General features: G+C 41.4%; 3 protein-coding genes across 3 annotated transcripts; all 3 read left to right on the top strand.

Annotated features, from left to right (window-relative positions):
• The first annotated feature begins 16,840 nt into the window (after nt 1-16,840).
• Nucleotides 16,841-17,565, top strand: LOC131293877 (uncharacterized). The gene is made up of 2 exons (XM_058321927.1): nt 16,841-16,949; nt 17,015-17,565. Exons 1-2 carry the CDS (start codon nt 16,841-16,843, stop codon nt 17,563-17,565), a joined length of 660 nt encoding a protein of 219 aa, XP_058177910.1.
• Nucleotides 17,566-27,492: 9,927 nt separating this feature from the next.
• On the top strand, nt 27,493-38,802 carry LOC131293876 (uncharacterized). Its single transcript, XM_058321926.1, has 6 exons — nt 27,493-27,634; nt 31,616-31,756; nt 35,066-35,213; nt 35,319-35,803; nt 38,284-38,483; nt 38,548-38,802. Exons 1-6 carry the CDS (start codon nt 27,493-27,495, stop codon nt 38,800-38,802), a joined length of 1,371 nt encoding a protein of 456 aa, XP_058177909.1.
• Nucleotides 38,803-48,277: 9,475 nt separating this feature from the next.
• On the top strand, nt 48,278-51,997 carry LOC131293875 (histone acetyltransferase KAT6A). Its single transcript, XM_058321925.1, has 3 exons — nt 48,278-48,367; nt 49,509-49,640; nt 50,402-51,997. The coding sequence occupies exons 1-3, from the start codon at nt 48,278-48,280 to the stop codon at nt 51,995-51,997; spliced, it is 1,818 nt and encodes a 605-aa protein (XP_058177908.1).
• Nucleotides 51,998-52,335: the final 338 nt, after the last annotated feature.

The following is a 52,335-nucleotide window of genomic DNA, read 5'->3' as shown; positions in this document are numbered from 1 at the left end:
TCCCTTTTATTATTGATCGTTCCAAAATCCCAATTTCGTGAATCCTTACATAATAATAGTATAATTAATCTAATTAATTTGCAGTACAGCGAACATCGGGTTGTTTTTGGCCCTTCCCAAGAAAAGTATGCCGACCCCTGCTCCAAAGCCTTAAAATACAGTCCATATCATTACACTCCCGAGTATGAGCGCAAGTATAGGTACTTATTCAGTTGGTCCGTCTAAGTTATGGCCGTTTACCACTTCCAGTAGGTTCATTCCCCCCGCCCTCATATATAGGTATATCTTTGATGGTCGCTGATGACAATATTAAATGATCATACTGGTACCGCCATCAAGCTCGCAAGGTTCATTGACACACTGATAGAGGTCCCGAGCGGGTGTGTGCGCGAAGGTGTAAGGTTTAGTTGAAGTGAATTGCGAAGAAAAAAAAGTTTTACTACGTTCAGCTTCAATGAACCTCTTTCTTGGTTGTATTGTTGAAATTATTTTCATTCGCAACATTTAAAATTTGCCTTCGTGTAGCGAGGTTACCGGAAGTTGGAAGAATGTAAATATGGGAGATTGATAAATTTGCAAGTGTCGTCGTGCTGCCGTTTTCGTGAACAGGTTCTGCCACAGAGGGTTTTTTTTTTGCTTTTTTTTAACTGCGGTATTCGAACCACAAGTACAAATACACCAACGTAACTTTAACCTTTGCATAACATCACAAATTCGGTCCATCCGGTCCTGGGGCAACTCGATCGTTTCAGAACCTCGCTGGTCCGAGCAACACCTACGCACGGTAGACATTCACACCTACCCTCCCTTGCTGCCACCGATAGTTCCAACACCCTGCCAACATCTTCACAGTGTCATTTGAAGGAAGATTAATAAGAACGAGTTTCGAACCAGCGGAACGGACCCCCGGCTGCTCAGAACAGCTCTTATGCCGGTTTAAAAACGCAGCTTACCGATCAACATCGTCAGCCTTCGGTGCGAGGAGTTGGGTGACGCTCTCGGCAGAAGCAGGTAACCGACATTGATGAAACAAGTTGATCCTTTAGCAGAGATAAGGACGCAGGGCAGCTTGCAAGTGTCGCCTTCGGTTAATCCTTTACAAGTTTGTCCGGTGCACCTCTTTGCGGGTCTGCCGGCCCTGGATGGGCGATAAAAACCAGAAAAGGCTTTACGACACCATCGATAGCGATCTCAACTGTTTGCACTTTTCTGATCCAAGATAGGAGAAGGTGAGGTAATATGCACTTGGCTGACGAGAAATAAAACTTTATTGAGAAAAATCAAACAACTGAGGTATTATTAGTTTTGTATATTTCACACCTTGTCGGTTAACAACAAAACAACATTCAACAAACTCTCAAAATCATTTTTATCCAGACATTTAAATTTGTGAGGCTAAATTGCCCAGATATTGCATGAAAAGCCTTGCCTTTTTACCGTGTCAAAGTTTAATACTTTGTCTCTTTGTTGGCTATTAGAAGAAGGTTCAATAAAAAACATCTTCAACACCAAACACATATTTAAAGAACCTAGTAATGATTCTTTCCTCGATAAATTTTATGGTTTAGTTCGGATTCGATGAACAGAATCGTTAAAAAGCACCACTTCATTTAAACTGATCCAACAATGATTATTTCATTTGAAATTATGAAACTTCCTGTTAAACATGAGGAACTAAACGTATATAATAACTATACTGTGAAAGAACCACAATATTTGCAACATTTTTGCCAAACTAAAGGTTTCAATAACACATAATACAATAATGTTTTTAAAATAAACCAAATTTAAAGTCATTGTGCACATACTATGATCAAATGGTTGGCAAATATGTAATCTTAGCATTGGCAAGAAAAGAATAGTACCTATCGCCTTCGCGAATTGCATCACCCCCAATGGTACGTTTCTTCGTTTTCGATGCAACTCCCTCCGACAGGTTAACAAATTAGTTGTTAATTAGTTTGCTTGAGCAATCGGCACCGGCCGGACGCGAAGGCTTGATATAATCTACCAGCGTCGCTGAAACATACACCCCAACGCTGACCACTTTTAAACGAATCCCAAAACTTGCCAAACAAGGTGCACAAGATGCACTTCAGCTCCATCGACACAAAAATAAAACAGAATTCCCCCACCCAAGGCGGCGGGGGCCCACTGTGTCCATCATCTCGTCATCCACTCGCGAGCGAACCCCCCGAGAAGAAGTGGTTGACCTCCGCGAAATGCACCTCCAAGCAGGCAGCCGGGATCGGGTTTGCATGCAAATTAGTCGATGCAAAATCAGCAAACCCCATCTTTCGGCCATCGCGCTGGCTTCATCCGCGTGCTTCATCCGCTTCATCCGTTTGAGCAGTGTTATTTTTTCCGTTTTTTTTTTTTGGCGAGCTTTTCACAGGTTCATGGGTGACCTTTTTTCGTTACCATCCCGAAAGAAGCTTACCAAATGGGAATAAAGCTACAATTACAGAGAAATTTATCATGATGTTTACAATAAGAATAAATAAACGAAGTATTAAGTCTGTTGAAAATAGTTGTCCAAATTATGTAAAAATGTGTACAATCATATGCACTTACATATATTTTACACAGGCCCAACAAAGTCCAAGCAAAATCCTAGTTTAAATTAAACCAAATAAAGGAAAAAACACTCAAATTTACATAAGGTTCTACGAAAAGCGCCTTCCGTAAGAATTGTGTGAAAACAAAATTTAAACCGATCATCGTTTGACCAGCCGGATACCGATCGAAATGGGAGACAGATCAAGATTTATCATCGGCTCATCACCTCGTCCGCATCCAAAAGTGCACCACTGGCTGTTTCGTATCACTTCGGTTTTTGTTTCACCAAACATATCTCGTTTCTTCGTTCCATTCGACTTTCTTTCAGCCCGAAAAAACCCTCGATTGGCCGGAGCATTTGCATTATGTTTCCTCAACCGCGTTAGGAAATCCAAGAGAACAGAACAAAAACTGTGCAAGTTTTACTCATCGATACGGATGCATGCAAGAAGAGCGAGTAGAAGCAGAGCCGTAAAATATTTCATTAAAACCGGTATAAATATCAAAGAATTAAGATTGTACGTGCATCGTTTCAGCCGAACGAGGCAACAAACGCGATCTTCCCAAAAATGCAAGTCCCCTTCCAACTGCGAAGCATTTTCGGCAGCGAAAACTGCGCGGATCTCCAAGAGGCATTCTGAAGGTGCATCATGAAGGTGTATTTTATAAGCTTCCGTTTAAAAAGTGGACTTGGCGTGTATGAAAATGGATAGTTGAAATTCAATCAGTTCCTATACTTCTTTTCATCATATTTTCTTTAAATGAGTAACATTACCATGAAATAAGTTCATAAGTGGAAAAATCATACAATTAATTCAATATGTTTTTTAAACGGTATCTACATGACAATAATAAAATTTTAGAGGATTTATAATCTAAATAGAAAACAACATAAGGAGCAAAATTATATAAAATTACATTTGACTGTATGTTCTACACGCAACAAAGTAACACAATTTAAATAATTTTTACGTTCGCGTAATATACTAAACAACCTTGTACGAATCCTTTTGTACCGCCGCGCACCGTTGGTGGTAGAAAGCAAAATTGCAACACGTGCAAGAGGCTCGAGAGCTATCGAAATCCCCACTGTTGGGTCGTAATCGAGCCGGAATGTCGGGATAGGATACCTTCGAAATTGGTGTTCCCCGGGTCGAAGGCAGGTGGCGACGGCGGTGGGCTGGCAAACGGGGTGCGCTTGAAAAGTTGCACTTTTTAAAAGTCGATTAATTCGCTTCGAGAAACCATTTTTCACGATGTCTTCCCGATGCTTTCCCAGTTCTCCTGCCCGGTGTCGACCCGGGATTACTCGAGCTCCGCTGAGCTGAAGCTGGCGTTTCGGTGACCAAAGCATTACATATAGCTGCATTCTTTCGGTCCATTCATTTGATGCTGCACTTCAGAATCGAAGGAAGAGCTTTAAAGAGAAAATCGGCAGCGAGAATTAACCTCCCGTAGCATAAGCATGGAGGAGACGGTTTATGGCGAGCGTAAAATGGCTGCCCTTTGGCGAAACAGATTTAACTGCTTGCTCGGGGTGGCAGCTCCCTTTCTCCGATGCCCGACCATCTTGCCAGATCGCTTTATCGTTCAGATGCAACTTACTGATCAACCGTATCATAAGGCATTAAATTGCAATTAGTGGAAAGCACGATCGAGAATTGCAAAAGAAAGAACAACCAATGTTGTGTTTCGTTTCATTGATTCTTGTCGTAGTAGTGATAAATACGCATTATTATTAAATAAACTTATATTATATCGTTACAGGACGTCATCCATTCCTAATGGATGAACGAGAATAAATTTAGTGTAATGCTACTAATCAATGAACTATCGAATGACTGTTAATTTAAAAACGCTAATCGTATTTTGAAGAGTAACTATGGATATTACTGGACCCTGATTCTTTAGAAAATGTATCACGCTTAAAGCATACTGAAGCTTAATTTGGAATAGAGGCCTTGTTTAAGGTGTTTTATTTTTGTTTCGCAGAACCAGTAAATAAAATTTCTTCCACTTCGATTTTAGGAGATGTTTTCGTCTCTTCTGTTCCAGCACACACCCCACCAGCCACAAGCCTACACCATCACACAGATGAAGCAAAAGCGCATTCGTGTTTGAAGCGGCTTATCGCATCTTAAAACTTCCTACTTCGAAATTCGTTTGACACGGGATTCCACCAAGCCCCATGTCGATGGCGATGATTTTCGTCTCCCTCATTTCCGCCCAGCATCGGTGGTTGGGCAGCCAAAAGGGCAACATGGGAGACGAAAGCAGAGGGCCGCATCACAGGCCGCGCACATTAGCATACATTTTTAATAACCCGCGCCAGCCGAAGCAGATTGTGCCGGTTGCGGCGTTTGTTGCGGTTTGAAATGGTCCACCAGCTAGCATGCTTATATTTGGCACCAGAAAAAGTCCAGCCTCGACCTCGATGGTGTTGGTGCGTCCGCAAACCGCAACCCCTCGAAGCGAAAGGGCGTCCCGAATACTAATGGAACCCGATTTGCAAATGCAGCGCACGCCAGTGACAACGTGGCGATGGTGAAGGAGCGAACGCACACACAGCACCGTGACGTCTGGACGGTTGCAAACCGTTGGAGGCAATTGCGTGCATCATAAATGTGGCTAAAAAAACCAACGAAAAAAAATGTGGAAGCGACACCAAACTGACTTTGTAACACTCGAACACGAAAATTTTTTCCATATCATCTCTACCGAAAAATAACATTGCAGCCGGAGAAGTTGTACCAGCTTGGATCGCATGCAGGATGATGCGTGTTTCGCCTTTAAATGTCCTGATATTCAACTACTATTTTTATCCACAAGTTCGATGTTGCTTCCATTTACTTCTAACTCCCTATTAGAAACATTGTTTTTTTTTTAAATTGTTGATTCAATATTAGGTTTTCTTGTCGGACGTTCCTAAGTCTTTTTTGACACAGTCTGAATTTTGACATTTGAAGATTGTATTTACCCCAAATACCGATCTTTTGGATCGCTTAAATACTTTCAAACGACACTAGAGCAAGTTTACTTTAAGTAGTTTTCAAAACAACAACATAAATTCATTGAAGTTTATCAAAAATATGATAAAAAATTTATGTTTATTTTAGCTGTGAAAAGTTGATTGTTTTGGTACATTTTCAAATAAATAAAATAATCCGGTAAAAGTCAAATATTTTAGAAAACATAGCACCGATCCCCCACAAGCGTGCTTTAGACAAGATCGCGATTCAAACCGAAACGCAGCGTTCAAACTGGTGGCTGCAAATCTTCCATCCGTTTGGAGGGTGCAGCAAATGAAGAAAAAAAAATTGAAAAAAGTCAGCTTTTCTCATAATTCTTTTCGCCTCCTTCCTTCCAAGAACCAGTATCGGCTGCAACGGGGCACAACCTCGCAAAACCAAATAGAAACCCGCGAATAACGCCGACAGACTAATGTAAAACCGGCAGGCGAGGAAAAAACGCCGAAAACTTTTGCCGGTTGACGCGAAGAAACAAAAAATCCCCAAAAAACGATCCACCCCAGCATGCAGCCCCGTAACAAATGGGTCCCACTAAAAGAAAGCAACAACAAAAAATACGCAGTCACACAAACTCACACACAAAACGGCAAACTAAGAAAAAACGCTCCAATCCATCCTGGCAAACCAGTCAGGCCGATCTGTGCAAACTGACCGGGGAAGGAAGAAAAAAAGCATTCACGAAAACTCCTCCACCGAACGCCGATCCCACTCGCTCTCGCGTTGTGGTGCGTGCCGTGAGCAGAAAGTCGCGACCCGCGTCCAAAAAACGCATACATACTTGCGCATGTCACGAACGATTGTGGGCCGGTTTTGCGCGGCACCAGGAGGAATCCACAATACGGATGGCGAAGGAGCTCTCTCTACACACGATCCCAAAGTAGCAAAGGGGGGGAAGGGTGGGGGGAGCAACATACAAAAAAAGCTATAAACACATACATACACGCACATACAAGGGGTAGACGACGATCGCGATCCCCACAACCACGACGAAGACGACCACGCGCAAGAGGCAGCGCGCCAAAGGCGAAGCGTTTGCGCGAAGAGCACGGACGGAGCGGAGACAGCCTAACCTTACTTAACGCCCGGGCAAGGTCGAAAATTTTCAATAAGACCAGATTTCAAACACTGCAAAATTCCACTCTAACGTCAGTTTTCGGCGGATGCAGTCGTGTCGTGCGTTTCCAGTTGTTCGATCCAGGGTGTGTTTCGGTGGAGTCGAGGGAATCGCGGAAGATCGGATGAAAGACGAGGAAACGTGCAAGTGGGACTTCGGACAGTGAAGTGCAGTGACTGAAACACCGTGTGGTGCCGCACTTTGGCCCTGGAGTATGTGAACTTTAATGCAATGTGTGGAACGGAAGCGGGATCGTAGTGAAAAGCGCCAACAAATGTCCCCATGTCGCCATTTGTACACGACTAAATAAACAACAAGTTTTAAAATTGTATTATGAGATGGTGCAAGGTTGCAGGACTATCCTATCAACATAAAGCGCTTATTGGTTCAATTGTCGATAAAACATATCCCCAATTTGGATCAAAAAATGTCCCCCCCGGAATTGTAGTAAACATAATAATTAACGCGCGAATGAACTCATCAAACAAGTCGAAGTGGAAAAAATTAAGAACTACTGACTCTCTTAATCTGGTGGACGGAGATAACCGGAGATAGCTGAACTCGCGCGAAACCGATACACTTCCCCTTCCCGGGGAAAAATGATGATGGATCAGGCATTTGTTTGCGTTGGAAATAAACATACTGTTATAAAGTAACGGAAGCAATGCGAACGAAGCCGGTCCAACTGGTGGCGAACGAGCCGCTCCACAGAAGTCATGCGCAAAGTGTAAACTTCGCAGATGTGTTGCAGGTACCCTTTTCGATCGAAATCTGTAAAGAGATTCTGTATCCCCTACTATGCATACCATGGAAAACTGCGTTGGCGGGTGGTCTTGGGAGAAAATCTTTTCTGGTAAACTCTAAATCAACGTCTGCAATTGACATTGGCCAGTCTTTGGCGGCGCGAGGTGACTTTATAATCTTTGACTAAACACTGCATTGCTTTGCTTTCGATGGTAAAATGGAGGGTTGAGTGCATTTTAATCAAATTACTGTTCTACCCTTACGAAAACAGCTCATGGCGTTGAACATGAACAAAAAGTTGGGCCTCAGTTTGCAGTAGTGACCTCATCCGGCCATTTTTTTTCTCGCATAATCTGCAAGCGGCTGCTTGCGAAGAGGATGGATGAGGATGAAACACATCCCCTCCCCTATATATGCTATCAAACCGTTCCCCACGGCCGCAGAAATGACTTCCAAAAAGAGCCATTCGGACAAAGAAACAGTCTCCATGACGGCATCAGCTTCGACGGCTTCCAAAGTGAACACAAATCAACCCTCGCGCCTGGCGGTGAAGGCATGAGTTTATGCGGCATGCGACTTTACTGCTCCACCTCCATTCGACACCAGCTTGCCAAACGCCAATCCCCCTTTTCGTGTGGCAGTGTGACACACGTACGAGGTTCCTTGATTATTTGCCTCTGATCGTGGCACATTTCTATGTCTTTCTTCCCCTTTGTTCCTGTTATCGTTCCTCCCTGTCTCCATCTTTCTTTCGCCCAATGAAACCAAGTTTTGCGTACAGTGAAAGATTCCTGGTAATAAACCCATCAATGCATGGCGATGGTTGGCGAAATTAATCTATCGAACCCAGCGAAGGACGCGAAGAGCGTGGACCATCAGGAAGAGTGCAGCACAGGTTTGTCACGGGCCACACGGTGGCTCGTTGCGTCTCTAGCAGATCTAATCTAGCCTCTCCTAGGCTTTGTCTGTATCAGTCATTGCTACCCAGACATAGCCTAACAGAGGTTAGGTGAAATCTGACATTACATCGAAGTTTTCCTTGCGACGCATCGTGATCGGCACCTGTGTTCGAGGCCACATTGTTGGAAGACCAACCTGAATGCTTGATTTTGGCTGCACAATCACTCACTCGAAACGGCGTTGGAGTTGGATGGAGGAAAGCGAGCATGATGATTCAATTTTTAAGCAATGTCCGACTTCAATAAGGTAAGTAAAATGGACGTACCTTGCCATAGTGATGATTCATCGTGAAGGTATCAATTCTCGTTCTCGTGAAGGTATCAAACCGTTTTGATTTCATTCATTCAATTATCTGAAACAAAAGTAAAAGTAAAAAAACATCTAAAATACTCCGTTGGTTTGAAGCTACACCAAATTTGACACATATTTTAATTGTCCGTCTTTAAAAAACTGCCTAGGCCGTTTTTTCAGCTAACAGACCGGTATTTAATGATCCTTGACTGTAAAAGGATACTGACTGTTATACTTTCTTATCCAATTCACATATTTGCTATTGGCTGTTGTTGTATCTCTTTTTCAAATGTTGGGTTTTTTTGGCACTTTGATGGAGTTGATATCCGTTAAAACTGGTTTTCAGAAACTGGTTCGTCCTTGATTTCAAACTGACTATTTTTAAATACTTTTGGTTTCCCTCCTTAGTGATAGAATATCACCATCAACATGTGATATATGGATCTTGATGCGAAAATAGTTTTTATTCGCGAATAAGTTTTTGTAGCAGCAATATCTTTCTTATTCAGAGAGATGTGGACTGTCTTTAATGTACAATGTTGTATCATTTCTATTAGTGAATTGCCGTATAAAAGTTCTTTGAAGAATTTAAAATGTATCATATCATACAAATTTGAAGCATTGTTGCACAATTCGTTCACGAAATATTTATGTGTCAAAAACCAATATCCACTATTGTTTTGATATTGTCAGAAGTATTTTTTTAGTCAGCCTTTGAAACGTTTGCGATGCCTAGCGATGGCTTGACCTCAAATTGCATTGCAAACGATGCCGTAACACCGGTTGTGTTTCACCTTTGGTCAATAGTGTTCCACCAGCGGTAACGTTGGTTTAAACTTGGGCGTGATAAGCTCGCTTCATGAGCAAAGTCACCGAATATTTTCCGAACGGAAGGCCAACCAGTCTAGTCGTTTCACCGACCGGAGGTTTGAACAGCACAGCTGTCTCCATGTAGGTATTTGTGAACGTTATTGCTATCGGCAATGATCATTCTGTGGCTCAATAAATTTGTCATAAACAATACACATAAGGTTACTACATAGTAACTGAGGTTCAGTCTTCAAAAAAAAACAACATGTGGCAAAGTTCACGGTTATCGATAGAGAAGATATGTTGGTAAATTCTTTGAACATTTATCCCTAGCGAATAGTATAAGTTGAAGATGGCTGGGAATTACCTCCTAAAAACCTGAAAAAGTAATCTACGACCGGAGCGAAGCTTCGGGCATCGATCTCAACTCATAAAAGCAATATGCTAGGAAGCATTCGATATTGTCCTCCTATTCTCGATTCGACTTGTAGGATTCATTTAACGTTTGCGAAAGAAATAGTTGCAAACCGTGGAAACAACACGAAATTGGGGGATCTTCGAGAAATACTATACAGGATGGTATGACGTCAACAGTTGACTTCTAACCCACACTTTCGGGTGGATTGTGGACTTGCTTTGTGAACTATGTCTTGGAAGATTGATGCTGAAAGCACATGTTACTGAATTATTTATTCTACAATGTTACTATATAATTTTAATTTTTATAACACAAAATACGCGTCCAATTAGAGAAACGGTTATCAAAATACAAACACATTGGATTAAACCTCAATTACAACGTAGAGAATGTCATGCTTCGACGATTTCGGGTGGTTATGGACAAAATTTTGAAACACCAACAACAAATACCAACAAACCTGCGCAGCGGCAAACGATGAAACCTGCTTTTGCGATACAGCTGGATCCGTTCGATCGACTTCCCGGGCGAATGAGGCAGTGTCGTCGTCTTTGCCGCGCTGACCATGTGGCAAAGAACTTGATCGTGAACTTGAAAATGTCTTCATCGGCAAGGAACGACTTGTGTTTGTGGGGTCTCTTGATAAGTTGGTGCGTGCATGCGTGCGTGATGGTGACTGCCAGCGCACCGCAACTCTAATACGCAACCGCCGTGTGCAAGTATGCGATCCAAGTTGGGTCAATGTCTGAGTGGAGATGTTGTGGCGGTGGTTTTTTGGGGCAGGCTGAACGAAAAGTTCCCGTACCGCATTGGCTAACATTGTGAGAGCAAAACAAGCAAATGTATTGTACATTTAGACTCAAATGTATATAAGATTTTTCAATGTACATCGGAAAATTATAAAAAAAAAGTATATAAACATATGAAAAATAATAAATTTGTTTATTTAAAAATATGTTGAACTAAACGCTACATTAAAAATTAGTAGGTCTCTAGAAAATCTTTAATTCTGTTATCAACTCCTCGGTAGCTTCCTCAAAAAAAATTCTAAGATTCTGTCTACCCAACTGTAGTCTAGTTTAGTAAGTGAGAGTAGACCACAAACTCATTAAAAATTTAAAAGGAAAATAACAGCATAGGAAAATGTAACAATTTATGAACATGAAAATTCACGCGCATACATCAAATGCCACTAAGTTTTACAACATTAAAAATCTCTTAAGCTACTTCCATAGGTTCTATTGACATATTTTCTTACGCGTTTGTAAGTGTCTCGTTCATCGAGTGACCTAGTGACAATGAAAGCAAATGCTGAAGTATTAGTTAGTCTCTTGTAATAACCGTCCACCACCGACCCCACAATCATTTTTTCTCATCCCCTCTGATATCACCGGCGTACGCTGCGTTGTGTTAAAATTAAAACAAAACTCAACATAAAGCATAAACAAAAGCCCAACGCTGCGTTTGGTGCCCTCGGTGCTCTAATTGGGTAAACACGTTAATTCTCAAGTCATTTTTCCACTTTTTATGTTTTTTTTGCCGTCCTAGGTTGTGGCTTCTTTATTTGTCTATTTTCCTCTCCACGTTTACTAAAAGTTGTATGAAATTCGATGCGAAACCAAGGGGAACTCAGAGGAAAGGTACGGGGTGAATAATGATGCTATCCTCAAGTACATCACGAAATGAGATCACATCATCATGGAAGGGGAACGAAAGGTGGTAAACATAGTCTACCCTTACAAACTCTAACCTAAAAATTACCCACTTTAGCGAAATGCACCACTGGCGCAAAGAAAAGTGAAACCTGCGTGCCGATTTCTTACTTCAATTAGCAAGTTCCCCTTAAAATTATCGATCGATTATCTCATCACTCCTCTCACGATGATGTTCGACTTTGGCGCACAGTTAAACCCGAGTAAAAGTACAAATAGGGAACAGGAACGGAAAGAAGAGGGAAAGTGTTCGTTCGATCGTTGGACGCCATCGATCAGCTGCTTCCGGTATCGGTTGGGTTTGGAGATGGTTCGACATTATAGGTTCGAATTGTTTAGTCACATGCGAATACAAAAGTAAAAGTATTTTTACCTAAGCAAAGGAACTAACGTAACAAACATCAAACTGAAATTTAATCTGTCATCGATTACTTCATAGTTTAGAGGTGGAAAACCTGTCGAATAGGAGTATCTTTGGAGGGCCCTATCTACAAAACCTACCGCAAGGTGAAAAGAAAATAATGAGCACAGCAAAGCACTATCGGTTGAAGCAATCGTAAACATTTTTGCCTCTTCAGCTAATTATACAGTGGGTAACAAAACGGAAATGCCGGTACGCCGTGCGGTAATCGAATTGAGATAGAAGCAGTTTGACATGCATTTGGGAGTGTGTACACCATTGAAAGAATCAATCATTTGTTTGTTTAAGAGAACAAAATACGTTTTTCACATCCTCGTTCTCGTTCCATAGGTGTGTTTTAAAGACATCTCATAATCCAACGGTAGTTTAAAATATAGGTTACGGAAAAATATTTTTCACAACTAAAAGTGAAGAGTTTGAGGAAGTGTGTCGTAGTTTACCGATAAGCAGATCTATATTGTTGGTTATTACGGAGTTTACTCACGCAAAACAAAACAGTATTTTCGATCGTCACATAAATTTCGTTTCTTTCGCCTGTTCGTCACGTGGTCCGTTAAACAGGATCCTGTAGGTAAAGAAAAGTAATAGTATCTCATTTTACCGACTATTAGTTTAGCTCAGCAGGAAAACGAATTTGTTAAAATTACTGAACACAGTTTTTAAAAGTATCGCCAGGGTACTTTTTGATACCCAACGAATGTTTCTTCCTTTATTTAAAGAATTTAATTTTCAAAACTATTTCCTACACTTTTAGGGCCTAAAATGGGGGAATGCACATCAACTTTTCATGATTGACTCGGCTTTTCTTAGCATAAAAACTAACCAACCAATAATTTTGATTTTTCCTGTCATAATTACGTTGTGAGTTTTCTACATCTACAAACTTAATGAGATTTCAATAAAATGCCCATTCTTTTATAATATACCGGATCACATGTCCAAAATGATCTATATGTACACTGGCAATGGCTAGGTGGATCAGATCGGAAGGTGTTGGTACCGTTTGTTTTTTTTCCGGACCGCTTCGCGCCCGGAGAAAGTCTCTCCTCGTCGGACGTGATCACCGCACCCCGAAGCCATACGACCGCTCTACGCTTCCAGCAGCTGTTCGGCATGCCTTCCAAAATGGTGAGCAGGAACAACTTCACATCCCTCGCACGTGCCGGTTGGAATGCCTCCGATACTCTGCCTTTCACGAGCCAGCTTCCACGCCGAGATGCTCCAACGCCGAAGAAAGTGCGCCCTGTGTGAGTAACGGGGAAACACACTCACTCTCTCGCCACACGAACCAATAGACGAGTAAATCTGTGACGAGAGAAATGTATGTCTTACAAGCCCCACAGTCGCGCAATATTCGAGAAAAGATCGAGCCTGAACGGGGTTGAAGTTGGTCCAAGGTTGGTCAAACCTCTTGACGCAGTTAGCGCTCGGAAGTCAATGGATCCGGTTTCGTCAGGCTTTGTGTAGGGAAGTGTTATGGTCTGCGATCAGAAAAAGTCGTGTTAAACGTCCTCAGCAAGTGTATTGTTTTAGCAAGTGCACCCGTTTGGGAGATTGTCAATTTAGAGGCATTTTTAGCGTTATAAAACCGGTGATTAAAATTAGGTCAACGCCAAGCCCGTTCAAATTATATGAAAGTTAATTTCTCTGATGACAAATCGTACAATCCCGTATTTGAGTGCACTCAAATCTCTATATTTTACTAGTGCCAACGAAAGGAGCAATACATTTTGAGAAACAAGAAAGTCAGGTTTGGTAAGTATGAGTTTTTGAGATGTGAAATCCTAGAAAAAATAGACTCAAATTTGACAGACTGTGTTTAAATACTTTATAGTTCAATCCGCTAAATAGCGGCAATAAATAGTTGACCTACAAACATGTGACACCTTTGCAAGTTTAAGATTTTTAACTCAATGATAGAAGATAAACGGTTGTGTAAAGCAGAGTTTTTAATTATGTTTTCTGTTGTGTATTTTTGCAGCATCTAATATGCGTTAGATTAAGATGAAACGTAGATTTGAAATATATTTAAATTTATTTACACATTAAACATATTTGTAATTTGTAATTTTTATTGAAATTCAACGGACCATATTTGGCCCCCTTGAAGCGTTTAAGTTAGTACAGTACATAGCTTAATACTATTTACATCTAACGGGTGACCGGTTGCACCCCACGAATAGAAAACAAAAACGCGGATCTAGACATGTCAGGTTCAAAATGATCACAGACAGCATTAAATTCACGGCACATATAGGAGTTTACAAGCAGATTTACTGCCAAGTTGGGGCCCTGCTGCAAAATACAAAACGATCATTTCTTCTTTATTTCAATGGGAAAGCCGATAAGCAGTTGCAGATCCAAACAGAAAATTTCCATTAGATAACGGTTCGATCAAATTATGTAACACCCTGGTAGGGTCTAATTGGGCCATAAACCTGCTTGTACCGTTTAGTTCGTCCGTTTATTTGAAAACGCCCTAACACTACGACTGGCGTTTCGTTTGTCGGAATGCTTGAAACCCCGAGGGATATGTTGTTGCCCCGGACGCATAAATCGATACGAATTCGGTTCGGAGCCCTAATGCTCAAATTTATTCTGTTTCCAATTCTCATTTCATCTAATAAAAGGCATCCTTCAGGAACCGTTAGTATTGAGTTTCGTTTCAACAAAATATTTATTGGTTTGCGTCCAGATCTGGATCCAAATTCAAATATTTTAATTGTTGACAGTTTGCTGTATATTTTCCTAGTATTTTGTACATAGTGTAATTATTGTTTTCGTAAGACATCAAACAGAATAAAAATACAAAAAGCGTTAGTTATATTAAACAGAAAAACTAATTCGAAACACATAATAAATATTCATTTGCCATATGACAGAAAGTGACACATTCATTTGCTTTCATTTCAATCTCTCATTATATTGCACACCTTACTTCCGTCTCCTTTATTGCTTGTCACCTACACCCGCATCAATGAAACAGGCGGCTAAAACTTACTTCATACCATACTTTGTCCTGCATTCCAACCTAAGCTCTACTTTAACTACTCTTAAGACATCATCACCATCCCTGGGGTCGATTTCACGTCTATTCATATTCTCCTAGAGCGCCATTTTCCAAACCACACGTGTTTAGCGTCTCCCACACTATTCACAACGACCCTACTGGCCACTGCCTGACACTTGACGTCTTGCCGAGGGCTGTAGACCTTTGTAACAGCCGACATGGCGAACAAAAAGTAGGTGACAGTGAGGAGGTGAGCGATTTCTTTTCACTTTCAAATGCTTCGGACGTCCTGGGGTGTATTTATCGAAATAGTTTCTTATGCTGCACGGCGGTCGATACGCATAATTTTCCCCAAAAACTAACAGTTGTTTATGTGCTCTACTTCTATTTGTTTTTCCTTTTCCAAATAAGTGAACAAATGGAAAGGGCCTGCATTAATTAAAGCTTAAAGGCAACGTTTTTTTATTCTGTTGAACTATGTCTTTCATTTTATTTAAACATCACTGCGACCATTTTAAGTATGTGGTGCACCATCCAAAACGAACACAGTATCCGGTTTGACCCGGTAATATTCGATACATCAATGGACACCCTAGAAATGAAAAAACAATCCCCAAGCATGGTGTGGTAATTTAGAAAGTATTTCCTGCATTTACGAAATTTCTTTCTGCCGATTTCGAACACAAACAAAAGTTTCAGTAATTGCGGAACCTGTCGAGTGAAAGTTATAAAGTATAGAACAATCCAGAAGTTTGCATTGGGCTCGTTTATCTTTAATCTGTTTGATTTTAACATTGATGATGATGATTTGAAAATTATTTCAACACATAAAACGCGTAATACTAAATAGCTAAATATATTGAAATAAGTCTATACTACTCTGTACTCATTCCAAATATTCTGGCAATAATGCATAGCGAAGATAGTTTTCGAAACCGGACATACATATCCATGCACATACCACCGGCGTACGTCAACCATTAAATCATTCGACGAGGCTTTGCGGGGATTTACAAATGGTGCAAAGTACAAACCTCAGATATCGCTTTGTTGTGCATTTCGTTTACGCGTTCGAGGTGGATTGTTACCAGTACATGCATCTCGAGGAGTAGATAGGAATGTAAAACATCACGCGCCGCAACAGAGCGAAGGAGAATTAGCAGTCAGGACTTTCACTCATACCGAAATCAAACCACGAGCGTAAAGTAAAAAAAGTGAAACAAAACCCCGAACAAGGGCGATTTATTTTACAGCATGCGCAAGCCCCGCAAGTCCAGATGCAGCTCGCAACAGATAACACTAAAAACAACAATACCAGCGTCTCGAAAAGTGGACCATCAGAAAACGCACTACAAAACCGCATACACCTTCGAAACCAGCTTCCTCGAACAATAGTCTGCTCGATCGATGGATCGATGCAACAGATCCGGTGGAGCGCAATTGCTTTTGATTCTAGACCACTTTCTTCGTCTGTTCGGTTGCGGTTTCGAGCCATTCCTTTCTCATTCCGATCGAATACTTTCCTTTTGTTCATTCGCAGATTGCAACAGCCGAATCGCGTATCCCTCCGATCAATCAGTCAGCGATAGTCGATGAAGGTGCTCGGATCGGCGATCATTGGAGTGCGAAGATTTAGCAGAACTCTTTGCATGGATCAAGAAAGTGTCTACTGGAAGTAAAGTTAACTCAAATTTGGTTCAATAGTTCTTGTGAGATATTTCATACGAAATTTCGTGATGTCGCTACTGCTTAGAAAACACAGAACGGTACCTATGCTATGGCAGGTCATTGCTCTGTTCCTGATTACGATCATCCTAACGACTACAGTCGATTCTGCTAGTCTAACGACGGATGAACACACCCTCGGAACGGGAATCGCTGGTATGTTTCCTTATGTCCCAGATATACCTCAAGTATTAATCCACATATTCCACCTTCCTATCCAGAGTCTCGGACATTCGGGCGTATCAGACGACTGCAGGCAATGATCGTTCCGGTAATGTTCTTCCTCGGTGTGATGAAAACGCTGCTCGCCTTCCTGGTTGCCATCAGCCTGAAGTCCCTGTTCGTCGGTGTGTCGATACTGATGATCAACATCGGCCTAGCGATGGCTAAGGTGATCGCCTTCTTCAAGACGAAACACTCCTACGAGCATCATGGCCACGGTGGAGGTGGCTGGTCGGACAAGAATATCCACGTGCACATCCACAACGATGGCTACGTACAGCACGGTAGCTACCCGGTGGAGTTTGAACACCCGCCAACGGGACTGCAGCACACGGCCCCGAACGTATTCCCCAGCTATGGTCCGCCGGTACTACAGGCGTACTCGACGGCGGCACACCGATCACGCAGTGACGTCCTCAGCAATCCGGTCTACGTTACGTCGACGGTGGACCATGAGGAGGATCGCTATCCAAAAGTGCTCGTCACCGACAGGGATAAGCTGGACCAGATTTACGCTGGATGGCGGCAGCTGAACCGCAAGGGCCGATAAGAGGATGTTGATAGTCCTGAAACCTCGAGGCGGACCATTATCGCCGCAACTTCCAGAAAACAACCGATTGCCTCCCATGGATCTAGCGATACCAAAAATGAAACACAATTTAAACGAACCTTAGGTTTTCGACCCATTTTTGAGATGTAGAATAGGCCATCTTGTAGCGAAAGTAGCTCGGGTGAAACTTAAACCTCACTGTACTATATTATTTAATTTCACTGTTTCACGCGGGTTCTGCGAAACCGCCAGTACTAAAATAGCATGTAACTAGTTAATTGTAAGCTAAGGAAAGGATATAAATAGATTTCAAGGTTATCTCGCGGAAGTAATGAGAACGCAAGAAAGCAGCAGAGACGAGGTTGAAGAAAAATCGGATCCCTACAGTGAATCCGTGATACGTCGAAAAGCTGCCCATTTTGGAGAATATCGGAACTAATTGTTGGGATTTAATATGAACAACAAAAAAACAACTTGTAGGGTACCTGCCAAGCGGTGGTGCGTGAAATGAAGAAATGTTAAACATGTTCAGTGGTATTTTCTAGAGAAACGAATGTTAGTAAAAAATTAAGAAAATTGAATAAATGGGAACACAACTATGCATACCCGACCGTAATGTTTTGCATTGATGGGTCCAGTAAAAGCTAAGGAAATTATCCCCCGGAGCCAGAAGGATTGCGGTCATTCCTTACCTCCGGGTTACTTGAACATCCGATTCAACAAAACTGCGAGCTTAAACGAGGTGCGTCTGTCGGTTTCACTTTCGATGGGCATTAAAACAAGGTAATTGCATGCCCGGGAAGATTTATAAGCACCATTATACGAGGGAATCGGGAATATGCGAGTCGAAAGTAAAGACAAAAAAATCCAACCATAAACTCACACGCGAGCTGGCAGGTTTCAAGATATGATTTGATAGTTGGGGTAGTAAAGCATGTTGCCGGCACAAGCTGCAAGGCGCGGTTCATGCGACGCGTGCCGGATTCAAATACATTGAGAAACCCTGGCAGGTAAGAGTTGTTCCCTTTTTGTAGCTTTATTAGGCCAAAGCAAATGTTAGCTAATTAATGCTGACCGTTCCCGTGGGTGTTTTCCCTGCGTTTAATACAACTACGAAAAAACAAGCTGATCGACGTTCCATTTTTTTCGGGTTTATGGGTTTCAGGGCTCACAAAACTAATTTTCTTCAGTAAGTTTATTTTTCTTTCAACCAATTCTCCATGCTCAGTCAAGGATGTAAATTATTTGTACACCTGGGAAAGAAATTTTTCGCTTGTGTGATCACAACGCCAATTTCCAGCATAGGCACATCATTGTCCAAAGTGAAATGAAAAATCCAATTCAAATGTCACAAACCATGCTACATTGTGTGCCACCTACTCACTAAGATGAGATCTTTTTGGAAAAATAAGAATCGTTTGAACAAAAGCTTTCTAACTGTTCTAATCACCTTACCTTTACCTTTTTCGGTTCATGATTAAAAATATATTGGGATCGAAACTCAAAACAAAAAAAAAGAAAACTATGGGATCATTCAAAACTGCAAGTGGATTTTACTTAACTCTTGTTGTCTTGTGTTCTCCTTAAAACAATGATTGAAAAACATAGATAACAAAAGATTTGTTGTAAACATTTTATATTCGTTTATATTCGTTCATAGGAGAAGTATAGTTTTTTTCAGTGTGGTTACTTCCCGGATGACAACTTTCGTACTATTACTATTTAAGATCCGGTCAACAACCTTCTTAAAAAATGTAGTTTTAGCACATGATAGGAATAGCAACATCAGAAGAAATTGTAAAGTGCATCATGAACGGAAATAATTTAAGATTTTCAAAAAAAAAACACGTAACCGTGGGAACAAGCAAGTATCTGCGATTATTTCCTCCGCTTTTTATTCCGCTTAGAGAGATTTATTTATCTTAGAAAACGGGTAGTAAAATAAAAAACGACCAATTAATTACAGAACTTAAGCTATTAAGGAAAAAATGCAGAATGAATGTCTTGTGCAGGAAGAAAATACAAACATTAAATTAACTGAGGCAGTAGTAGTAGTGAAGCGTATTGCATATATTAAGGCGCCTCGAGTAAAGCTCATGGAAAGCTTTTGTGCAATCCTCGTCGAGGCAATGCACTGTTGTGATTTGTCTTGCAAATAAATTATAATTTACACTTTTTAAATAATCTGCATAAAACATGCAATTTTACTAAATTTACAGTGATTACTCGATTCTACATCCAAGATAAACTTATGAGTGGCTTACATATTTGAATGCAACAGGTTAGTCTTCATTGCAGATTGTTGGTTAAAACTGGTTTTACAGTTTTATATTCTTCTTCTTCTTCTTCTTGGCGTAACGACCTCTTGGTCATGCCTGCCCGTTAAGGGCTTACGAGACTTGTTTCCCTGTTGTACGTGGATAGTCAGTCCTCTCGTACAGGGGACGGTCCGGTCTCGGTTGCGATTCGAACCCACGCCGTCGAGGTGGTGAGCCCCGGCGCTCAAGGGCCGATTTTCTAACCGGCGCTCCACTCGGCTGTCGCGGACCCCCAAACAGTTTTATATAAAAGTATATATTATTTCGGTAAAAATAATGCAACAGTACTAGTCAAATCATGAGTGCCATTTTTGGACGAAAAGGCGATAGGGAGGGGGATGTCATACTCTCTTATTTCTTTGAGCAAGGACTAAATGAAATAGCCCATGTTTGCCTGTTCAATGAGTAAAAAAGAGTGCTTCTGATAGACATTATCTTCCAACAAGTCGGTGCACTAGCTGCTAAGAGGACCTACAATTTGCTAGCGAATAATATTCCGGCATTTCAAGAGAAGGAAAAAGCCCAATATCAATTTATAGGGGATTTTTTTCTCTACTGATAAAAATATTAAATCGAAATCGGGTCACCCCAAGCGGAGATCACGAAGGTAATTATATGATTAGACCGAGATACAGGAAACCTTGTATGTAGTTTTTGGAAGCGTCTTGGAAGAGTATAGTAAAAATGAAAGTTCTTTGAATGATATACCTAAACATTTTCACACAAAACAAAATGAAATGACCCGCGAAACATTCGATTCATACATATACAACAAAGTATTGTAAATTTTCTAAACCATGTGCGTTACTGCAAAATGTTATCACCCACGAAGGTGTAATCAATAATTGCTTATTTTAACTTCCTTTATCACATTCCATAACAACTTTATCCCATTTTTAAAAACTGTATTTTAAAATTTTCTATCAACCCAAGCCGCAAAAACTTACCTTAATTGTTACCGAAAAAAGTTTTGTAATAGTTATTTCTTACGTTTAATATCTTATTCTTTCACACTAAATCAATAATTCTAAATTAACCAAATATTTTCGGCTCCATGTTGATTTGTTTCTTTAGAGTTATTCCAAGCGTATTTCCGATTCAATTTCACAAATTCTTCTAATTATACACTACGGTCGAGTTTGTGGAAAAATCTATGAAAATACCAACATTTATGCAACAATCAATCATGCACAATAACTGCTACTTTTTAACTAAATAATGAAAAGCTATCCACCCACCTTAAACTACAATATCATTACATCCTTTCGTTCACATTTCCCAACGGTCACCGCCGGGACAAAATTCCATTAACCTTCCATTCAAGTCCACTTGACGCGCTGCGGCAATAAATGAAAAGCGTCTAGTCCCCATCAATTGACCATGGCCAAAGGGACCCTTCTTTGTTTGCGATTTTTCAGCTCGTTATCGACTGAATGCGATGAGCAACGCTCAACTGCAAATCATATCGATTGGGGCGCGCGGTGATTAACATCGAACGCTGCCACAACATACAACATAGTTTTCCACTGGCCGGTTGTGTCTGCGTGCCGCTATGCGGTGATAGTTTCGCAGTGATTGAGATGCAAGGCGCTGCAATGAAGTGAAGAGTGCATGCCTGTTACTACTCCAAAAAGTTAACTCTTTCGCGCAAACTTTTCGCATGAAAAAACAGATATTCTCCCTATTGTATTGGCATCTGCCGCTTCCCCCAAACCGAAGACAAGGCTTAACGGGAGAGATATTGAATGATTTGTGCAGAAAATAATAAGGGGGGAAAAGGGAAAAAGCTGTTAAGAAAATGCAAAACGCAACCAAACACAAAAGAAGCAACAGAAACAGCAGGTAGGATGTGTTCCCGAAAGGAAGTGACAGTCTCCCGACGTCCCGGCCATCTTGTGTCGACTGAAGGTTGTCATGGAATATTAATGAGCCTCTAGCCTATCCTCCAAAGGGTTTATCGGCAACGGGAATGAGCGCACCCTTCGCAAAGTCGGCAATATTTTCGCTTTCTACTGCACAATCCCAGCCATTCAACGTCGTTCCAATCGGAAGCCATCCTCAGATCGAACGCGCCAGGAAAAGCTCACATTCCCGGTAATGTCTTTCGCATAATGGCCTTTTCCTCGGAGCTTGCTGGGCGAAGACGAGTCGAAAGTACAGTATCTTATCCTATTCGTCCCTTCTTGAGAAAAGTGAGCAAGAAGTGGCGAAAGGGTAGTCCTCCAGGTGGGCACGATTTTTCACTCCAAACCAAATCGGACTCTGATCAACGGACCTCAACCTCGCGATGGGGAAGCATCCCGTATGTCGGCTTGGATCTTCCCATCGTCAGCCCTACAGCATCCGACGATGCATCTGTCCCTGACCTTACTCAACGAAAAAAAACTTAGCAGCAACAGCCGTTCACTCACTTCTACGGCGGTGGTGACAAGCGTTCCGCAAAAGAAAATCGTGTCTTGTTTCTTGTTTCACCTCGCGACACCCATTCCGATGCGAAGGAATCCTTCTCCGGTTACGGATTCCACTTTTTCCTGCGTCCCAAAAAACCGTACGAAAACCATCCCAAAACCGGCTTCCGCTTGATATGGTATGCGATGGACACTTTCGCAAGAACCGGCACCGGGGGATGGATATTGGCGCACGGCACCTGAAGATTAACGACCGGTTAGACTTTTCTAGTACCAGCAGCTGCAGACACTACATTTTTCCTCTCAAATCTCTAGCTCAGCTTTCCGATTATCCTATTGGATTCATATGTCGTGTGTGTTTTTCCTAATTTACCTTAACGGATAAAGTGACAGCATGTTAGCGGTATGCGAATCAAATCATTTATAGAGAAATTGAAAAAGAAGCCGGCACAAACCAGAGGGAAAGAGACTATCATTTTATATTTTGATGTTGTACTTTATATGATTTTCAGCTGATTCAAACGAAACATTTCACCCATAATTTGAATCAATTGAAATAAATGACTTATTACAACACGGAAAATATAGAATGTGTTAATAGACAGAGTTAAAAAATTAAGATAAGTTTACTATACAAATTGCTAAACAAATCAAACATAAAAATCACTAAAATGATAATCACACGAATTTGGAAATTCAATCAGCTGAAAATGAATATCATGTTGAGATTTCAAACTTGTTTTGCTCTTGTTGAGGAGCTAATTACAGAACTGGATATAACATGGAAAAGGTAATCAAACCGGTTATAATTTTCACACATCGGATTCAAACAGAAACCTTAGTTTTCCTTTCAAAAATATGCAAATATGCAAACACAATCAAAAATATGTTTAATACTTAGTGCACTTTTACTCAGTTTTTCATAGTTTTGTTTAAGTAACATGTTTGAGAAAAATTAAAAGAACATAAATTTTACGAAATACGTAAATACGCGAAACACAAATAAAATGCAACAGTAGATTAATTTCGTGGCAGATAGAAACACCTTAAACGATTACCGATTGCTATTAAAATCTTTACCTTCCCATTCATGGTGATAAACGTTTTCGAAGGGTGCAAAGAGAAAAGCAAAATACACAAAATAACCAACACATCACCTTGCTAACAAAAGATGCCAATGGGCACGATGCACTTTTGTACAAACACCATCGGTGCAACAGGCAACTGCATCTTCAAAGGGCTGATAATCGATGTACGTGATGCCTCTTATTCGCTAATGTGTTTCTCATTCCAAATGCACTGACCGTTGCTTCTGCTAACGACCAGACACAAATGTGACTTTCTTCTCTCCTATGAGCTATTAGGAACCAAACCCTTGTGTTGTTGAAAAATTTTGTTGAGTAACAAGTAAAACATTTACAAGGCATAACAAATGATTCCTTATTAATATTGTGAAACAACCCAAAAACACAACAAATGTGACACATAATAGACTAATCCAATAAAAACTAAAACCAAAAGAAGGTTTCGATAAATATGGCTCCAAAGCAGTCCGAGATGCTGTTCACATAAAAAAATACAAAAGTGCAACACCATTCAAAAATTGCTTTGCACGTAACAAATGATGACATCGACAACAGTTTGATTAACATTAGGGTATATTGCTTTGGAATCTTGTCCAAAAGCTTTTTATCGGTCTTTTTATTATCTTTTAGTGGTTTTGAATTTTGATGCGCCTCTTCATCGTTCCATAAAGTTGTAATACATTAAGCCACATAACAAATCATCTTTAAGATGTCAAATGACCCAATAAATTGACATAATTTTAGAAGTAGTTTTGGATCTTTAGAAAAGCTTGTTACCTTTTTTTAAATTACTCACATTGATTTTGAGACATTGAAGTCGAAAATCGGATTCTAGTGTTAAGCTCATGGGAAAATATGTTTGTTTCTATTAGCTGGAGTTTATCTCTTCACGAACACAAATTTTGCCAAGCGTTTATAAAAACTGTAAATAATTTAATTTATACAAATACATTGTGGAAATAGAAGCAAATTCATTTTTGAAAAGTTGATTGCACGACGATTTGTAATGAACTAGATTTTTTGGTTCATAGTGAGACATCGTGTTATTATATTTGTCGTTAGCCTATGCCAATACCAAAACTTGCTGGCCCTTGGTCCAAGTAGTAATTAAAATTATTAAGAGCTAATGGAAATTATTAATACATACACGAATAAATATGTGTTTGAAAAAGTAAATTAAAGTATCGAAAACTAGTTTAATTCTTCAAATGCTTTTATCATTCAATCATAATTTGAACGAACCAACGAACCGAAGGGTGCCATTGGTTCCATAGCTATTTCAAGCAACCAACTGCACAAGCCCCTTGAGCTTTCACTTTCAAGTAGGAACCCAGCGCCGATCATCACGAAGATCAACACATTCTTTAGTTTTTCGTAGCGCCACATTCAGCTCATGTCTCAAAAGTTCGAAACGCCCAACAACTCGGTTCATCTGTTAATCATCTGCAAATGAACTGAGCGACGATCGGGAAATCAAACAGGTTTACGCGTTTTAAGTGAAACTATTCGTTACTATTCACTGTCCGGTGAGCAGTATATCGTCCGTTGGGGTCGATAACATCCTATCTGATTAAAATTCTGTCTGGGTGTTTGTAGGTTGAAATTTGTTAGCGAAATCACATTTGATTTGGCGTGAAACAACAATCGATTCCTACTAAAGTAAGCCGTTGATCCATTTGGATTATTTAAATGTATTCTAAATCGAAAAACAAATTGAGTCTGATAAACATTTTATCAATTATTTATCTGCACTTATTTAAATTAATCGGCTTACATCTCTTTAAAGATTTAAAGGATTGCACTACTGCCTTCTACAAATCAAATGAAACATCATCTTCAGCACGCACAATCATTAGCAATTAAATGTGACCTGAAAAAGAACCACATCCGTCTGCAACACACCCAAGTGACCCATTAACTGCCCTATTTCCCGGTAAGAAAAGAAAAACTCCTGGCCAGACCGGTTTCGTTAGATAATGTGTGCCCCGATACCAATCCGCACGCGATCGATTTGAACATTCGTCGTTTACAACTGTTTACTAGAGCCCTTCGGTGCCGCAGAAGTTGTGTAGCAGCCTCACAACAGTCGAGCCTTCCTTCCGACAGGCGAGAGAACGGTTAGCGAACAGAGTAACATTCCTATTGATCTGTTTTAACGCTTACAAGGGCCGTCATGTCGGCTGTAATCGGTGAACTATGGCGAGGGGGAGCAGACAAGACTGAAACATATCTATCAAGCCGTCGTTATTGCTTCCTCGCGGGTTGGGTGGAGATTGATGAGAGTGAAAAAAACGTGAGAAAGACGCACATGTGTGCAGAGTGAGACGTGCTTTATAACCCTCTCGGTTGTCCGCAATTTCGCTCACGAGATTCCGTTATCCCACTGCCATATGAAGATGAAATTCTACGTTCAACACCGGTCAACATTTCGCGGCGCGATTTCCGTTAGTTACTGAATCGAGTGGACGATGAGATGAACATCTTACAGCTTCCTATACGAAGCCGGTTTCGTGGCGCGATCGTGTGATCGCTTGTTCACTTACTGAACGCTTCTACTCTCACTTTTGACAGCACAAAGTACACCCTCGCTACACGATCATTTCTCTCTCTGGCTTCATGTACGATGCAGCCAACTGAAATTCCTCACGGAAGGGCTCACGCACATCGAAAGAAAGTAGAGGTAAAAAAAATGCCCATCCCTTCAAAACGGAAATCGCGGCAACGGAACACCTGAACGTGAATTTACTCATTATTTCACCTTCTCACCGAAGCGATGATCGCGATCTCTCGCGCTCACTACGATCTCACTTCGGAAGCGGGCGCGAACGCGGTATAAAACCGATCGTCCGGAAGCAGCGCACGCTTAATATTACCTTGATCTTGAACCGGTACGTATCAGCTGAGTTGAAGCCATAAGTTTTGCGTGTTTTCTTGTGTGCTTCTGTTGGGTGCTTTTGCTCCAAAAATGTTGCGAAATGTATTCACTGTTACATCAAGTTTATTAACAAAATACACGTGAAAAGTGAAATAATGTGCCACCTCCGTTTGTAATTTAGTTCCTTTAAAATTACTAGTATTTATAAAACGAACGTTCAACGAATTCTTGTGACGGTGCATGAATAAAATGGTTGTGAAGAAACACGGTACAGAGAAAAGACTGAAAGAAAGCATTCGTATTTGTGATATGCACTCGCTCTTCGAACATTTTGCATCTCAGTTATTGAATGCAGTCGGTGCAAGTGAAGAATGTGGGTACAACGAACACAGCCTCCACCATAGGAACACTCGCATACCAAATAAAACCTCCCGAAAAAGGTCAAGTAGGCCTGAGAAAGTGTGCGTGCATCCGTATCGACAATTTTGGACACTCGTTTCCTTTTTTTTATTTCCTTTTTTCCTGTCCATTTCGATCTTCATCATCGACTGGAATTCGAAAATCTCACTGACCCATTGCCCTTGAATTGGGGCGAGGGAGATCTTTGTTTTGATAATCGCATCCAGGGAGTTTTCAAAAAGTTAAAAAAAGAAGAATACAGTTTGAAGAAATAAAAGCTGAAAATGGGGATTAAATAATTTATACAATTAAAACACCACACCCGTTTCATGATGGAAGAGGTTTACTTATCGCACGCGTTAGATGTTAACTGGTTTTAATTTATCCTGAAAACGCATCTTGCGCTCATCCAGGCGCAGACGTATATCTTTTACCTTTTCGGCCAAGTTTATCACTGTGCGTAGCGTCCGTGACCTCACCACGACACTCGTGAAGACGCAGCGGACCAGAGTGCGGATGATGATCCCGTACACACAACTGACCCGCTTTTTCTCCGATTGTGAAATTTTTGGAAACGTTTCATTCACGTGTATTTTGAGCATCCATCAGCAATAATAACACCAAACACATTCATTACACTCCCGGTGTATTTTTAACACAACGCTCTGTTTTCTTTTCCCAATCCCCAATGCTGCGCTGGCTGGCCATCCATCGGTTGGCCGAAAATTTGAAACTATCGAATTGCGCCCAGCAGCGCGCTCGACACCGCGGCGGAACGTCGAACAATCGAACGATCGGAAGTAAGTGCACGTGACCGTGATACGAGGCGCGACACCGTAAACATGACCAGCATAGCCAGGCGGAACGGATGCGGGACACGGCGGCAGAGACGGCCAACGGTCGGAGTCGTCTTCGGACTGGCGCTGCTCGCAACGGTGGCCATTTCGGGGCAGGCGCGCGCCGAGGTGAAAGTGGAAAATGCAGGTAAGTACTGCACGCGTACACGCAAGGCCGGTCAATCAAAATTGTGTTTTCAATCCATCGACCCGTGGGATGTTCGCTATTTTATTTTTTGCCAGTTGCCTCGCGGAAGAAAACGGTAAGGTGTGGTTGGGTTTTCAATTGATGGAGATTCCATTAGAGTCAAATTCCATCCGGCTGCGGTACGTGGAAGGAGTGCGGAATGTGGATCGTTGACGCATGATAAGATTCGCAAATGCGCCAAATTATCGTAAGCTTCCTTTTTTCTCCGATGATTTTGCCTTTTCCAGGTCAAATCTTTAGAGTGTTTGCATCATTTATTGGAACAATGCCGTTCAAAACGATGCAAAAAAGAAACAGTTTCAAGTTGAAAACAGTTTTCTATGATTATTTTTGTAACATTTCTAACATTCAATAAATGATTACTTATTATTGAAGAAAACTAGAAAACATTTCTCCGCGACGGTCCGCGACAGCCGAGCGGTAGCGCCGGTTAGAAAATCGGCCCATGAGCGCCGGGGCTCACCACCTCGACGGCGTGGGTTCGAATCCCAACCGAGACCGGACCCTCCCCTGTACGAGAAGACTGACTATCCACGTACAACAGGGAAACAAGTCTCGTAAGCCCTTAACGGGCAGGCATGACCAAGGGGTCGTTACACCAAGAAGAAGAAGAAAACATTTCAGCCAATATAATCTCAGCTATAAACATTGAAAATGCTATTTAACAGTCTACTGGAAGTGCAGAAAACAGTATAAAATATTACAAATCAAATAAAAACACCTTAAAATTTTAGAAAAATGTTGTCATTCAAACTGGTAAAGATTATTCTAATTATAACAAACAAAAACAAGATGGACAAGAGCTTTACGAAATACTCAAATCTTATATTCAGTCAAGACTTTAAAAGAGGCAAAATCAAAATTGAAATTTTTTGTTTTTTTTCTGAACAATAGTTCAGAAGATCTATCAGAAAAAATACTCCTTGCACACCGAACGAACGCTAGCTCTAATCACGAATAAAGCCACTATCTTTTAGTACCATTACCACAACCATTTCCACCGGCAGCGATGATGAGCCATTAAGCTAACACCGTACCATAAAATCTCGCCTCCAGCTCTCAACGAAATTATCATTTCCTTCGTAACCACCTTGCACGAAGGGAAGACCCTTTTCGAAATCGCTCTAATAGGCATCATCTCAGCTGTTCGTTCATTCCACCTGAATTACATTCCCTCACATCCCCGAAGGAAACGAAAAACGAGCAAAAAACACAGAGTAAACAAATTAGCTATCCGAGACGGGAGAAAGAAAGACGACCACAAAGTGACCAAAGATCATTCACACTAACACGCAGGTGAGGAGCAAGTTTTACTTTCTACGATCGGCTTTGATGCGCAAAGCACAAATTGATGTTTGTTTTGGACGAGTTCGGTGGTCAAGGTGGTCAGCAACACCCTTCGAGAAGCTGCCCCAAAGGCTAATGTTGCGCCGGAGAAAGTATTACAAATCGTCTCCACATTAGTGTCTCGCAGGGCTATGGGAGAGAAAATGGAGAAAAAGTTACCGTAATCATCCACCACCTTAGATAAGATCTATGATCTATGAGAAAGAGGTAGTTCAAGGTCGTAATCTCCTATTCTGTTCTTTGCGTTTGATCCCAAACGATGATGTACCTGTCAGCAGTCGTTGGATGATGGTTGCTTTTGTTGGATCCCGAATGGATTAATGAGATCGAATGTCAAGTTCAGATAGTGACATGAAATGCGTCTTCAACTTTGTTGAGATCTCACTATAACCTTTGTTAGTGTCTTCATGCTTCTACAACTTCATGATGAAAGAATTTCGTTCTATAAAAAATAATATAACTTTAAATTAATTTCATATTTCAATTTTAATTTAATTAATTAAATAAGAGTTGTTCCAGAATGTTTTTATCATATCATATATTTAAGTAAAACGCATTAATATTCATTCGACCAATCCAACCAAGTGGTTATTTTTCACGGCGCCAAGGATGGTGACCTCAATGGTCAGTCAAAAGAATCTCAGCTTTGAGTTAGTTTCATTTTTGACAGCCCATAAATAGCTATTTTTTTATAATCCCCCGACAGACAGACCTACATTCAACGCCTTCCGACACGATAGTGCATCGTAAATCAATAGAAAATCGCCGTTTTCCTCATGCCAACCGTTTGCGGCCAAGGTAGTTTCAGTGTTTCTCTTTAACTACGCAAATTCATCAAACGATTTGCTTGACAAAGGAAAGAAAGCGCTGGCCACAAGCAACAGACACAGCGTGGGGAGAGGGCCCGAAATTTCAACCTCATCGAATTAATTTTGATTAGGATTTTGCTTTACCTTTTTTCCCGACGGAAAGTCGTACTTCCTTCCGCCACTTTCATAAAGCGAAAAAAAAACCTCAAAAAATTGTCGACCATACAACCACAACGCAGGTGCGTACCAGAGATCAAAAGATTCACCTGGGTGGGAAAGCGACGAACCCGTCAGTTTGTGACAAAATTGCGATGGAACCATATTGACACGAATCTATGACCTATGGCCATCCGGGGCAATACAAAACAATGGTAAGAAAAAAAAATAATTAGACAGTTGAACATATCGTACATCCACAAAAGAAAACAATACGTGTTTAAGTTTATTCGAGAGAATATTTCTCAGTCCACTGCTTCATTTAAGTTTCGGACTCCCTTACGTTGAATTCCGTCATTTGTGATACTTTTTTTTAACAATTTTGTTAGAAGATTCATGAGCAAATATAACACCTTCCATTTCGGCTGCAGATACCCGCCTTTAAAAAGATTCCAGCATCTATCTCCCGAAGCGTGAGTTCGCAAAAAACGGCCAGCAGAAAACGCTTTCACTTTCCCTTTCCGGGATCGTGGGACTACTAACGTACCACGCACTGAATCATCGAACAAGCGTTTCGTCTTGCGTCCGGTGTATTTGAATACAGTCAAACCCACTGGAGCACCTCCAGGGAAGGTTGGATTCATCGATCGCTCGTAAACGATCTCGGCTAGCGGAAAATCCAACCGTACGGTTTTGTCCTCACCGTACGACCTACATACTGCCTAGATCGAGACACGCGCAAATCCTGTTCCGATACCAGCCGGGGCCGGCTTTGGCTTTGACCCATATACGACTCGGAGATGACTCGCGGGCAACTCGACCGTTCTTCTTTCATTATCGTTCGAAGGCCTGATAACACAGTTCCTCCTTACATCATCGTTCCCGGCATCAATTCTCGTCCGCCTTGCAGCGGGTGGCTTCCATTCCGATGAAACTAACGGTAACTGTGAAGAACCGGATCCACCCATTAGCGGAAACCCGATTCCACCCGGGCAAGACCCATACCACGCTTGACCATATCCGGGTGAGCCCTCTGGCCCATCTCCGGGGATCCGCTTTGGCACATTTTATAGAGCAAATCTTCAGATCAAGATGGTTCCAGTTATCCTCGGAGGATCCCTCAAGGCATTCTGATAATTACCGCTAATTTTTCTATCCAACTCGGGCAGGAAAACCTGAAAAACAAACTGTGCCACTCATTTTTCCACCCTGAAGGACACCATTGCGTGTGACAAGCGAGTGTGTTGGATTAAACTGGAACAAATATCTTAGACGCACTAGAAGCACATTGCTTGCATTTCCGTGTAATTTGTTTAATTGTAGATCAACAGTCCAGTTGCAGTTGGTGAGTTAAACGACCAACAATGTGCATAAACCGCAAGTGCTTCACCACACTCGGTGGCATTTTCTAGAAACACACACCGCGTGGCAACAACGAGGCACAAATTACGGCCTATTTGCGTACTGTTTAATCCCGTCAAGCGTTAAATGTCCCACAGGCGATGCATGTACCACCCGGAGGTGCTGAAATAGGTGCTTCAACTATCGCTGCGGTTTCATGGCGACGTTGCTAACGATCGTTTTGCTCGTTTCTTGCTTTCCTTCACAGTTCCCGTGGACTCGTCGGCGTTACTAGAGGCGGCTCTATGCGTGATGAAGGCCAACCCGGGCCAGTGCGTCCGACAACAGGCCGCCCGTGTGCTTACCAACTGGGAAGACATTCTCAACGCGAAGAAGATGGAGATGTTGGGTAAGTTGGCATCAGTTAAGTAATTATTCATAAAACACCTAGATTTGCTCTTGCTATCAAAAAAGGTTCGTAGCTTACTGGTTTATATTTAGAAGCACCTTTGTCGGAAATTCATACGTATCAAAAAACCAACCTAACGGAATTGAAATTTTCTAATGCATATATTTCATAATTCTTACACAAAGTTGAAAGCTTCATAAGAGGTAATAAATTGTATTGTTTATGAGATGATACGGTAGAAAGATCACCAGCATAAGTGTACAGTTGTAACTCACGTAAATTGATAGAATATACTTTCATGGATGTGAGAGGAAATGCGGCATGGATGTCAGAGGAGATACGATATAACAATGTACGATATAGTTCCATACATCCGTACACCATTGATTAGTTACTTTTTCCCTCGAAGCCAAATCGTAATAACGACTTCATTAGCGGTGGTTTTTCCTATTCGCCCTTTCAACATAGTACAAGTTCATGAACCATTCAACCGTTAAACTCTTTGAAGCATGGTTGGTCTGGGTCAAGAAGGAGTAAGTTATTCGCCCCTCGTGGCCTACTGTTTCCTCAATTGGATTATATCGAATATTTTACAGCTCATTTCACTTAATTTATTTTGACCGTAGGACACATTTCTTTTTTCGATAATTCATATGTTAAATTGCTATATACCAGAGAATTTTAATTTAGAAAAATCCTCATTCATTTGGCGATGAATTTGTTTAAATAAAATGGTTTTCAAATGAAATGTTAACTACAGAGCTTGATTTCCAACTCGACTATTTGAGCTTTATTACAACCAAGCACTTTAATTGTCTTTATATTGACAAACAATAAGGTCACGAGCATCATCTTCATTTCGTGAATTACTCTCATTACTGTGTATTTTGGGTAACTCATCCAAACATCCAAAGTTGGATAAGCTACACTTTATTGGAAGCATTGGCGCTCTAATAATTAGCTCATAGTGAACCAGATTGAAGAGAAATTTGCAGATGAAAAAACTCACTCTAGTAATTCTTAATTACTGGAAAAGCTAGCTTCTCTGTGCTTTCCCAAGCCATACTTTCTTTTCCTTAAGTGCTTTTATGTTGCTTTGTTATTAATTTTTTTTATTTACCCTAAGAGATGCTAATAAATCAAGTAATTCATTTCTCGTATTACAGCTTTGTGCCATCCAATTCAATGTTTAAATTGTATCGTTTAAACGTTTTAATTTGAGGTGACATTTATGGAGGCTGAGAAATTGGTGAGAAGTAGAAGTGCAAAGCAACACTGAAACCTATAGAGCATGGTATTTGTCTACCATATAGTTCTTTTCCATAGATTTAACCTATTCAGACACACGGGTTCACCTTAAATACTCTGTTTCAGAATCCAGAAACAATCAAAACTGATAGTTCTTAAGTTCTTATGCATATCAATAAAGGGCAAGCTTTACATCATCAAATCAATCCTCGTTCAATCTAACCCGCTCTAGACGGCAGTGGGTGAAAATTGACAACAAAAACTAACAATCACAAATTTACTGTAGGAATACTTTCCCTGCAAAATATCTGGGAGTCTTCAGCCTACAACCACCAGACTGGCTGAAGCGAGAAGCACTCTTGTGGAGTATTTGAAGCGAATAGAAAATCTGAGGATTTATGTGAGGAGCCTGTTTGCAATTCAAATAATCGTGCAATTGCTGCGATTATTGCATTCCGATAAGCTCAATCAACGTCAATATGTGTACGACCACAATGCTCCCCGGGGTAAACAGCGGGACACCGGTAGCCTTTTCGGTAAAGTTCAGTTCAATCGTCTTCTCCTTTCAACGGATGGTAGAAAACGTCCTCACGATGTCGTAGAAAATGGAAAGTGACTATTGGTAGATTTCCGGTAGCCGCTTTCCTCAATACGGTAGCTAACGATGGGACTACTTCCAGGCGAACATTATGTCGAAATATTATCCCAACCACTCACGGAGATCGTCCCCAATCGTGCGCTTGAAAGTGAAAAGATGAAACAAGAAAAAAGTCGATCCAAACTTTCACCGCGTGGGCTGTGCGAATAGTGATTCTCGAAGAAGATCAAAGATATTAGAAGACGTTCACTGCAGTTCCTTTCAGAAGGAACGCTATCGCTTTCCAAAGGGGAACTAAATTCCACAAATGCCATAGGGCTACCGTTTCAATGTTCGTATTTGCTTTGAGAGAATGTTTTTTCAACTTAAAGCATACTTACGATAATTGGCAAACATTTAATGGGAAGGAAATACATCCTCAAGACTCGATAATAATCATTCCTTTTTTCTTGCGTCGGCAAAAGTCCATGTTTATTAAAGAAAAACAAATTTGTTACATTTTAATTCAATTGGCTTAATGATGAATCAAAAACGTTTCCTTTGAATAAAATAATGTATATGCTAGAAAAAAAATGCTTCTACGGAAATTATCTTTTTAAAAGTACTACCACAAATAACTGTTTTAACGTTAATCTTGAATCATATTGTACTCGTTTAAAAGACTTCAATGCTACCTGTAAAAACGAAGCTTAAGTGAAACCATTTGTGAAAATTTCAATTACTTTCAAAATTTTCATAACAAAAAAATACCTAAAACATGGTATTGTTTAAAAAAAAGTACCACAGAACTGTAATAGACGAAAGTTCCACTTTAAAATCCGGAAAGCAAAGGAAATCCAGTATTGCTGGTTTGCAAGCCGGTGCAATTTTCCTACTGACCAGCTTTTTTCCACGGGCCAAGTACGGTCCACGATGCTGCCACAGCCTCGAGAATCTGGATCACGAAGATTTGCGGACCTAATTATCTCGTACCACTCGCACTGCCTCGTCGTAGCTTCAGGTCGGAAATGGAGCAAACTGTAAAAACCGCTGGCCATACCATATCGAGACGGAGCTACCGGTTGCACGGCAATGCATAGGACAGGAAAAAGCGTTGCTGACAACGCGTTAGAAACCAGTTTATCGAGTGAATCATTGCTCTTGAAAACCAATTTCAGAGCGATTCATCACACCGACTAGGAAATTTGCATGCTCTTGAATTAGCTGCTTTCGTTAGTGTAGTTCACTTTCGCTTAAATTTCGACATGAACAATTACGATTGCAATGAAAATGAAAACTCCAAAATAGGGGACAGAATGGATTTTGGACTACTTATTTTCTATCTAAACTACTTATTTTCTAACCAAGGTGCCAAAAGATAATCAACAAATCAACAAAAAGCAGCAATCAAACAGCGAAAATTGCAATCCAAAGCAATGCGTTCTATTATAATAAATATCTAAACATTTGGTTATTCTTTGCAGCTGAAGCGGACCAGGAGGTGACAGCCAAGCAGCAAAGCCGTGGTTTAAGCGACGCCGAAATCGCCCGCGGAAAACCATCCACTCTCATGGAGCAGATCGAGACCGGACTCACCGCAATAACGGAGTTCGTATCGGACGGTGTCGACGAGTGAGTGTTCGAGCGTGCTTCACCCAAGACCAATCCAATGTCGTACCGATACTTCTCGTACATTCGTTGTTAACTGAATTTGACGCATCCCTTCGCACTCCGCAGATACGTCGACGACAAGCGCCAGGAGAAGGCGGAAGAGGCGGCCACATCCAAGACGCACCTGCACCATCTGCTGAAGCTAGGTAACGCCGGCAACGGCTCGGCCCAGGACGGTGCCTCCGTCGCTCGAGCGGCCGACGACGAGGACTACCGCGATCAGCTCGCCGCTGTGGAGGATGGTTTGGTGGATTACGCTGGCTTGGCGGGCAGCCCGGACAAAGCACTTGGTAGAGGCAAGCAAGAGGGTGACCAAGCGGATTATGGGTTTGGTAGTGGCGAACATAATGCTGGTTATGGAGGTGGGTCTCGTAGCGCCATCGAGGGCGGTAGGACGGCAGCCGGCGACGGCGACGGTACGGTGCAGCGGCAACGGCACGATGCAACAGGCGAGGCGATCGAGGGGGGCTCGGTGGGCGAGGCGCGGCGCGGACCAGCTCCGGCGGCCGCCGTGCGCTTCGACGACGACATCGGTGGACTACGGAGACGACGTACGCACACCAACGGGCGAGCAGATCTGCTCTTGCCCTACTATGCTTTGAGTACATTGGGTCCAATGATTTTCATCACAAGAAAAACGAAAACCCACTCAACCCACCCACCTACCCGTTGACCTTCAGGGGATCCTGCCCACGAAGCGCAGAACCCGACCTATTTTCCCCGTTTTCCTGGGAAAGGTTGCCTCCCCGATTCCGATTGGTACACTTTAAGTTTTTCCTCCGGCTACAACTCGATTGTATCGGAAGTCCCCGAAAGTAGTCTCATCTTCTTTTCTCGTCTCTTATCACTCCGCCAACACGTGCTACAAACACGGGAGAGTGATTTATTTCAGCAATAGTTCATTTTATCCCTTGCTCTTGTTCTCTGACACCTATTTATTTTCATTCTCTCAACGCCATGAAACATAGTTCAACAAAACTCCAAATTTTATAAATCATCGACACCGGTTTTATCAAACTGAGTTGTATTTGACCCGCGATGAACTTACTTTCCAACCATGCGATCAAACTTTGCTGGTTTGAATCCCTTTGAACACCCAAATATTATGGTATGATAAAACTATTATTTTCAGAAACACTGCCCACACACGCACACACGCCCACATTATCTCTGCAAACAGACGGATCGACATGCAAACGAAGTAAAGCAGCAGCAGATCAGTTTTCCTCCAGAACAGTTCCAGAAGCGGCGGTTATGTTCGAACTTTAACTGTGTAAATCTGCCACTCCCAAACGAAAAAAAAACCATATCAAAAACATAAATGAAAATCCGTTGGTCACCTTCTGGGGCGCATTGCATGTTGGCATTGGAGTCGGAATGTGGCTTAATGATTTGTTTTGGCATGATCATTTTGGCTTTTGGCACGCTGCACGTCCTGATTAATTCGGCTTCGAAATCAATCATTTAGTTTAACCGGAGCGAACATTCACTGTTTGCATCAAGCGAACGTCATCAGCATCATCTCTCATACCCACGCTGGACTCGAGACAAATTATCACATACATCACATCACCCACACAATCATCTTACACACCATCAGTACCATCATATTTATCAAAAGCATCATTCTCATCGTTCATACGCTTTGCAAAAATGCACGATTTGGATCGACCTTATACAATCACTATAGTATTGCAAATATCTTCCTTAAAGTTTCAGTTGATATTTTGTTTTTATACTGTTTCACTGTTTTGAAAACCAATTCTGTCATAATTGGTTCAATGTTGCACAGGCTTATTAAATTTTTCTGTTGCATGTCTGTTTTTCGTTTTCAATATAGTTTTAACACCTGGTTATCTTTACGCGTTGTTATGCTCGGTTTTCTTTTTTTCTCACCTTTGTTTTTTGCGCAATTATATATTTTTTTAGATCGGACATAACACGCATTGCGAAAAGATGTTCATTCATGCAAAGATACTAGTCACGCCAAAGCAAAAACTGTTGACTCCCAAAGCGAATTAATGCTATCTATAAGCACACAAAATAAGCTTTCTTTTTAAGTGCTCGCAGTCACTTATGTATAAAAAATATCTCAACTTGGTGTTAGACTTACCATCAATCTGTCACATATTCTTTATCGTCCGCTCACGAAGATTTATATCTTAATGTGTGAGGTTTTTTTTATTTCTGAGTCAAACAGCCCATAACGCGCTTTGGTGTAGAAATATGCGAACCTATTCCACAAGATACATTTTTTCCTATCTTCGTCGAAAACTGTGAAGCTGGATTTAAATTCACAATACCGTCCGTTTTGTAGCTACGGAACGATCTACAATGTTTGATTTCGGACAATTAAGCAGTAAACAAGCTACCAGTTGAGTACATTATTTTAACATGTCACTCTGCATATAAGGAGACAATGTTCGACCACACCTATTGAGGAAAGAATAAGTTTTTCGGAAGAAGTACGATGTCCCCGTCGTCGCCATGATTCCGCAATCCGATACCACAGTGAAACGATAGAAAACGCGACTTCACGCGACATGAATAATCAACGGCCGTCTTGAGACGACCGAAGGAGGAAACCCGTATCGACGCATTTGAACGCTTATAGGTTTTGTTTGGTTGTCGTGCCCCGATTAATCCCATTAACATAGAAGTAGCTCACTCCGTAGTCTAACCGATAGAAAGCCCAAAACCCCTCCCCACCTCCCCGCCATCCGTAGAGTTTGTGCATTCGAAATGCTTTGGAGTGTTCGTAGCGCTTTTCGTTTGTTTTGTTTTCCATTCAGTTTGCTAACCGTGTCCGCAGTAGAAATCCGTAGTCCTGAACTAACGCAAACATTCGTCCGCCGTAAGGGACGTCGAGTGGAAAAAGGTTTGGAATTGTATTAACGATGTTTACCATTTTCTTTCCCCCTTCCTCGTCTCACTGGCCGATTTCATCCACGTCACACATTAACGTGGCCCGGACCGGGTGAAAATACCTTTTCATTCCGATCGCTTCAATCCCCCCCCCTTCCACCATTAGGAAAGCGTAAGGGTAAGAAGAAGAAGACCTTCATGAAGTTGTTCATTCTGGGTGCCGCCCTGAAGGCCAAGATCGAGCTGCTGCTGAAAATCCTGTCCTTCAAGCTGCAGCTGAAGTTCTTCGCCGTCGCCCTGATCGGGCTGTTGATCAACATCGCTCGGTTCTGGATCGACTTCAAGAAGCAGCCTTCCCCGCAGAAGGTAACCGAACCGAGGTGGCCCCCTACCTTTGCACATCTCACGATCTTTTAATGGACCATTCTAGGTTATCTACTACGAGCACGCACAGCATCAGCATCACTACGACGATCACGGTGACGGAGACTTCGGTGGCTACTGGAAGCGCTCGCTGCACGCCGTGAACGACGACGAGCCTTACCAGGGTGGACACGATCGCTCGGAGCGCTACGACGAACCGTACCCGTACCGGAGTCCAAAGTACGCTCCGACTGGAAACCACTACGCGCCCCAGCATGCCGATTCGCACGCCATGGCGTACCAGCAGCAACGGCCATATTGAAGAGCTTCCGGAGTTACTTACTATTGCGCAGAACCGCTTTTCCTAGTGGTTGAAATGTTTTCCCACCCTCATCTAGGCCTTGGACCTGGTGTATGTTTTTTGTGCGTAATTTAAACAGCAAACAAATACGACATCATTAGTATCTTTTCCGTTTGCTTGCCTGAGGTAGTCGAAATTAAATTGGTCAATTTGGAGTTAGTTTTTCTTTCACGAATTTTGCTCTTAATAAGGTTACACAAAATTGATCCAATCCTTCATATATCTTTGACAGAAAGCTGCATGGCTCATCAGCTAGCGTAATAAATAGTTAAAGAGGGATGTAGATTGAAAGGAAAAAAAAGCTAAGCCCAAACGAGAAAATTTAGTTGATAAAAATGTTCTTGAATGGAGATTTGAAAACGGAGGAAAAAAGAAAACTGAACACCACACGGACACGCATTCAGCTAGCGAAGGTTCATGCAGTGTACGGGCACACTAATTTATTAAACTGTTAACTTATTCATATTTATTTGCCCGTTCAATGCGATGCGCACTTCATCACTTGCTCGTCTTTATTCAAACCATTTTCAAACATATTGCTTTCTGTTTGAGTGTTTTCTCGGTAGTTGTGTAAGATAATTGTCAACGTTCAGTGACAAAGACTGTTTAAAGTTTTGACTGGATGTTTCCTTGCGTTAACTGTACTTGCGATTTGTAATGAAATAACGTACGAGTAAAGCAATAAAAACCCTTGCGATTTAAAAACAATTATTGACTATTTTGTTTGAGTTCATTTCGCGTAGCGAATTAATGAATTCATTTATTATTCTAAGATAATTTTAATTTAAAACTGAAAAACAATTGCCGTTCAAACTACATTTAAGATGTAAAGATTCTCTATTTAAATTTAAATTTTATATTTAATGAAGTATAAGTCTCATGCAATAAATTAGTATGCAAGCACTTTTACAGTCCTCTTCAGGAATTTATATGATTCCGGAACAACTCATCATCATAAGTGTAAGTCATCATTATCCCAGGATTAATCCAATTCTGTTTGGTATCCTAGTCAGAAAGTACCATATGATTCCTAACAATCTGTATTAATTTGGCATTTGTAACTTTTAATTGATCCTGTAATACATCAATTTGAAATGAATTAGAGAACTTATCGTTGAGCTACCATATTTTATATAAATTGGGGAGCTACAAATAAGTTTTTATTTAACATCGGTTTCTAAGATGTTTAGATACAAATTCCGTTAGATGATAATTTAAATTTTGTAATAAAGTTTTTGAAGCCTATTCAGAATTATCTACTTTATCCAACTCGTACCTTTTTTAATAAAAATAATCAATCGTTTTCTATCTTGAGTACCATTGAATCACTAAGCTGAAGAATGTTTCAATTTTAGAATGCACCAAATGACAAAATAATGTACCCAGCTTTGTTTATTTCCCTCATTAGTTTAGTTTAAATTGCACCTACTACACTTTGTTTCAATGTATCCTTTATTCTTAAATTTCAAAGATCCATATTTGATTACTCTTAAATTTCGAAACAATGTGTTATTTAAATGTAAGAATGTAAACACTTTTTGTATTTAGCATTTCCATATGCGTAGATTGTTGCCAGCAGTTAACTTTGGAGTTATCAAACGATTAATGCATCGTCTAATTTTTTATTTATAGTTTTACATCTGGATCATTTTAAACTTATCCTTATTGTGATGTGCGCGTTAATTAAAGATTGCAACGCTAAGGTTGTAAAAAATGCATTGTTACGATAGGGGAGAAATTCGAGCCCATTGACCTTATCTCACGGTATACTTACATACATTTTTGTCTCCATTCATGATTTTATTTTTAAAACGATAAAGGAATAGTAATTTAACAGCAGGGGGAAACCTGCCATCCAATGAACACAAGTCTACGGATAGCAGTTGCAGGGCGAATCATTCCTAGGAGGGCACCAATAAGCGCAAAAAAAAACAAATGCTGCTCGCAAATATTAATTCCAATCACAACTCAAAAATCGCAAACCGTTCGAAACCGTGACGCCTCAGGGCGAAAAAAAATAGTATCCCCTTGCATGACGAGCCTTCGTATCGGTGCGGAAGATCGCGCACGTAGTACTGCTGATGGATACAATGTCAATGTGCCTGGTTCAACCCGTTTCCTTGCCCAGTTCTTCCACCCCTCTCCTACCATAAGAAAAACTATTTGTGGAGATGACGACTGCTCAAAACTCGGTTTGGTTCTTTCAAGATACAAAAAAGAGTGGGGTGCCATGACACAAGCTGCGATAAATTGAAACAAAAGACGGGATCATTCCGTCATGATTTGCTTGTGTGCATTCCTGACAGGTGCAACCAGTACTAGAAAAAGGAAATGTTTCAGTAAAATGTTAACGAATTCAACAAATTAAATTTTGAAATACAAATTTTTCAAAACAAAAACTAAAATTGTTTACTTTATTTCACCTGTACCATTTTAAAAACTCGAACAAAAAGCATCGTTTTTTTAATGATATCAGTTTTTTCAATTATCTTATGGAAAGGACTTCTTAGAAATTTCGCTGCTCAAATATAGTATACACGAGAAGTATTATTGAACTTTCATGTTCCTTAGTAATTTTGTTCTATATTATGATTTCAGTGCAACAAAAGCTACTCAAATTTTGCTTTAACATTTTGTTTTTTGTTAAAGTTGAAAGTAGGGATAGCTATTGTTATTTGTAGCAAACTATTTGGGTGTAAAATGTTGTCCATTTGTCGAACTAACTGTTCCTACTATTCGTAGAGACCAATTTCTCACCAAACGACAAGTTTTCGATGAAGACATCAAGTACCGAGCTACTGAAACTCCTCCCGCGAGTACGTGCTCTCAACAATTGGTTATCGTGGTGCAGGGGCTGCAGAAAAGAAAAAACCAACGTACGTCGATTGGTGGTAGGCTTTATGCGTTTTTAATTGAAAGGAAGCGCACGGCACGTTTACCGATTTTCCATGCTGCCTCGAAGACTGTGTCGATGAATGCAACTGGCCTTTCTCCGGTAGGTTCATCTGTTCCAAGTAGGAAGCACCAATTTATGCTGCACTGTGTGATTTTTTATTGGGATTTAAATTATTTTGAAATGATGAAGCTAACGCGATCAAATGGATCAAATGATATCTAATAATCAGTATAAACTGTAATATTTCAAATAGGATCATTCGCAATATATTTAATTTTGTATTGATTATTTGTGGTTTTAAAAGTAAAATATTTTAAAATTTCTTGCTTGGTACAAATTAACCTTGATAAAAATGTTTTTCAACAACTTTGTCCAACAAAAGTGTTCTATGGTAGATGTGCAATTTAAAAGCAACTAAATATTCCGTAAACCGGGTACACAAAAAAAATGTAAGCTCTTGGAGGGGATACTTTGGTTTTTACTTCTCGTTGCACTGCTACCCCATGAATAATTCAGATGGTTAAGAGTAACCACAAGCTAAGGTAGCCTGAATCGGTCAAGAGCAGCGGATCAAATAGGGCGATTTCTACAAGAGTGTTGGTGACAAGTTTTTGGTGATCTGGATTTCATGCAAATTAAATTGCCTACTTTCCATCGTCCAATTAGGAAGATCATTTTTCACCTGTTTGTTACTCTAGATAGCAAGCAGTTAGTTGATACCGAATGACTTATTAGCTACAAACTTTAAAAAGATAGGTTACTGTTGTAATGCAATGTTTTTTTTTTTTTTTTTTATATATATTTGGACGGCCAGGCCGTATTGTACTTGTTGTACCGAAAATATAACATTTTTCTTAACCTACTGCTTAAAACTAATTGTAGCGTGGCATTTCCTCCAGCTAACAGCGGCTGTAACCTTATCCCGGGTTAACTCGGTTGTTGTTGGCGGATTGGCTGTGGATTGTGCGGGCGGGTTGTGCTGTGGTCGGTGCGGGCGGTCGGTGAGTTGGGTCTCATGTATGGTGCGAGGTGGCTGGAGATCGCATGTGTGGTGCTCGGCAGACGCAGCGATGCAGCCCCCCACCACACGCTATCCCCTCCCCGAAGTCCATTGCATCCATACCTACACATTAATTCACACAACAAAAGGAAGACAGGGATAATGACAAAAGGGAGACAGGGAAACGGGAATGAAAAGGAGACAGGGATGGTTAAGAGTAACCACAAGCTAAGGTAGCCTGAATCGGTCAAGAGCAGCGGATCAAATAGGGCGATTTCTGCAAGAGTGTTGGTGACAAGTTTTTGGTGATCTGGATTTCATGCAAATTAAATTGCCTACTTTCCATCGTCCAATTAGGAAGATCATTTTTAACTTGTTTGTTACTCTAGATAGCAAGCAGTTAGTTGATACAAAATGACTTATTAGCTACAAACTTTCAAAAGATAGTTTACTGTTGTAATGCAATGTTGTTTAATTTAAAAATTGTATGTCCGAAACATTGTTAGCCTTTATCTTCATATATCCAGTAAAATTTCTCTTTCAAAGTCACATACATTCGACCACATTAATTAACCAATCCTTAAAAGCGCTACTCGCTTCCGGCTGCAATGGAAGTGCATCGTAGAAAACCACAGAGCCCAGGAACGTGAATAACGATCCAATCGCCGGACGTGATTGACTTTCCTTCCACCCCGAGCGGAACGGGTGCATCCTTCGCGTGGACCAACCTTTTATAGCTCGTTCCGTCAACGCTTCCTAGCGCTCCCTTTCAGTTACAACGAGATCCGAACCGTCAAACAGCACGCACCAGGCTTGACGTTGGCAGTCATTCAACCAGAACAACACACGTGACAGTCATAAACGATCGATATGTCAACAATTTGGAGATCGTTCGTGTGATTGGGGGGAATTTTGTTTCAAGTTTCCATTTTATGAACGAAATCGACAATTCTCGTCCCACCGTTGAGCGGGGCTGATTTTCACACGTTTGCCACCCTCTCTGTAGGTCAGGAAATAAATCGCCGTAGAATATTAATTTTCGGATACTTTCATTACACGTTGCTGGTGTCCGCATTGGCAGGGTGGTGACGGTCAGTGTCACATTCTGCTGGTACCACTGCTCAATATTCGGTTGACATGAAACTGAGCCCGTAGGGGCCTGGTAGGGACGCCGGGGGTGAAAAACCGGTAAAAAGGAGCGACCTGTTGCTTTGGAGCGAGTGAAAATCCGTTGCCATCCATTCCGTGCGGTACGTGCGATCAGCATGTAAATCGAGGAGAACATTTGATTTCGAGCGATTTTGCCCCCAAAAATAGAAACATTCGGAACCCCTAAGGCAAATTAAATTCACGTTTAGGGTAATTATTATCGTAACGACGACCTTAGCTACGTACAGTCAGGGAGCATCACGCCGATAGTTTTTCTTTTATTTTCGGGGGTTTATTGCTTACATTTTATCGATTTCTATTCACTGCAAGCCATTTCACTTTTCACGCTTTCGAGTTTGTTTTTAATAGGTATAAGTTACGCTTGCAGTATCATACAATTCCGCATTTGATGCAATTCCGTCAATTAAGAAAGAATGCGAAAATTTTTAAATCGATTTAAACACAAAAACTTTCATTTTCTTGCTTTAATTCAAGAAAGACAATGTTGTTTTCTGCTGGAAGGAATTTTATTGAACTAAAGCTGAATTGATTACTGTAAACTAAAACTTCTATCACATGAAAATCATTCACAAGGAAATTATGTATTATGGTTAATTTAAATACAGTTGGTACTATATAACACGCGGGGTCCACGACAGCCGAGCGGTAGCGCCGGTTAGAAAATCGGCCCATGAGCGCCGGGGCTCACCACCTCGACGGCGTGGGTTCGAATCCCAACCGAGACCGGACTCTCCCCTGTACGAGAGGACTGACTATCCACGTACAACAGGGAAACAAGTCTCGTAAGTCCTTAACGGACAGGCATGACCAAGAGAAGAAGAGGTCGTTACGCCAAGAAGAAGAACTATATAACAGAGTGATCATCAAGGAGGATTATTAATTATATTAATGACAATTTAGGTTTTGTATATGTTTGTAGTGGGAAATGTTCTACACTAATTAGAATTGATTACTATCTCGAGAATTTTGATCATCTCACCTTAAAAAAAATGAATACAATACGACACAAGTAATATAAACAATGAAATAAGTTTTTGCAAATGTGGGTCATTGAGTAAAATAATACACTGCATCGCAAAAATATTTAGTGTAGAAAAAATAGTGGTCAACATTCAGCGAAAAACATTCTTATGATATAGGTCTCGGAATGGTTGGTGGGTTCAGGTAGGAAGCCCGAAGTCTCCAACCAACATCGACAGGTACGTTACTGCAGTGCTTGAAATAGCCCATAAACTGCTCCAAATTCCGTGGCGTACCAACTGCACTGCCCACCGGTCACACTCTGACCTATATAGAAATAACAGTCTATAAAATATTCTGAACCTGTCAGCCGAGAGGAAGCCTCCTTTGCAATGCAAAACGCTGGCAATTTTGGTGGCCGTACCGTAGACGGCCGATGGCGGGACCGGGCGCCTCAAGTGGGTGGGACTTCCCAGAGCCTAACCAGACGTTACCCGGTCAATTCCAGAAGCGCCACTTGCGAAAGGCGCCGTTCCATCTGCCTCCTTCTGCCTGGGGACGCGTTGGGGAATGACGATGAGATGTGCATATGTGCCGTTAATGAAATTATTGCCGTCGAAATGCTACGCGCAAAGGTGAGCACGCGAGCACGATCGGCGTAATGGTGGCCGTTGGTTCACAGGTTCTAGTGCAGGGGTGTTACCAAAACCGTCATCAAACCGGTCACATGATGTCGGGCTCGCGACTCTTTTCCGCACGGTCGGCTTGGGTTGAATAATTTATGAGTCCTACGAGTACATTCTTCGTTCTGCTTGCCCAACCCGTTGCCTACGGGCAATGTTGCCGACGGACAGCGTTTTAGAAGAGCCTAGAGAGCTGTTTCCCATAGAGCACTGCCACTTAGCACCCGAGTTGACGCCTTCGAGTGCAAACAAACGACAAAAAACCCCTGACAATCCAAAATGCAACGAGTCTCTTTCGTCCTGCTGCACTTACTGCAACTGGCAGAAGTCTTATTTAGGATACGCACAATCTTATCAGCCCTTACCATCGTTCGATCGATGGAAACGGACAGTTCTAGTTTTAATCGACGAACGCAACACCGGACGTGCCTACCGTCCGGTTAAGGGCAACGTTCATGGCCATGAACGTTTGCAAATTTCTACTACTACTGCACGCTGCACCTGTGGCTAGGGTTCTAGTCAACCATAGAGGTATTAACATTCATGTATCGGACGGAGGTTGTTTTTGCTGTACTGCGTTACCACGTCTGTTGGTTGGTTTGGTCACATTCCTGTGCGTAAGAAATATTCTGGGACGTTCTTCGTTCGGAAAGAAATTGCAATTATTTGCCTTATGGCTAATGAGTCATCGATGTACACAACCCTCAGTTCAATAAGGGTTGATAGTGCCGTCTAAAAAACTAAAATCACAACAACCAAGAGTTATTCAACGGTTGTTAACTATGTGTTTTCCGAACAAGTAAATAATATGAATAAATTATTATTATTTACAATCACATATTGATATCCATGAACATACCGACAGATGCCTGATCGATCATCCGCATAATTTACTCTACAAGGGTTTGTGACAAATTTTTGCAGTAAATTTGAGTAAAATGTTTCTTATCTTTAAGTCCAATTATTCAGATAAGTTTGACAGCAATGGAAAGGTCATTATATTGAGTATCAGAAAAAATATCCAGGGATTGCTAATCGTAACGATATCGAACTAAGAAACAATCGGTTTTTACACCGGAAAAGTGTAAAAGATTCTATTCAGTCAGTAAATGTATCGGAAGCAATCAGTTTACAAGCTCAAGAAAGTTGAATGTACCTTTAAACTTTTAAACATAATCTTCAAATCTGATCAAGACATCGTTAAAACTTTTAGGGTATAGTTAAACCTCGGTACAAAACGGTAAAACTACGAGACCGAAGTTTTTGACTTCATTAACAAATTATAAGATTTGAAAGCGATTTTTTTATATACCTAATCTAATGATCTAATGATACAATGCCCTTAAGTGTATCTGTGCCGCTAATATAGATAACAACTAGTTTTTTAAGTTGAGGGCGACAAATTCCCGATGCTTCACTATTTCAATCCTGACAAATTTATCAATTCTGACTAGTTGGGGAATATTGATACCCAAATAATTTATTTCAATTTACTACAAAAATACTTTACGCACCCTGTAATTCAACAATTGCCTTAAACAATTTACGATCTCATACTATAGTTTACCGAAAATGCACTCGTATTAAACTTGTTCCGCAGCAATTTTCTACACATCATTCCGAACGCCAGAATCCACACTGTCTGACTATTCTGTACTGAGGTTCACCAAACTTGGTCTGCCAGGCCTTCGATCGACCCTGCAAAACGTCGAATGTCGAAGAGGAACGCAAAGGTCGCCGGTTGGTTGTGCCGCATATTCACTACAGCCGCCCGCGTCCGGCCAGCTCTGGTTCGGCTTCAGCTCATCGGCCACTTCCTTCCTCTCCCGGCAGACATTGCTTAGCCGCATACCGACGCCAATCCGGTCCACCCGGTCCACGCGAACCTCTGACGGCGGTTGGACTATGCTGCTTGCATGCATAACCATTTCAACGGGCGCATTTTTCTTTTCTTCGCGCTTACCGCGACCCAAGCGCGGGTGGATCGGGCCCTCTACTCTTCCAGAAGTTCCTTTCCTTATGCTTCTGTGTGTGTGGGTATGGAGTACCTTTCTGCTATCTTTCTTACACGCGCGTACTTTAGTCGAGGTGAAAACTGAACATCGTGTAAGACGACGACGTCAGCATACCGAACTAATCGAACACCGGCGACACCTTCCAGCTTTTGGAGGCATTTGGAGGAACGCCCTACGCCGTGCGCTGGTAGTTGTGGCCGGAGGGCCACACGTGTATGCGTATGTGGCCGGGTGTACGGACGAAATTTGATGGTCCCTACACGCGCGAGCGACCACACCGCGGCCACGGAGATTAGTAAGAGCTTTTCACTATAAATTGGTGGTGTTTGACAAATTTTCCGCACATACCACAGCTGACCGAGCAAGGGTCGGGTTCTTGTGTCCAGCTGCCACGTTTCTCGCCACGAATTGTGTCTGCTCCCATCGCTTCCACCTTGACCAAGAGCTCGAGGAAGTGCGGTTCCAAACGAACGTTGGAGTACCCGTCAAGTGACCACAGTGGCAGATCGATATTGAACCGTACCACAGTGAACCGTTAGCGTGTACCGTGTTGTGACCGTGATTCTAGCTGTTCGTGCGCGAATCTGTTTCCCTCTATACCTGGTGGGAGAGTGCCGTAAGGATTTGAAGCGTATGCCCGAGACGGTTGTTAGCTAGACGGTTGTAGATCCCAGTTCGCTTTCGACCATTAGTTAAATTGTACTAACGCACCATGCTGCCTCCTGCCACAATACAAAAAGCGTTGATAGCGCTTTTACTGATGCTAGTGACGATCGCCGACGCCAGAATACTGCCGAGCCGGGTAAGTGATAGCCCATTGCCGTTCAATATTATCTTTGACGTGCTCGATTCTTCATTCCACATTCGAGTCAGGGCTGTGATGCTAGGATTATTCAAGCCAATTTTATCAATTTCTATAGAAATTTATCAGTTACTTAATTTATCAGTTTCTCTGTTTCTCTGGAATACAACAGTAGACCACTTTATTTCATAAATAAAAAAAACTAAATCCTGAAAACTGACGCAAAATTCAAATTCATAATAACAAAACCGCAAAGAGATTAGTGGAGCAAAAATGGTTTTGAACGCGAAGATAAACCCTAAGCTTTGGCCGATCCAGAATTTAAGCTAAAACTTTTCTCTTGCAGGATAGTTTTGGTATATTCTTATTTGAAAGGTGCTATTTCGAAAGCTGAAGTTAGTACATTGCATGTTTAGCAATTCCGTAAGGTAAAAAATTATGTAGCCGCTAGAAAGCAATACATCACTAGTAAAAAAATTCAAAAAGTAATAAAACTAATAATAAATTATGACACCGATTGGCGTTATTAAGCCAAGACAATTCATAATTTGTTATTTATCTTCGAAGGATAAGCAACAAAAGATTACATTTGCATACAAATGTTTATTACAATCGGTATAAAATTGTACATTAAAACTAAACGAGATATTGTTTCTTTCTAATTGTCTGATATTTTAAACATTAACGTAAACAGTCGTTACAAAACTTTTTTTTTCTACATATTAAATATATGAAAAAAATAAAGCAGAATTACCTGGATAAGACTGCAGTTAAGTGCGCAGAATTTTCTGTTGGGTGGTTTAGATAGTACAAAGTAAAATTTTACATTGCAAGAACCATTGTTTTAAGCAGAAGAATTGTTTCAAGAAACTCCAAAACGTTGCATTGTATGAAAGGATCTCTTGAGAAATATTGATTAAACTCGATTTTTGAAATTTCAAGAAATCATCTTATAAGCCTTAAATCTGTCCCATGCAGTACTTTTGAAAATATTTTTAAAATTTATTATTTATAATCTTCCTTCAATGCGCTAAAAATAACACTATTGACTCATCTCTTCTCTCTATCTGACACTCCCTTTCCCTCCTCGTTTTATAATTCCGATTTATTGAACTTACTCACAACGATCCTTTTCTTCCAGAGCAAACAAGTGAAAGTATACAGCTACGTGCTGCCAGCGGGAGCGGAGGAGATACGTGACGATATTAATCACTCGTTTGCGTGCGCCAACCGTTCCGATGGGTTCTACGTCGATATCGACAACGACTGCCAGGTAAGGAGGATGTGCGAGGCAATGGCCGGCGTACAAATGGTACACGTGTCACGCCACATACACGAAAAACTAAATAAAATACGAAATCAAAGCCCCGCTTGGTGGGAAAAGCTTTTTTAATGGCCACCCGGAGAAAGGGGCTTCCAATTCCGCCGGTCTTGAGTTTCTAATTTTACGCTCATTTTATAGCCACGCGTGTTACCATTATGGAGTTGAAGTGCCATCCGTGACATGGGTGGGTTCGCCTCGCGAATTTATTGATCAATGTAATAATGGCTTTGTGCGTGTTTATAGCCTTTAAAAACATCTTGATTTTCATTGTCTCGAACCATCGGTACTCTTTACGTATCATTAACAATGCTGTATCCATTGTCATCTTTCTTAATGAGATACGAAAAACATATTTCAACATCATAACTCGAATGAATATTAATCATTAAAGCATTGATTTTAGGTTCTATAAAAAAATTGGCTACACAAAAGATGCGATAGGAAATTGAGTTAGCACAGTATTGAGTTCTGGATCAACACAGTATTGTATGATATATAATTGTTTATTATCTTTTTGTTAATCTCCATGCTGGATAGAATTGTTTTACTCTTGGCAAATCAAAAAATAAATTTTCAATAGCAGTAGCTAATGGTTTTTGAACTAGTCTAAATACATAGATTGGAATGTTGGTAAATCCTTTTCCATTTCGAAGAACACGATTCCATGCAACGTCATCACTTTATAATTCCTATATTTTCTGCATAATTAGATTTTCCATCGCTGCCAGGATAGAGCACGGTTCAGCTTCATTTGCGCCGAGCGCACAGTATTCAGCCAGATGTACCAAACCTGTGTTCACGATGGGCAGCTAGGTTATCCCTGTGAGGACTCCGTTCAGTATTACCCCGAGGGTGAAGACTATGAGCCTTCGTCGTCCGGTTACGAGTCGGCTGCAGCGCCAGCTCAGCCAGAAGAAGCCCAACCTGACCAGCCAGCCGAAGCTGCAGAAGCTCCTCAAGCACCATCCAAGTCTTCCGAAATGTTCATGCCTCCAGTTGAACCTGCGAATGATGTAGAGGCGATCAATGAGGTACAACCAGTGTCACAAGACAATACGCTGGTAGCCTCTGAACAGACTGTGGTAAAGGTGGAGGAAGCGAAAGATGAAGCCGAACAGGAACAGCAGAACGATGCTAGTCATCATCAAGTGAATGCAGACCTTTTCGATTCGGTCGAAGACGAGAGTGACGTGCCATCGGAAAATTCTGCACAAGAAGTTCTGGACGATGCCGAGCCTGCTGGTGCACCTTTCGTGGTACCAACAGAGCTTTCCGGCGCGGATTCCATTAGCCAAGAAGAAACTCAGGAGGTGGAAGTACTGGATGATTCCACGCAGCAGCAACAGGAACAGGAGAACCAGCAGGAACTGGAAGAAAAGGTTCAGGATGCAGCATCGGAGACCTTACCCACATCGGAAACATCGAACGTTTCTCAGGATAGTGAGATTACAAACGCAGAATTTCCAATTCATGAAAACGTCCCCGCCACTCCGGAAATGCTGTTCACGCAAACTGTGCATGGCGAAGAGTACGCTGGTGACGCCCTGTTGAATGCTGTCCAGAGCGTGGAAGAACTAGAACCGATTGTTCACGATATCATCGTCGAACACGCGGATCAAAACGAGCTACAGCCGCAAGTGGCCGAGATGGTGCAAGACCCGTTGCCAGCGAAGGTCGATGCAATGGAGGAGGGCGTCAACGAAGTACTCCCCGAATTGGACAACGCTCCGGCCGATATGGAAGCGGCACCATTGGCACTAGTCACGGCTGACGCTGGATCGAGCGAGGGTGCGGCGAGCAACGGTGTCGATGCTCTAGCGGAGAGTGCGGTAGAAAGTGACCAGCAGGTGAACGAACTGTCGCCCGGGTCGGCGATTGATGGCGACGTCGTCACTGCCGATGATTCATCGGAAGCGAACGTCAGCAGCGTTGTAGGGGATGTTACAAATTCGGACGAACCGGAACAGCTTGCTTCCGCGCCGGAAGTGGCTGACGTTAAGGCGGACAGCACCGATGAAGAAGCGGAGGAAAGTTCTATCTCTTACTTCTCCTTCGCCGCCGTGAACCAGCCTGCTGAAGATGATCAGCAATCTTCCGTTGAAGTTGTTGCTGCCGAGCCTTCGAAGGCCCTGGAAAGTCCTGCCATCGTCGAAGAGATGGTACCACTTCGACCGAATGACAGCGTCGACCTGCCGGAGCTGATCGTGTCAACCGAGTTTCATCTGGATAGCGCCACCCAGGGTCCGGCTATTCGACGGAGGAAAACTTTTCTCTTCCGAGCCGATGCCATCCGGTCGAGGCAGTGAAAGGACTCGCGAAAGCGGTCGTTCTCGATCTGCCAGTACCGGCGCTTCCAAGAGCACGCCTACACTAGCTATATAAATGGGTTCACCGGCTGAACCAACCAACAAAAAGACACAAAAGTTCGCAAAAACAGCCGGAAAGAAGTAGTGTAGCAGGCATGCGTTCCTCCTTCTCCTACCGCTTCCAAACTATTTTTCGTAGGGCAAAAGTGTAGATTAAGTTAATTTATTACAATATACAAAATGATAAATCCGGCAGCATTCGTGCTATGTTTACCTTCCAGCCGAAAGAACAAACTGTGTAAGAATGTTGTATTCCGAACAAGCTTCTGTCGAAGTAA

The sequence above is a fragment of the Anopheles ziemanni genome, chromosome 2 (genome assembly GCF_943734765.1).
Source record: "Anopheles ziemanni chromosome 2, idAnoZiCoDA_A2_x.2, whole genome shotgun sequence".
Classification (NCBI taxonomy): domain Eukaryota; kingdom Metazoa; phylum Arthropoda; class Insecta; order Diptera; family Culicidae; genus Anopheles; species Anopheles ziemanni.
Note: the sequence above shows the minus strand (reverse complement) of the source record. Positions and strands in the feature narration are given on the sequence as shown.

Bases quoted from the DNA above. Each gene is read 5' to 3' on its own strand.
- LOC131293877 (XM_058321927.1), top strand. From the start codon at position 16,841: ATGCTATGGCAGGTCATTGCTCTGTTCCTGATTACGATCATCCTAACG. The intron at 16,950-17,014 runs GTATGTTTCCTT...CTTCCTATCCAG, and splicing joins CCTCGGAACGGGAATCGCTG to AGTCTCGGACATTCGGGCGT.
- LOC131293875 (XM_058321925.1), top strand. From the start codon at position 48,278: ATGCTGCCTCCTGCCACAATACAAAAAGCGTTGATAGCGCTTTTACTG. The intron at 48,368-49,508 runs GTAAGTGATAGC...CTTTTCTTCCAG, and splicing joins CCAGAATACTGCCGAGCCGG to AGCAAACAAGTGAAAGTATA. The intron at 49,641-50,401 runs GTAAGGAGGATG...CTGCATAATTAG, and splicing joins ATATCGACAACGACTGCCAG to ATTTTCCATCGCTGCCAGGA.
- LOC131293876 (XM_058321926.1), top strand. From the start codon at position 27,493: ATGACCAGCATAGCCAGGCGGAACGGATGCGGGACACGGCGGCAGAGA. The intron at 27,635-31,615 runs GTAAGTACTGCA...TTTCCTTCACAG, and splicing joins GGTGAAAGTGGAAAATGCAG to TTCCCGTGGACTCGTCGGCG. The intron at 31,757-35,065 runs GTAAGTTGGCAT...TATTCTTTGCAG, and splicing joins GAAGAAGATGGAGATGTTGG to CTGAAGCGGACCAGGAGGTG.